We start from the raw sequence: 58,622 nt of genomic DNA on the forward strand, positions 1-58,622 counted from the left end.
AGGCCTTTGTAAGTGGACTCAAGAAAAGAACAAAGGCAACATTCATACTCAAATAACAGTTTTGTATGTTCTTAACATGTGGAGTTTCTCTGTTATTGTGCACACGTGATGGGTAAAATTAGTAAGTGTGACCGCAGCATAACTAATCCTGACAAAAGGCTTTAACCCTTAAAGAACTGGTTGCTTAGGATGCATGTGCCTTGGTCAATTCTTTCATTCTCTGGGTTTTCAATTCCATTTGAGGAATGGCTGCCATTCCATTTGTAGAATGACTACCAATATGCAACATATATCTTTTGGTAAATCACATGACTTCGAATTGTTTTATATCCAGTTTTCATTATATAATGAACTGGTAGGATACCTTATACCTGAAAATACCCTCTGTTCAGAATTCTTTGGCAGTCAACACAGAAACTCTCTGCGTCTTGGCTCTTGGCTCTTCCACTGAGGGGTAGGGTCACTGAGATTCAGTTAACAAGGGCTCTGATGATTTTGTGAGTCATCTAATCCCTCCAGGTCTGATTATATACCTCAATCAGTTTTAGCAGATGAGGATGTACACTGGTTGTTATTAATTCCCCAAGAAGGCATTTATAAAAACCTAAGCCTTTCCTCACCCACTGAAACATGCATTAATATTTGGTCTTTAAACAGTTTTGGGGTCAAAATAGTAATTTCAGCTTACAGTGATTTAAATCTGCTAGCAATTAAACTTGCTGTTTTCATTACCAGTGCTGTTCTGGGCTTTGAAAATTAATATTGTTTCTAAACTCACTGAAACCCATATTTTTCTACTCACTTTTTTGATTCATGCCTTTCCCAGTTTCATTAATAACTGATTACATTGGAAGAGTTAGATGCTATGAAGATGAATGGCAGAGTGAAGAATTGTCTTTGTTTTGAGGAATAACTTTGTATTGCAGAATTCTTTCATTTGAAAATCCAAATGGAGAAATTTGTATTTCAACACATTCTGATGTTCCAAAGATAAATAATAGCATGTGTTGTGACTTGGAATGTTGTAGCTTCAGAAAACAGCATGGGGCACAGACATGGAGGTAGAAAAGGAATAGGCGCCCCTGACAAATCCAAGTCTTACTGTGATCATTGTGCTTCATGTACATAAGGACTGGTTCACAGTCCGGAACTCTATGCAGGGACTGTACATGGGGCCCATCATGGATCCAGCAGCTTAAAGATAGAGATCTAACAAAGGCAGATGAAAATCTGCTGGCCCAATGTACTCCCCTTTCTTCCTTCTCAATATTTCTTAATTTTTTAAAAATGTTTTTATTTGTTATTTTTGAGAGACAGAGACAGAGCATGAGCAGGGGAGGGACAGAGAAGAGAGGGAGACACAGAATCTGAAGCAGGCTCCAGGCTCTGGGCTGTCAGCACAGAGCCTGACCCAGGGCTCAAATTCACGAACTGCGAGATCATGACCTGAGCCAAAGTCGGATGCTTAACTGACTGAGCCACCCAGGTGCCTTTCAGTATTTCTTATAAATAATACAATCTCAAGTCTGTAGATTTGAATAGTTTGCTATGCAATAATTATGTTATTTTTTAAAAAGTTATGCTTAAGTATTAATATTCCAACCATCAAATGTTTGATACTGTAATATATAGGTAGCTAAAATATCTTTATATTCTAAAACATAAAAATTGAAAAATAGTTTATTCTTTCGTTTAATTTAACATTCTCTGACTCTCTTCCCACTCTTGCCTCTCATGAGGTGATCTCATCCACTTAAGATGCTTTAAATACCATCTATATGCTAAGACTCCCTAGAGCTCGCTCCTGAATATATCCACCAATTATTTTGACATCTTTATGTGGATATATCATAGGTATTTCAGTTTAAGCATGTCTAAAACCAGACTCTTGATTTTTCACCACAACTTCCAGAATAGAAAAATCTCCTTTATTCTTTTGTTCTTTTTAACTATAATCCTCAGGGGTGCCTGGGTGGCTCAGTCAGTTGGTCGTGATCTCACGGTTTGTGTGTGGGTTCAGGCTCTGCGCTGACAGCTTAGGGCTTGGAGACTGCTCTATAGTCTGTGTCTCCCTGTCTCTCCACCCCTCCCCCCCTTTCAAAAATGAATAAAATATTTTTAAAAATTTTCAAAACCAATGAAATATAATCCTCAGAATTTATGTGTCTTATCACTGGGAGTTTTTACCTTTTGACCACCTTCTTCAAACTTCCTTCCATTCCTTATTGTTACTAAGAACCAGTGAAGTGTCTCACTAGCCTACGAAGGAAAGATGAAGGGAAGGAAAGCTTGCCATTTTCTCCACCTTCCCCTTCCTCTAGTCAGTCACCAAATCCCGAGTCGATCTCCCAAGTATTCCTCATCTGTTAAGTTTTCTCCATCTTCACTGCCCCTGCTCTGGCTGAGGGTATTCTTATACTCTGGTTCAGGTTAGCATAGTAATGGCCACCTTCAGTCTGTTCTCAGTGCTTGAAAATCCATATTTCCTGGAGCAACCATGGATATCATTTCCTCCCCCACAATAGTAGTTATTTTATTTATTTGTTTGTTTATTTATTTATTTATTTATTGAGAGAGAGAGAGAGAGAGAGAGCGAGAAAGTGCTTGCGAACAAGGGAGGGGTAGAGAGTGAGCGAGAGAGAATCTTAGGCAGGCTCCAAGCTCAGCACGGAGCCTGAAGCTGGGCTCGATCCCATGAACCCTGAGATCATGACCTGAGCCAAAATCAAGAGTAGGACACTTAACCGACTGAGCCACCCAGGCACCCCTGGTTATTTTATTTTTAAGGAGAGATCTGATCAAGCTTCCCATGACCTTTAGAACCAAGTCAAAGGTCTTAACCTCACCTCTAAGGCTTTGCAGGATGTATGATTCCAGTCTTCGCTTCGTTTTCTCTTTATTACTATGCTTCAGTTCTCTGTGCCTTCAGTGTGATAGGTTTTGTACCTCATGATCTTTGATACACACACACACACACACACACACACACACACACACACAATTCACCTGGGTTATTGCATTCAAACTTTAGATATTAGCTTAAATGCTACTTCTTTTAAACAGGTTTTCTTTGGCTTTTCAAACTGAGCTAGGTTCCTCTGTTATGTGCTCTCATAAGCACCTCCTACTTGTTCAAGGTATGTAATTGATTTGTAGCTAGGCACCCAGTCCATATTTCCATATTTGTCTTCTCTAGATTAGAGGCCAGATGAGGCCAGGTGCAATAATTATTTTGGTTGGGGTTGTATCCTGTATAAATATTTATTGAATAAGTGAATGACTCCAAATAGAGAAATAGCTTATTGAATACCTTCTTTCATACCCATGCTTGAGTTGGCTTTTCTAGAGAGTGTATATAGAAAAAGGATATAATATAGAGAAAAGGCTGTAGGACTTTCAGAATGAAGTGGCCAAAGTATATATGTTTTGGGTCAAGAGTATGCTTGGTTTGAAAGAAATACATGGGAAGAGGGATGTATTTACTTGAATTCAATATAACATATGCTCATTTATATATGGGGCCAGAGATAACATATAAGATTCCTACAGTGACTGATTTCATTCATCTTTTTTTTACTTATTTTTTTTAAACAAAACTCGCTGAATTTCTACTATTTGCCAGGCACTGCATCATGACTGATTACAGAGTACACCCGGTGGGGACGTAGATAAAGAGACCATAAATGATAATAGAGTATGGTAAGAGCTATGGTGCCGGAGTGTATAGGATACTGTGGAGATACACAGGTTGGGGGGAAATAATTGGGCCTGTTTCCTGGAAGATAGCACACGTAAGGTGAGTTTCAAAGTGATGTAAAAAACAAAAGAAGGAAATTGTTTTCTTATTTTTGATTTAGATTTTTTCCACTTCTTTGATAACAACATAATAATAGAACAATATAATATGTAATAATATAACAATACAATAATTCTATTCCCTTTTATCTTTGGTATTCTCTAGAATTTTTTTATTTCTTTTATGGCTCATTGTTTTGAGGCTTTTAGAAAAGAAAAAAAAATAACGTAGCTTCTTCCACAGTGCCCACATTTCTTGAAGACACCAGATTGATGATGCATACTCTTCTCTTAAAGGAATTCAAACATAAGCCATTTCTTTCAGTGTAGATCTGCTGTGACCTAGCAATCAGTACCTTTTGCGTTTATAGTGAAATATTTTGCCATTAAACCAGTTGGGGTATCATGACCAAACTGTGCTGTTCTCTTTTTACATTTTTTTAATGCTTGTTTATTTTTGAGAGTGAGAGAGTGAGTGGGGAAAGGGGCAGAGAGAGGGAGACAGAGGATCTGAAGTAGGCTCCTTGCTGAGAGTGGAAAGCCCAACATGGGGGGCTCGAACCCACAGATCACGAGATTATGACCTGAGCTGAAGTCAGACGCTTAACCGACTGAGCTACCCAGGCTCTCCTGTGCTGTTTTCTTCATATGTTAGTCCTCAACATGAACACAACACAGACCAGTTGTTTCTTGATGTCTCCTACCTCTTTCTCTTTCATCTGTACCAGCCCGGTGGCCATAACCCAAATCTGTCATGAAAACAACTTGGCTTCTCTTCTTTCCCCTTCAGTGACCCTAAATTTCATATCCACACCCCACCAGAAAAAAGTGAGTGATTTAAAGTATATTTTGTTAATGATTGTGGTTGACCATCTGAAATGAGACTTTTAAGAAAGGTAATTGTACAAAGCAGTTACCTGGTTTTTTGCTAAATCAGAAAGTTTATGAAACCTAATAGGTAGGGATATTATGTATTCATGAAGTTTTTCTCCATGAAACTTAATCTAGAGACATACTCCTAGCAAGAGGCCATTTAGCTGAAAATTACCAAAGCAAGAGAAAGGGCATCACACTTACTTTCAGCTATATACATTGATATATTTTTTGTGGATATAATTGAAGTTTGCTCTTACCACTTAAAACATTCTATAATGCAGTTTTTAAATTTCTTTAAACTCCTGAAGTCTTGTAAGTCTTCCAAGCTAGGGGAATTGAGACCCTGAAGCAGGTGGCTTACCAGGGAAAGCATATGGGCTGCCTGTGGCTGTTCTCCCTTGGGCTCTAGCCCCAGTGTGTTTGTTTCTCAGGGTACTTGTGTGTTGTGTTGTCTTTCATGGCTTTCAGAGACTAAGGAAGAGACTACCTCATACCCCACCATTCAAAATGTGAACTGTATTTACATGGAAGAGGCAGTATATAAATCTGTTTAATGGAAGACATTGTCTTAACCCAGCAGATCTGCCCTCTGCCCATTATATTTACTCAATCCTTTCTCTAACTATCTGACCTGCAGAACCTGGAATCATCATTGATTCTGCCTTCTCCCTCTCTTACCATTACCGGTCGGTCACTCAGTGAGTTCTGTTAAGTATCTATCACCATGTCTTCAGTGTCCATTCCTTCTGTTTTATTTTTACAGCCACGTTCTCTGTCCGAGCCCACACTCCATTTGTTTGGTCTGTTACAATAATCTGTTAGGTCTCCCTATTTTTCCTCCCTCTAAGTCAGACCATATGCCCTTACTGCATACGTCTTCCTGCAACATTGCTTTCTTTTCTTAAGCTTTCATTATATTGTCATTAAAATTTGAAGTCTTCTGTCAGCCTTCTGCTTCCCAACTTTTTATAATGAATGTTTTGAAATATACTGAAAAATTGAAAAAAATAATACAATGACTATCCACATATCCTTCACCAGGATGCAGCAGTTGTCAAAATTTTGTTGTATTTGTTTTATCTCTATTACGATCTATCTTTCTACACACACACACACACACACACACACACCCAAACACTCAATGTTGCAGAACCAGTCCTGTGCATCCTGACTTTTCATCCCTGAAAGCTTTAGCATGCCTCTCTTAACAGCTAGGTAACTTTCTGTGGGTAAGTAATAATTCTTTTGAAATGGTAAAATAATTATTAAGAACTTTTTAGTGAGCTGTATAAAAAATAAGGAAAAGGTGGAGATTCAAGTAACAAATGAATAAAGAAATCTTATAGATTGTATGTGACAAATTCTTAAGGTTTCACTTTGGCTTCTATATTTATGCAAATAACATTTTATTTATATTACACGTATACCATGTTGTGGTAGGACTGTGCTTTGTATAAAGGGAGCATTTTAGTCAGTTATGTGGCTCTCCAAAATGAGATGTTCTGCTAGGCTTCGAATTTATTTTGTTCTTTGGTCATTTTCCACCAATCTAGGTCAGCTGTTTTACGTATAACTTCTATGCGGTCATATGCAGAATGTCTGGACCCTTAGTTACCCTTTCCTTTGCTGCCCCCATCCATCCATGTTTGGTGGTTGGAAATGGTAACCTATAAAACCTGAGAGTTATCATCAGCCTTGCTTGCTACTATGTGGACAGAGCCAGTCGCCTGTGAATGGGAAGGAAGAAGCCAGTATACAGAGAGAGATGGGGTTACTGGTTTCAGTCATTCCCAAGATCCAGTCAGATAATTGTTATCCTCATGTTTTGCTCGTACAGCCTTTCCTTGAATGAGTTGATAAATTCTCATTCTTACCTCAGCAAATTCTGGTTGGATTTCTGTTAACTAAAAAGCCCCATAGCTAGCTCAATATGTTATTTCCTGCACTAAGTTCTAACTCCAGGAAAAATTTAAAATTGTAGATATTTTCTTTCCTCACTGGCACTGGCCTACCTCTGTCTTACCCCTAACTCCAGCAGAACCCAACTTTGTTCTACTTTCTCTGTGAAGCTTTCCCAGGCCATAATTATTTCTGTCTTACTAGACCACTTACAATCTCTATCTGGTGATTCTGTATTTGATAACATGGTGTTTTAAATTAGTGTCTAATTTTAGCTTTCTGGTGTGTTTTTGTCTTTCTCTTGAGCTTCTGAATTCCTTCAGATCATAGATCTATTCATTTACTCATTTTACATCTGGATGCCTAATATCCAGTAAGTTCTCAATAAAAATGTGTTGATTCATAGCATGTTATGACCATATCCTTAGAAATATCTATGGAACTCTCAGTATCTTTTATTATTTATGTATTTACTCCTCATGCCTATCACAGTGCTGGGCATATTCTACGTACTCCAAACACATGGTAATTAAAAAAAAAATATGTGTTCTTAGATTTATGAGTTTGCGACAGATGCTGACAGTATTGAAATGAATTTAAGAAACAGAACAGATGAACATAGGAGAGGGGAAACAGAAAATAAGATAAAAACAGAGAGGGAGATAAACCATAAAAGACTCCTAAATACAGACAACAAAGTGTGGGTTACTGGAAGGGTGTTGGGTGCGGGGGATGGGCTAAATTCATGATGGGCATTAAGGAGGGCACTTGGGATGAGCACTGGGTGTTGTATGTAAGTGATCATTATTACGCTATATGTTAACCAACTTGGATTTAAATTAAAAAATAACATAAAATCTTAAAATTCATTTTTTTAAGTTTTTTTTAAAGATGATGAATTGAATAATACTATATGGTGCTTTAAGATTGAGAACTGTCAGTCAGTCATGATGTTATACCAGAGTTGATGGCTTAAACCTGGAGTGCTTTTCAGAGTCCTTCCCTTTCCCTGCCCTACATTTTTGTTTCATTCCATTTTTACTTTTATTTATTTATTTTTGTCTCTTATCAACACTTAGTTTTGTCACTTTTTGGTCCATGATGATAAGCTCATGCCTCTCACTCTCTGCTCCCCTCCTTTTCCCACCTTCATTTTCCTATCACTTCAAGGTGCTAATTTAGATGTGGAATTGCTGACGACAACCTTTTTATCTTCTCAAAATCCTGCCCTAGGGCCTCTGATTTATAAGAACAAATTTCTAAATCTACATTGCAAACAAGTACATTTAATTAATCAGTCTTCAATAATTATTAAACAAAAGTCCTCTTTCTCACAGAAAGCATAATAAAAGAGGGCAAACTTTTTTACTGGCACTGTCAAGAACTGGATGCTTAGCTGAATATTAGCTTATGGTTGTAATGTTGGGAGGAAGGGGCCTTCGTGAATTTGAGACCTATGAGAGGGCCAGTATGGCTGCCCCGGAGAGCGTGAGATGAAGCACGGTTTAGGTGTTGTTGGGTAGGGCAGAGTATAGGGTTCTCTGTATTCACCCCTGTATCTGTGGTTAATTTCCTTACCAAGAGAGGCATCATTCTAGGGCTGCATGGCTTGGTGGTTAGACCATGGGCTTGGGGGTTCAGGCAACTGGACTTCAGAAATCTGCTCTGTCTCCTTAGGTATGCTCTTGGGAACTGGGGTACCTTGTGGAATTGTTATTAAGCATTAAGTTGATATATGTGAAATACCTGGAACTTAACAGATGCTTGCCAATTACTGTTATTAATAGAGATTATTTTTAGGAAATGAAATATTTCAGTACAAATATTCTGTCTTGGTTCATGTTCTTGATAGTATGTTCGTAAGGGTTTTGACTAGGTAGACAGGAAAGGTAAATGTGCCAGTTTTACAACTTTCTAGTAAATGAGGCTGAATCTGTTTTCATTGTTTTATTATGTTTCTTTGTAAATTAGACTCTAAAAGTGCATATGTGTTTCTGTAATAAGAAATATTAAAGTATATTTGGAATAAAATTACTCTTTTTCTTTTAAAACAATCTAGAAACAACATTGTTTTTGGAATGTTACCTCAAGCAAACAAAATCTACCTGAAAGCCAAAAAACAGTGAGGTATTCATCCCTGAGCTTCAAGTTTTCACTATTATATTGATTCCTTTTGTTTTGCTAAGAAGACAAATTGGCTTTTAAGAAAGACTGAATTCAAACAGTAGTTCTTATTATTCTTTTTCTGTCCAGAAAATCTTAACATGAGCGGGAATATCCTCAGCATGCAAATGAGCCAAGGAATACTGGCTCTGGTCCTTTGGAAGACTTTGTATTCAAAGGATAGTGTTTCTTTTTTATGGAAGAAACAAGAATGTTTTGCAGTTCGGGGCGCCTGGGTGGCGCAGTCGGTTAAGCGTCCGACTTCAGCCAGGTCACGATCTCGCGGTCCGTGAGTTCGAGCCCCGCGTCGGGCTCTGGGCTGATGGCTTGGAGCCTGGAGCCTGTTTCCGATTCTGTGTCTCCCTCTCTCTCTGACCCTCCCCCGTTCATGCTCTGTCTCTCTCTGTCCCAAAAAATAAATGAAAAACGTTGAAAAAAAAAAAAAAAAAAAAAAAAAAAAGAATGTTTTGCAGTTCTCCCTTCTTTTTGCTAGCCTTGGCATTATGCTGGGGAGTATTATTTGTCCATTACAATAGTGCGTCTTGAAACACTCTCCTTAGAAAAGAATTCTGCAAAACAGATGAAATCTTATTTATTTTTGAATGCATACCTCAGAGGAGCAGTAAATCATGTTTGTCTCCAGTACTCAGTTACTGCTCCACAGCAGAGAGGGACATTCACATCCTAATGGAGGCAGCTGATTGATTAACATATTGATTAGATCTAGAGGATTGTGTTCTGTGAAATTCCAGGCTGATTGAATTCTCAAATTGGTATGGCATTTGCACCTAACCAGTTTAAAAATTTTCTAATGTTAACAGTATTCGCAAACAAAACAAATTTCAGCAGTTTTCATTAAAAGATGGGATGAAAGAATGGGATAGAATTATAAACTATACGTTATGAGAAAAGTGTTCAGAAATGATTTGCTATTCTTATTTCTCTAAGTAGGAAGCAGGAGAAAGTCATGAATTATAAAGGCCAAATAGAATTAATCAGGAATTTATTAAAAATTCCTAGCCATGATATATATATATATATATATATATATATATATATATATATATATATCATGATACATAATTTAGACACACACACACACATATATATATATATGGTTTGTGTCTAAATTAAAGTAATAAACCAGACAAAGGTTTGGAAAGCTGATAGGACAAAAATAAACCAGAGCAAGTAGTGTAGGAATTATTTTTTGTCCTCTTTGAATATAACTGAAAACAAAGCAATGAGCCATGTCAAACTGATCTCTTTTTCTCTAAACTACCAGAGCCTGGCAAATGGCAGGAATGCAGTATTAACCTTGGGCTTGTGTGGGGTTCACAGTAATAGCTTCCTGAATGGTTGGATCAATGAATAAATGTGTGCTTCTTGATTGGTTAGATGAAACTGATTGACAGGTGTGGCAAAGGCTAATAAGAGAGCTATGTCTAAACTGATGGCTGGCTAACTATAAGATTTTATCACTCATTAAAAAAATTTTTTTTTATTTTAGATAGAGCACAAGTGAGAAGATGCGAGCCTGGGAGAGGTGCAGATGGGGAGAGAGAGAGAATCTTAAGCAGTGAGCATGGAGCCCTGATGTTGGGCTAGATCTCACAACCCCTGGGATCATGACCTAAGCTGAAATCAAGAGTTGGTCACTCAACCAACTGAGCCACCCAGGTGGCCCCACCTCTATCACTCAATTTTTAACATACAGCAGCTTATGCTATTCTCTTAGTCTTTGTCATAAGAGAAAGAATTAGAAAACTTTAGAGATGGTAATTTCTTAGTCTATAAAGTCCAATAGTGAAAAATTAAATATGATATATGGAGATTCTAAGATGGAAAATTATTCAAACAGTCAAATAAAGATGGGCATATAGTAGAACATTGGAGAGCAAGTTTTCTACTCTCAAGATATCTAATGTTTATAAGGGGAGAGGACATAAGCATATATAAATACAATACAAGGCAGGATGTTATAATATGCCCATTAGAGTTTAAAAAAAATTGTTTTTTGCATTTATTTATTTTTGAGAGACAGAGAGAAACAGGATGAGCAGGGGAGGGGCAGAGAAAGAGGAGGACACAGAATCAGAAGCAGGCTCCAGGCTCCGAGCTGTCAGCACAGAGCCCCATGAGGGGCTCAAACCCACGAACTGTGAGATCATGACCTGAGCCGAAGTCGGACGCTCAACCGACTGAGCCACCCAGGCGCCCCAAGAGTTTTAAAGTGCTGTGGGAACAGGAGGATGAGGAGACAGACTTTCAATTATTAAGGGGCTGATTTTCTGATTGTTTATAGCTTAATTACCTGCTTTTTGAACACCACAGCTTTAGAACTTATGTAAGGCAGGGTGGCTGGAAAGAAATAGAATTTTTTTTCCCATTGTGTCTAAAAAGAAGACTAGCTGGTAGAACTTAAGGCAGGAAATAGAAACTAAGATTTTGGTTTGTATTTTTAGAATTACTCGTATCTTCACTGTAGGAATAAATTCCTGTACTTCTGCTTTTATTTAAAACATTTTCATCTTAATTATGAAATATTTCAAACATAAAAATATGATCTCTATATATTGGACATCCATGTACTCACCACTGAAGTTAATCAAATATTAGCTTTTTGCTGTATTTGCTTCAGATTTCTCATTCCCTCTTTAGGAAATAAAGATTGAAGATTCATTCCTTTACCCTACATTATCCAGAATTATTATATTATTATATGTTATATAATAATTATTCTGAAGTGGGTGTCAATCTTTTTGTTTGAAAATCTATAAGAAATGTATGTACATATTATACATATTGCAGTTTGATGTTTTTCATTCAACATCGTGTTTGGGGGACTTGTTGATACATTCGCATTTCATTAATTTGGTTTAATTACTGCATAGTATTCCATGATATAAATAAGGCACATTGATGTACAATTAGGTTTTAACTAGCAATTTGCTATTATGTAGTGGATAGTGGTCAATCTAGCAGGTGTCTCCTTCTAGATGACTCTAAGAATTTATATGGTGTTCATACAGAGAAATGGAATTGCCAAATCATATGCTGTGTACATTTTTAATGTTTCTGGGTCTGTCCAATTAAGTAATTGTATAACTTGCATTTTCCTGGTTATAGATAGGTGCCAAACATTTTTTTTTCAAAATTTTCTACTTTTATTCTCTGTGAGTTGTCTTTCTTATATGCATTGTCTCTTTGTGTCTTCTTTTTTCTTATTGATTTTGTAGTTTTCGGTATCTTTTGAATAGTAGTCTTTATAGTTTATATATATTTTTTGAAGATTCCTTTTTCCAGTGTCTAGCTTGTCTTTTAACAGTGTTTTTTAGAGTCTTTTGTGGAAATTTTTAAACATTTTGATGTAGCAAAATTTCTTAATCATATTTATGTATCCAGCTTAAGAATTCTTTCCCTAATCTGATGTAATTTAAAAAACCCTCTGTATTTAATTCTAAAGGCTTTTCAGTTCATATTTAAGTGTTTAATCCATCTGGAATTTATTTTTGTGTACAGGCGTAAGATGAAATAATTTAAATCTTTCAAGTTCTTCAAAACCCGTATGTATTACATACTTTATTCTGTTTTTAGTTCCCAGTAAGCTTCAAGAAATATTAGAATTACATATGTATTTTCTCCTAAATTACTTTATTTATGAAGTAATCTTGCTTTCAAAGTTTTCAAAGTGAAAATGATACTTATGGAAAATGATCTCATGTCATACCTAGTACTGGTGTGAAAGATGCAGCAAGCAGTATTAGGCTTCGAAGAATGTTAGCGAAATTATTTTTTCACGTGGGAAATATTGTGTTTAGTGTCTGCTAAGGCCTGAAACAGCATCTATGTGTCAATGGATGAGGCTACCCTTTGATGTCTGAAACAAACAAACAAAAAGTGCTAAATTTATTGCTTACTGAGAGAGGGAGCCATGCTAGTCAGGCACAGATTTTCTCAGCAAAGCAAGAAACTGAACTCACATAATGTTCCTGGGGAAATATTGGATTCAGAGGTTGGGGAACTTTCAGAGGTGGTGATGGGATAACGTCAGTAGAAGCTGGCTTCTTTGAGATTTTTGCTGTTTGGTTGGCATACAGAGGCACTGTTATCGGAGTGAGTCCTTTCCTCATTGGCTGATGTTTGAGACCGTTGGTTATTGATTGGTTGCCTTACAGGAATAAGTTCAGTGAGCCAAGTTGTCAATGATTTGTTGGTTAAAGGAGCTTCAAACCCGTTCTGTGGTTCTAAGGCTATATAGAACTCTATATTGATTAAGGAAATTTAATGCTTGTTCTTGTGGCTACCTATTACCATGGTTGCAGAACAGTCTGTTGTAGGAGTGAGGGTGCCTTCTTTTATTCTTGCATATATGATTTGTTTCTAGAGTTGACTGCTTCAGAAATTGAATTATATAGCTTGTATAGAGAAACCTGTATTCAGATTTGGGAGTGGAAAAAAGGAGTGTATCTTGTTCAGTAATAAATATGTCTCTCTATATATACAGTTTGGCATTGCTTGAGATGGGGAAAAGAATTATATAGAAGTTCATCTAATGTTCTACAATATTCCATAATGGCTGACATCACCTTTTGGATGCCTGAATTTTCTGCTTGAGAAAGAATAATGTCTTTAATTGAGCAACACACTAACTTCACTACTTTTGTAGCAATGAGATGTGAGTGGTTTACTTTTTGAATCCTGTTTCCTCATTTGTAAATTGGGTTTATGAGACTTGAGATGAGTTAATAGATACAAGACAATGAAAACAATGTAACTCCCTGGGCAAAGTGTTCTTATCCACCCAGTGTTAACCTTTCTTGCTTAATAAATGTTTGTTGAATACATAACATTTCTTATTTGAACTAGACTTCTTTTTTATCCAGTTCATTCCAGATAGATTAAATGAAGGTTAAAATGTATGATTAATACCTTTGCCTAACAGAAGTAATAAAGACAAATGAAGTCTTTTTCTCATTGGTAATTCACAATTGTGAATCATTTATCAAAATTGACTTAATATTTTTGTAAATACTAATTATTCTATTGCATTATACTTATATAATTTGTCTTTCATGCAAAAGTATCTTATTGAGGTTGTTTAGTTTCACAGAAGTAAATAGCCTTACCAATTTCTTAAAGTAAAAGAAAAATGTCCAGAAATGCCAAATTATACAAGCTAAAATGTGTATAAAATATGTGTTAGCTTTTCTGGGGAGGTTTTAGTGAAGTCAGAGCATTCCTTAGAGATATTTTCAGAAGCTTAAAAAAATATTTACAAGTATGGACAAATAATACTAAACACTAGTATAATGTTCATGGTCAGGTGCTGTCTTAAGTACTGTATATTATTTCATTTAATCCCCCATTAACCCAATGAGGCATATCTATAGTCAGGTGCTGTTATTGTTCTCATTTCACAGATGAGATTGGCACAGATTGGCTGTGTAACTTGTCACAATCACTTTAAGTAGTAAGAGATGGAGCTGGGATTGGTACTCTGGCTGTTTGGCTTTTAAAATAGACCATACTGGGGCACCTGGGTAGCTCAGTCGGGTAAGTGTCTTAACTCTTGATTTCAGCTCAGGTCATGATCTCATGGTTTGTGAGTTTGAGCCCTGCATCAGGTTCTGTGCTGACAGCATGGAGCCTGCTTGGATTCTCTCTCTCCCTTCTCTCTCTGTCTCTACCCCACATGTGCGCTCGCTCTCTCTCTCTCTCTCTCTCTCTCTCTCTCCAAATAAAAAACTTAAAATGAACTGTACTATCTCTGTGGGAAAAATGACCCATGTGTATCCATAAAGTTAAAGCACAGTTTTGAAGTTAGCAGTGATAGTTCTAACAGTCATTTCTGTTTTCAAAAAATGTGACACAGGGAACCTGTTGATGTCCTTAGCAACATTTAGAAATTTAATTTATGGGAAATCACAAGCAACATTTTTGTGTATTTATGGGTACATGTATTTGTGTATGTGTGTGTTGTGGGGGTGGTAGTAAAGAGAGATCATAGATCCATCAGATTGTCAAAGGGATTAAAAAATCGCTGCTCTGGTATAAAGAGGGGGAAATCTCTTAAGTGGAGTTAGATCATAATGACCAGGATGGGCAAATTTGAAAGCTCATTTAATTTATATTTCTTTCCAGAAGGACAGTAGATGAATCTACTGTAATGGGTGCTTCTGTTCAAATGCCACTCTTTCTTCTCCATCCCCTTTTGGTTCCATTCTATGCTCTCTTGTCTGTAGTTCCTGCCCTCTGCTGGCTTATGACTCAGCATTTTGGCCCAGTCCATCTAGAATTTTCTCCCGTCTGCATGGTTTCTTTTGTTAAGGTCACAGGTGCTTTCTGATATCAGCTTAACTCTCACTTCTGTCAGGAACCATAATGGACCCTCGGGATCTGGCATGGTGTCCCTGCTCTTTGTTTCCATAGCATTTGAGGTATTGGAACACTTTGGGTGCTCAGTTGAAATGGCCTGTCGGCTTGCCTGTGGCCTCCTACTGAACTTCCTGGCACACTGTCAAGATCTTGTGCTATTTGGCTAAACATCAATGCCTATCACCTTGATCAACAAGTATCAGCTACTCAATAATTGTTGAATAAAAGAGTATTTTTTCTGTTCCCTTAGTCATTGAAACTCAAAAGTTTATTATTCTAAGTTGACCTCAATTGCAATATCGTATCAGTTGCCAGATGATGTTTTTGCTTCTGATCCTTCTTTATACTGCCTCTACTCTAATTTTGACTTTCTTCATTTGATCCTAAAGTATTTCAATAGCTACCTCCGGTTTCTCACTATCCAAGTCCATTTTACAGATTGCTCCCAGGGAGATCGTGCATGTCTCTCCTGATCTTGTCACATGCTTCTCAACCTGTCATTACACAGAGAATAGAATGAGATTCAGTCATTTCCCATTGTTTCCAGATTCCTTTTTTCTTACTTGCTACAACTGACTGTTATTCCCTTAACATTGTTGCATTTATTTACTTTTTTTTTTTTTTTTTTTTTTTTTTTTTTTGGAAACTTGGGTGCCCTTTCTCACGCTGTTCCATGTTACTTACATGTCCATACTTCAACTCTGTACTTCAAAATTTATCTCTTCCGGGATGCCTTGTTGGCTCATTTCGTTAAGCGTCTGACTTGGTTTTGGCTCAGGTCACAATCTCATAGTTTGTGGGATTGAGCCCTGCATCGAGCTCTGCACTGAGAGTGCAGAGCCTGCTTGGGATTCTCTGTCTCCCTCTGTCTGCATGCTTGCTCATGCTCTGTAAATAAATAAATAAATACAACATTAAAAAAATAAAATTTATCTCTTCCTTCAAGTTCAGCCTCAATTCATTCCTACTTGAAAACATCCCTCATTTAGAATTCATATTTCCCTTTTCTGTATATAATTTGTTTATATTATTTTTGTATACTTTTCCCACTGGATTTTCAACTACCTCAGACTTGAAACTGTGTAATATTAAATATAATAACATACATAAAAATTTGGCACAGTTTCTGCACAAAGAAGGTGTTGAATAAATAGAAGTTATGGTATATTCTCCCTCTGGACTTGGCACTTCATCTGATGCCTGGTCAGGATGCAATGAATGTTTACTCAAGTGAGTTTAATTGATATCTGAAGTTCAAAAATATTGCCATGCTACCTATAGGCCTTTCTTTCACACAAAATACATACTGCATGTGCATTGTCATATCTGCTTTGTCTTTTAAGATCTTTCAATTTCATGTTAGTTTTTCACTGAAAAAATAAATTAATGAATGATTCGTTTTGCTTAAAATTTCCAGGTCTGGCAGTATATTGGCTATCTACTAATACTAGGCTGCATCTTGTATATGTTGTAGAATTCATGCTGGGCTAATGCTTTAGGCACTCGATGTTTTTGGTGTAGCACCTGAATTTCCATTTACTGGTCAGTATTCCTCTCAGATGTCTAATTACCAGGAAAAGGCTACTAGAGTGTCAGAGAAGCATTGGAGAAAATGCTGGACTCATTCTGTTTAAATCTAACCACTCTCCCAGCAGGGTGGGTCTCATCTGCTTTAACGAAATGCTGATAGTAGGTTTCAAACCCTTTCTAAAAGACACGCTGAAGCATGTGTCTGGCAGGTTCTAAATAAATTCCATTTTCTCTTTATTGATTTCAACATTCTTTGCATATAGAAAGAAGAAAGAAAGACTCTGTAAAAGGGAAAATGGATGTTTTATTAAATCCTTTTCATTTGATTTTACTGTGAATAAAGTCCATGAATTCACCAATGCAATCCCAAAACAACCAAAGAGGGTATGATGGGCTCCTGTTATTCTTACGCTGTTGTTCGTATATTTAATTTTCTTCATAAGAGGCTCTCTCACCCTACCAAGAGGTATGAAGAAAAAACAGGACAAAGCAACTAACAATGTTGGGAATAAAAGGTAAACTTAAAGGACAATAGAATGATTTTGAAACTTTACTGAATGTTGGTTTTCACCTTAACTCCCTGGGGTAAGGGAGCAGTCATGTTGATGATATATCAACTATGGTAAAATGAAATATGAATACTCTACATTTACAGTATAAATGGATGTAACTTTCTGGAAAGCATTTTAGTAATACAAATCAAGAAGCTTTAAACAGTTTATACTTTGACCTATTATTTCTCCTACCAAGGCAATAATTGAAAATTCAGATGAACATTTATGTACATGGATTTTTAATTAAAACATTATTTGCAAATGTGAAAAATAGAAATGACTGAACATACACTAATAGAAGAAAGTTAAATGAATAATAACCTATAGAATGTTCTTCAGTAGTGAAATGTGGTAATTTTGAAAAATATTTAATACTATTGATACATGTTCACAATACAATCTTAACTGAAAAACCCAGCTTATAACATTCTTTATTGGCTTATTTTTTTTTTCTTTCCTACGTATAATGCAAGCTCACTGTAGTAAGTCATGTCACATGTTGTAGCAAGTGAAATGGTATTCTGTTCCCTCAGCGACCCAATTGATATAGTTAATATTAATGTGGTGAGTTTTTTTCATACCTTACTTCATGCTTATATAACCATATACACAGTTACACACATATACACAATGTAATCTTAATTTTGTAAATCTATTTTTTTAAGTACTGGATTAAGTATTTTCAAAGTACTGGATGGAATCCAAGTTACTTCTGAGAGGTTGAATTAGGAAATAACTTATTTTCCTCTGTTTTTTCTGTATTTTCTATATACAACATTAAAAAAGAAGAAAACTAATGGAAAATATTGAGTGGTGCCAAACCCTTTTAAATAATGAGGACACAGAGGTGACTCAATCAGTTAAGCAGCTTACTCTTGATAGCAGCTCAGGTCTTGATCTCAGGGTCGTGAGTTCAAGACCCATGTTGTGTTCCATGATGCACATGGAGTCTACTTAAATAAATAAATATGAGGACCCAGAGATAAGGGATTAGAAAATGGCAGCTATCGGTGATTAAAAAACACACACACACAAAACCTAAACAACTAACAATAACTATCAGCAGACGCAGCCACTAAGGTTAGGTTTTTTTCACATCTGTGTCCTATATCTCCGATTCTCTGGGGTGCTCACGCCTTTAGGCGTGTGCAACAGGAACCACCAGCAAGCCCTGGAGTAAATGGGCATGCCCATTTCAATCCCAGATAAGTAATTTAAATTCTTTTATATTAAAAGAGACAGAACAATTGAACTGAAGAGGATGGCTTTAGGTCATATCCCTGCCCCTTTGGGATATACTTATCCTTTATCCTAGGTCAGTGGTTTCAACCTTGGCTATGCATTAGAATCATCTGGGACCTTTTAAAACTGTGACTCCCTGGACCCCATCTGCAATGATTCTGACTTAATTGGACTAGAGTGGGGCCTGGGAATACAGCAAAAGTTCCCCCAGATGATTTTAATGTTTACCCAGGTTGAGAAACCATGTCCTAGGTCAAGGGAGTCGAGTGTACTAGAAACGGTAACAATAGTGACACTTTATGCAAACTGATAATCTTGAGGTTTTGTAAGATTTTCATTTAATATTTCACTTATTTGTTCATTTAAACAATTAGGCATTCAAAAAAGAGTTAAGTAGACACATATGTGTTTACAATAACACATGTGTTTTCAAAGAACAGTTGTTTCCTGGAATATTTATAGTAAGACAATAAAGTGTGAACAGGCACTTTGTAGAAAGATGTACATTCAGAATTCACATATGACTCATTTCTTGCTTCATAACATTGTTAACCAGAATAGTGTAATTCTACAGTTCTCTGAACTCAAACACTCTGCATGCACTTTTCTTGGTACCCTCACTCTTTCCATTTGACTCTTTCATGTACTTATTTGAGGGCAACTAATTTCCTTTTACCTCTCACAGTGACCAGTATAGACCTTACATATAGTAGGTACTTAATAAAACTGTGTAGCAAACAAATACAAAGACTCCTAAATTTTCTTTGTTCACAGATCCTTTAGTGTCTCAGTAATTTTTTGTGTGTGTGACCTAACAACTTAGTAGTCATTTCAAGAAAAAAATACTTGCTAATTACTTAATGGGATGTATTTGTTAGACATGGCACAACTTCTCAGACTTTGGAATGAGATTGAACACTGCATTCTTCATTTCCTGTTTGTCATTCATTTTCATGCAGTATTTGCATTTTATCAGAGCAGTCACTGAACACCCAACTTCACAAAATGGAATGGCCTTGATTTGAGTGTAGTACATTGAATCGTGGGCGGTCTCCAGTTTCTGCGATGTCCAGAGGATGTTATTATCGTGCCTGCGTGGAATTTTACCCCTCTGAATTTATGTCCCCTCTGTTGGCTTTGAGCACAGTTTGGGAACTGTGGCCCCAAATCTTGGGCTTTTGATGTTTTTGTTTTGTTTTAGGTATCACGGAAGATTTGTTTCCTAAATATTTGTTGATTATGTCATTGGCTTTAGATATTCAGTTGCTAAACCTCTGCATACATTCTAAGAGAGGAGATTAATCACACTATTTCTTTGTAGCATTAAGATATGGAACCATTAAAAAGAGGTACTTAAAAAAAGTGCTTAACTAGATTCAAGGCACTGTACTAATAAGTACTTTACAGTACTGTATTCTTTGATTCTGAGTTGTCTTTAAAGTTTTAATTCATTTTATACACAATGGTAAAGAAAATTTTCCTGTTTGCAGGAGGGATAGATAGGCCGGTCTTTGGGCAGTACTGGACAGATCCCCTGGCAGGAGATGAAGGCTGCTGGCTGTCCCAGTTGGTACAGACAGTTGACCTACCTTAAAGCCCAGTCTAGAGAAAGGTGTTAACAGGGATTTTAGCGATGAGTTCTCTCTTACTCCAGGTCTCCTGAGTCAGAGTTGTGCAGCTGAAAATAATAATCACACTCTACAATTATTTAGTTTGGAGATTTTACATCCTTTCTAGAAACTTGGTGGGGGGGGTAATTTTGGGGGGACATTGTCGGTTTGGTATACTAAATCCTTTTTCAGGATGGTATATAAATAGCAATAATTTGATTTCTTTTTGGCATGCATGACATAGTCTTCTCTAGATTTCATAAATTATACTAATTGGGAGTACTGAAGAACACTGCATCATTAAATTGCAAAGGAGGCTATAGTACTTTGTGTTCAATTTAAGCAATTTATACTTAGATCATCCCCAGCAGGGTATTGTACCCAAGCTAACACATCCAACCCGATTTCCATTGTTTCATCACTCTTCCCTCTCATGAATGTTTCTCTAAAGTTGTTCTTGTCTCTCCCATATATTTGAAACACCTAGGGGAAAACATGAGCTACTCAAAGATTCCTAACGGTTATTCCTTTTAAGTAGCAATGTATTAAGAAACATAAGTCATTGTGAAATATATACAATAAAAACTTTATATTAAAAATATTCTTATTTATTTTATTATTTTCCCAAATGGGGTTTTTCTAGTAGTCTTTTTTTTTTCACGTAAATTACTTTGTTCCATTTTTACTTCCAACTTCAATTCTGGTTTCTTGGTAATCTACTGGAGTATTATCCTACAAATTAAAGTTGAATAATAATTGGTGGAAACTGATCCTCATATAATTGCTTAAAGCAACAATGGTTGCCCTAACAAAAAACTTGTGTTTTGAAGTTCTTTCTCAATATCATGAGAATGAATGTATCTGTTGAAAGAAATTACCGAAGGAAGAAGTGGTAATGAATCAAAGACCGTGCACTTAGCTTGAAGTACATCACTTACAAATAGTCTGTGTGCAGAAATGATTGCTTACCCATCTCCTTGTCCTGCCCTCTACTTCAAGGCTTATCTACCTCAGTGGACACATTTGCATCCTCCCTTGCAGTTAAGTAGTTCTGAGCCAGTGATCTTACTTAGTGGTATCAGAGGAAGGAATTCATTCACTAACTCAATCATTCATTCAAAAGTAAGGATTGTTATTTGAGGATACAGGAGTAAATAAAATGAAAAAGTCCATGTTATAGAGCTAATGTTCTAAATTTATTTTTGAGAGAGAGAGTTAGAGTGCAAGTTGGGGAGGGGCAGAGAGAGAGGGAGACACAGAATCCGAAGCAGGCTCCAGGCTCTGAGCTGTCAACACAGAGTCTGATGCAGGGCTTGAACTCACAAACTGTGAGATCATGACCTGAGCCGAAGTCGGGTGCTTAACCAACTGAGCCACCCAGGCACCCCTCATAGAGCTAACAGTCTGGTAGGGGAAACAAAATGAACATAATGAGTAAATTATATAGTATGTAAAGAAGGTATTATGGAAAAATAGGGTGTGAGGAGAGTGTTAACACAGCAGAGTTGGTTGCTCAGTCCTTGCATGTGTCCAGTGGGGCCTGCGACCACGATTGCTCCTTGGCTAGATTCTGGGAATGCGGCCCTTGTGATGTTGTTTGTGTTACTGATGAATGCTCCTGTATATGCCTGGAGCAATGGGGCATGCTCTTTTAGCTTGTCAGGCAAGCCCCTTTCTCCACCTCAGTCTGTGTTAGGTACCCAGTACTTCTGTGGCAGCTGGGACCAATGCCTTTTCAAACAAGTGAAAAACTGATCCCTAACCTTTCCTCTCTGGATTCTAGGTTCTGTTGCTCCACATTTAGTGCCTCCATATATGGCATACTTTATTTAAAAATTTTTTTTAACTGTTTATTTATTTTGAGAGAGAGAGAGCAAGAGGGACACAGCATGTGTGAGCAGGGGAGGGGCAGAGAGCAAGAGGGAGAGAGAGAATCCCAAGCAGGCTACACACTTAGCCCAATGTGAGGCTCGATCTCACGGCTGCAAGATCATGACCTGAGCTGATCTCCAGTAAGAGGCTTAACTAACTGAGCCACGCAGGCACCCCTGTATACCATAGTTTGAGTGAATTTGTGAGTGAGTGAGGGAGTAATTGTAAGTGATTAAGAAGCAGGATGAAAAATTGGGAAGAAAAGATCAAAGTCAGGATGAGAAATACCTGTGGAGTGAGTTGGACAGTATGTTTTAGGAGCTGGAGTCAGACTGACTTATTTGCCTTGAGGAAAAGGTCTTTTGCATGATAAGAAGGAACAGAGTCCAAGTGCTAATGGCCCAGCCCTCTCATTTGTTCCCTATTGAGTCGTCTGCAATGTGCTTATTCTTAAATTATAAGGATTCTTTTTATGTCATTCTTTTCATTAGTTTTGGTGAATCATACTCATTGAAGCCCCTGATTGAAATGAAGAAAATATGTATTTTATTTGCTTTATAGCATGTTTCACCTTTGGAGATAATGTTCTTAATCTAACTCTTTGATTTCTTTTTAGATTTGACATTTCCTCTGTAATATTAATTTACTGCAAATAAATTTGTTTCTGTTTCAAACAGGAACAGATTTTTGTTTGTTTGTTAAACTCCAGAGCCAGTTAGAATTTTGGATCTAATCTGGTACTTAAGCAATCAGTGAAAAGGAGACTTTTTTATTTTAGCGAGTTTTGTTTTTTTTTTAATTCAGCACCCTTTTGTTCCTTTAAAAGAAGGCTATGTGTCCACATTTGAAATGCCAGAAAGCGTAAACTGTTGCAGCCCTTTCCACTCTGCATTACAGAATGTGGAATCATATGCTCCTTTCTCTTTACGAGCTTCTTTGTTGTCCTTGCTTTTTTGCTGAACTTTCAACCCTCCTTCCAACTCAAATAGGGAAATTGTGCTGGTACCCTGGGAGAAAGAGTTGTCAAACTATGTTGGTATTATTCTGTAACAGAAGTAAAAATTTTAATTTTAATCTTTGCTGTAATACAGTTGCATTATATTTATTAAGCAAGTTTTGCTACTTCTATATTATTCTCTAGTCAAAATTTCCCAGTCAAATATTCTTTTGAAAAAGAAGGAAAAATATTAGTTTCCAAAAGGAAAAGGAAAAGGAATCTTAATATTTATTTGTTGCTGTGATCGTTGCAATAATATATTTCTCACTGGGTAACTGAGATTAAACTCAAAATTTTACCAAATAGTGGGGTTAGAAAGCTGGCTGTAACTTCAGGTGGCCTCTGTGGAAATTCTACAGTTATCATTCTTTCCCTGGTGTTTGGCCACTTTTGATCTTCTGTGTCCTCCTCCCTCTACCTCTCTTCCTTTATTTCTCCTCTTTCTCCTACTCTCCTTCTCCCCACTTTTCCTCCTGACCTTTATTCCATTCAGAATACATATTCTAAATCCCTTACTAAACTCCAGCAAAACACAAGGCTGAGTTTGAAATGCATTGATTGTGGAGAAACTTATTCTCACAGAGAAGACAAATAAACAGAAAGCAAAGCAAAGGCCAGAATATATCATGTGCCATTAGACTAGCAGGTACAGAAGAGAAGTTCCCATCTGACTGAAATAAGAGTAAATTTATTTGAAGAGGGGGTGTTTGAGCTAAATGTTAAAGAATGGAGTAGGATTTTGGCAGGGAGAGATGGAAAAAAAAAAGGGAGACTTTTCAGTAGAAAGAAAGAAATGAATAATGTAGCAAGAAAGTGGGTTGGTCTTGGATAGTGACCCTTGACCCATTTATGTGACAGTAGAGCAGAGGTCTGCAAAGTTTTTCTGTAATGTGCCAGATAGATCATTTTAGGCCATATGGCCTCTGGTGCAACTATCAACTCAGCTGTTGTAGCGAAAGCAGCTGTAGGCAATACATAAATGAATACTGTGGCAGTATTCCAAGAAAACTTTATTTACAGTAGTAAGTGGTGGGTCAGAGTTGGCCTGTAGGCTGTCATTTGTCAACCCCTAATTAGATAAGGCTCGAAAGGAAGGTGATGGCCAGATCTTAGATTTTGAATGCCAGGCTAAAGAGTTGGGAATTAATTTATATTCTTTTTAGTGAAATCATGATTGTTACGTCTCTACTAAAGGTTTCAAATACCCAGACATTGGAATTTGGGGCCAGATGTTTTCTGTGTACATTTTAAGATATTTATATAGTTAGCGCTAAATTAAAATTTCTGTGACTGGATATCTTGTATGAAAATGGCAAAGTACAAATAAAGCCTGATTTGGGTCATAGCCAGAAGTTTGTCATCTTTTGGGTTCTCACCACAAAGTCTCTATTATAATGGACCAAAAAGTCAGATTATGGAAAACAAGCAAGAATGAATGGGCAGGCCCTTTAGAGATCTGAACTCAAAATATCAACATTCTCCCTGTTCAAAAAATGATAGTGTGAACTGATTCTAAAGTAAATACTAAATCCACAGTTTTCGATACTTTTTAAAACTACTTTATCAATGTATGATTGACATGTAAAAAGTTGTACATATTTAATGTGTATATACTCCATGAGTTTGGAGTTATACTCATGAAACCATCATCAAAAAATGATAGTGTGAACTGATTCTAAAGTAAATACTAAATCCACAGTTTTCGATACTTTTTAAAACTACTTTATCAATGTATGATTGACATGTAAAAAGTTGTACATATTTAATGTATATATACTCCATGAGTTTGGAGTTCTACTCATGAAACCATCATCACCATCAAGGCATCAAGACCATAGATGTACTCATCACCTTGCAAAGTTTCCTCCCATCCCTATTAACAATGAATTTTTTTTGTGGTAAGCACTTAAAGATTTACCCTTTTAGCAATTTTTAAATATATAATACATATTATTAGCAATAGGCGCTATGCTGTATAGATCTTCAGAACTTATTTATCTTATAATTGAAGCTTAGTACACTTTGACCATCACCTCTCCCTCCACTCACCCCGTGGCAATCACCATTCTATTCTCTGCTTCTATGAGTTTGATTACTCTGGATTCCACACATAAGTGAGATCATAACATTTGTCTTTATGTGTCTGGCTTATTTCACTTAGCATAATGTCTTCCAGGTCCATCCATATTGTTGCAAATGGCAGGATTTCCTTCTTTCTTTCAGGTTGAGTAGTAGCCCACTGTATGTATATACCACATTTTCTTTATCCATTTATGCAGTGATGTGCATTTAGGTTGTTTCCATATCTTGGCTGTTGTGAATAATGCAGTGAACCTGGGAATGAAGGTATCTCTTTGAGGTGGATACTTATCATACAGATTGTCATCTACATAGATTCTAAATTAATCCTCAAGGCAAGACTGTTTCTTAATGTTTTTATCCCTAATACCTAGCTACTGCAGATCTGGCCCAAAGTGAGCAGTCAATAAACATTTGATGAATTTATGTAGGTGAATATTTCTAATTGTTCCCAACCATTTTATTCCACTATATTTTTGTGCTCTTCATTTTTAGTCTAGTTCTCATCTGAATGCTTAAACCTCAGTAAAGTTTTAACATTTATTTTATTGTCAGAGTATCTTATACTTAAAATTTGATCTGTGATCTATTTATAAAAGCTTTATAAACCTACTGTGTTTTTAGCATTACATTCATAGAGAGAAAAATGTTGCATATTAAATGAAATTATTGTAGATGTTTGAAATAGAAAAGAAGGGGGCTAGTTTTTGTACAGTAGAAATCTGAAAATAAGGTACAACTCTATGGATACAGTTGTAACCTACATAATGGTAACAACATAATAAGATGATGTCAAGTTCTTTTGAAAAGAAGTGGGGTTATAATTTATCAGCTCACCCACTTCAAGCTCTAGATGTCACCCAAACAAATAGCTAGCTTTATTTTTCTAAAACCCCTATTAGACTGACTCACTCATCTATATCTTATAGCAAAATCATAATATAGTGTTGGTTCTAATATGCTTTTTCAAGAGCACTTCTTTATGTATAGAGTACTCTTTTGAATTTTAGTTATTCTCATTACTTAACAATGCTTTTAATTATATGATAGTTAATTTTTTCCCCAGCAACCTTAGGACTGTGCTCATTGATGTGTATTTTATTTTTACTTGTTTCTCTCAACATCTAGATTATATGTTTTCTAAGGGTGCAGTTGAAATCATTTGATATTGAACCATTTTTAAACTAATCGTGACATATTGAAAAGAAGATTATGTGGGCAAGACATAATGATTATAATTAAGTGACAGAGAAAATAATAAGTGCATGAAAAGCTGAAAAATGCAACGGAGAAGAGTGGATAGATTATGGAGACAAAAGCACCTGTGGTTGAAAATTATATGTTTAATCGCGGAATCTGTCCCATTTAAATGCCAAAGTATTTTTGTTGGATAATTAGTAGGGGGATTGTTATGGAGATTATATATACATCTATAACATCTGGTTGCCAGCCCTGTTTGCTTAATCAAAATGTTAACACCATGGAAATCAGAAGTGTCCTATTTAAGTCTTGGGCAGGCAATTCTTTATTCTTGTCCTTTTATTTGTAGGAGAAAGAATTGTTTATGCCCCTTTAATAGCAGCAAGCAGGCTTCCAGCTGAGACTTTTTGTTTTTTTTTTTTTAATGCTATTTTTGCTGTTGCTTATGCTGGGGCCACACAAACCCAGCCTAGGGATGGGGTGAAAGACTCATAGGACCAGCAAATTCTTCTCTGCACTTTCTTCTCTGCACTAGTTGGAAGGAAACAAGTAAGCTACTGAATATGGTAAAAACCAAATCCCTACTGGTTTTCAAGAAGAGATGTGGGGAGTAGAATGCATAGAACTCGGAATCAGATGAAACTGTCTGTGAATCCTGCCTTAATTGTGCAATTCTAGCCTTAGATTCCTTGCCTTAAAATGGGGGGAAAGTCTTGCAGATTTGTATCAGGATGAAATTGGACAACACGGATAAAGTTTCTCGCACTCAGCTTGGTGTGTGTGTGTGTGTGTGTGTGTGTGTGTGTGTGTGTGTGTGTATGTGCATGTCATAAATAGCATTAGTTTTTTTTCCAAATTAAGCTAGAGAGGACCCTGCTGGTCAGGGCTACATTATGTCCTGAGTCTAATAGATCTAAGGAGCAGAAATACGGGATCTCTTCAGAGGAACACTGATTTTGATCGGCAATATTTGACCTTTGCAAATCATTTTTTTCCTGAACTTGATAATCATTTTCTCATCAAATTTATTCTTTAACATAATTATTACATGTGGAAAAATAAAACCATCCATTCTGGATTAAAAAATGTTTTGGAAAACATTAAGAATCAAATCCAGCCTCAGAATGTCAGGAGCCTTTAGTGTGTCTTATTTTGACAACTGTCCTTTTACAGGAGGAGACAGAAGACACAGGTTTGGTTTTTTTATGAATTTCACTTAAGATCTTACTACACACTGGAGTTTGTCTATAAATCAAAGACTCTCAGAATTTCTGAAATTAATCATTATGGCAAAGGAATTAATCAGAATTCCTACTCCTGAAGATGCTGTTGAAGGAGCCATTGTGGGTACATTTGATTTGAATAAGACCCATTATTAAATTTTATTAGCGAATCTTAATTCCCTTTTAGTTATGTGCAGTCTCCCTCTTATATGCTTTATCCTGTTTTTGGTACATAACATTATCCTTCCTTCCTGTACCTTCTCTTACGAAAGATAGAGTTGCCCATTAAATAACACATGCTGCGTTTACAGTTGTATCCTATATCATCCAAGGTGCTTGCTTTGGAAGCAACAGAATCTGCCTCTGGCTACAAGGAATAAAGGGCCTCTGGGGAGGGATGATGCTACAGCTCACAGATCAGCAGGAGGAGCTGTACAACCCACCTCTGGAAGGACAAAGGGCAGGGAGACTTTGGAAAGCTCAGTGGGTAGGTGCTCCTAGACTTTCTAAGATGTTTCAGCTTCCGCAACCATTTGCTTCTGTGTATCTTCAGCCACATTTTGAGGTCCTGACAGAATCTTTCTGGCCCCCGTTAGTGAGGTACTTTGTGCCAGCGGCTCAGTAAATTTCATCTAGGGGATTAGGAGCTGGGCAGTTGGAGAAATTATTTTGAATGGGGCAACTATTTGTCTTCTACACATAGCTTTTATTCTAGGTGGACCTGTTCAAGGACGTTTAGTTTAGGAGGCCATCATGTCACATGTCTTACTTGTTTTTTATACAAGAGTTATATTTCCCATATGAGTTTAAGGCCATGGTTTAATGTGTGTGTCTGTTGGGGAGCTCCCTTTTTTCCTTTTCCTTTTTTTTTTTTTTTTTTAATATTGATTGATTGATTTTTGAGACCAAGAGAGTGCAAGTGGGGGAGAGGCAGAAAGGGAAGGAGACAGAGAATCCCAAGCAGGCTTTGCACTGTCAGCACAGAGCCTGATGCAGGGCATGAATTCATGAGTCATGAGATCATGACCTGGATGGAAGCCAAGAGTTGGACGCTTAACCGACTGAGCCACTCAGACGCCCCCCCCCCCCCGCCTTTTTTTCTTTTTAGTTCATGTTATATAAGCATTTCTCAGTAATTGCAACAATATATTCCTTGAATTAATTTTAGTAGCATGATCCCAAGACTCCCTGTTACATGGTGTAAAGATGGCTTTGCAGTCATTCACAGGGACGTGTTTCAGCTAACAAGACCTCTTAAAATGAGCGAGAATTGGAGCAGTTCACATTACTTACCTGAATTCTCATTTTTTCATTGGTAAAGTAGACTTGATATCACATATTTTATAAAAGTATATTGAGATTTTTGTGATAATATACATTCAAGGCTTGGCATTAGGAACATGTGTTTATCCACAGCCCTTCTTCATATTTTGATTTTAAATGTTACATGATTTTTTTTTTAATTTTAGAGTAATGCGCTGAACTTATAAAATGATGGGAAAATAAATAATTTGAGGAACAGTAGGTGCTAAAAACCAAGGCTTCGTTGACCTTTTAGTACCTGATGCTCCTGAATTTATTAAAAGCAATGATAGTAATGACTAGTCACAAATAATTTAACCTCCCACAAAGCTGCCTATTATTAAAAATGCTGAGAGGGCATAGGTATGGATAAATATCAGTAATATATATTTTGCTTTGTTTTCTATTCTCCATATATACATTTGAATGTATAGAGATTGTTGTCCTGGAAATTAACAGCTTTTTAGACAGACTAATGGAACCTCATTTTAAGGTATAGCTATCCAGAATATAATCCTCCCTTTTCTTTCCTTTTTCCCAATTCATTCTTCCCATCTCTTCACTCTAAACTGGGGTTAGGATTGCTTTTAAGAGTTGAATCAGGCAGGGTGCCTGGGTGGCTCAGTCGGTTAAGCATCGGACTCTTGGTTTTGGCTCATGATCTCTAGCTTTGTGAGTTCGAGCCCTGCATCAGGCTCCACACTGCACTGCTGTGCAGAGCCTGCTTGGGAATCTCTCTCTGTCTGTCTCCCCCCCTCTCTCTCGGCACCTCCCCTGCTTGTGCTCTCTCTCACACTTAATAAATAAACTTAAAAAGAAAAGAGTTAAATCAGGCAGTTGTAATGCAGTGGCTTAAGAGCACACATTTTGAGGAGAGATGGTCCCAAGTTTGTGTCCTGTTACTTCCATCTACTGAGGGTTGGCCATGGATGATTTACAAACCTAGCCCACAGTTACCAATATATATGATGAAGGAAACAATAATGTCTCTGTAATTAGGATTTTGAAGAGTAAATGGAATGATGCACTTAAAAATGAACACAATGCCTGACTCATTAACCCTCAACACATTTTAGTTCTTGTGGTTATAATTATTATTCCATATATTATTAACATTTTATTATCATACAGAAGAGGAAATATACTAAAAAATCTTTGTGTCTAAATAGATAATAGTGTTTGAATAACATTTAACTTGAATTTTAGAGTCTTGAAAGGATCAGAGCTCTTTTCTAGCCTGCTAGATTGCATCTTTTCTAGGACTGGGTGATTACTGCAGTAGTTCGATTTGTATTTAAAATGTCTTTGTTATGGTCCAAAAGCAATTTAAAATCTAGTTTATTTTTAACAAAGTTAGAGTATATAAGGTGTAAGAATAGTTTGGTAGTAATATTGCAGCTCAGGCAATGGTGACAAGGATTTTTTACCTGACGTGCTATTCTTGTGAAAAAATATTTGGAGTGAAATGGGTTTTTGCAAATGTATACCCGCAACATCAGTCCTCATGAGTTATTTCTTACAGATGACTCTAATGTTTGTGAAATGGTCTCCAACTGTGGAGAAATAATTTTTATTATTAATGATATTAAGTGATAGCTAACCTCTGTGCTGAACACATTATTTGCATTATTTCATTTTATTACCTCAAAGTAGTTACTATTCTAATTTTACAGATGAGCAAATGGACTTTGAGAGGTAACTTCCCCAAAGTCACACATCTAGGGAACGGCAGAGATGGGCGTCGACTGACTCCAAAGCCCATTAATAGTGGAAGAGAAGGCATCTTTGGCAAAGGTGGTAAAGTTGTGATACAGGCTTTACAAAGGCATTTCCATGGTGATACAAGTTTTGTTTATGAGACATTAACATTGGTATATCCATGAACATATTGTCAAAGATCTATAAAGCTGTAGGTTTAAGTTAGAAACCAGTTAATTCTTATTTTCCTCAATTTATTATCTTACTGTGCTTTCTTACATATTTAACAGATAATATACTTCTTGGTATTTTAAAGATTTTATTTTGATATTTGGTAATTTGGAACTGAAACACATCCCATGCTTTCCAGACAATGGAACAAAATAAAGGAGCTAGTCATGCACTAAGGTTTAGTGAGATTGCATTTTATTCTAGGAACTTTGACTATATTTTGAATTAGTTACTTGATAGCATTAGAATTAGTGAGGCCAAGTGAAAATGGGTTTTTCTGAAGACAGAACCTCTGTCTTCCCCTTATTCACTGCTTCATTTTCTTCTCCTTTTTACTGGCATAAAAAAAATTGGGATAATAACACTGTGCCTTATTAATAATAAAAATTTATTCAGTATTAGAAAGAATAATGAATTTGTTGGAATGTTTCTCCCCCTGTGTCAATGCATCCATACATATGCATTTCCAGATTTTATCAGTTTTGTACGGTTATTCAGATGTCTTGAATGACATTTTAAGGTATAGTGACATATGCACCCTAGGATCTGACATGCTGTTATTTCTGGCTTCTTTCTCTTCCAGCGTCTGTATTTATGCTGAAAGTACAGGTGAATGACATCATCAGTCGTCAGTACCTGAGTCAAGCAGTTGTAGAAGTGTTTGTAAACTACACGAAAACAAATTCCACAGTAACTAAGAACAATGGAGCAGTGTTGATAAAAGTACCCTATAAATTAGGGCTCAGCTTAACCATTGTTGCTTACAAGGATGGCTACGTGTTGACACCTCTGCCTTGGAAGACTGGAAAAATGCCAAGTAAGCACTTAACAACAGTGTAAAAGCCTTTACTTAAATGTACATGACTTTTTTTTTTTTTTCCTGCTTTGGGAATCTCTTGTTCTGGTAAACTGACAATGAGACAACCCATGTGAAGTCAATACAGAGAGGTTAGAAAGGAGTGCCAGTTGGAAGAAAACATGAAAGTCTTTTTTTTTTTCTTTTCCTCACAGAGGCTTGAAAGAGTCCTGAGCAAGAGCTCTGCTCTGGTACAGAGCTTGTCTGCAGGTGGCGGTGAGAGGCTTGGCATGCCCAGAGGATTAGTGAGGAGCAGGGTGGGCCAGATGGTGCAAGGACATTCTTGAAAGCAGAGGCAAAAAGTTTAGATTTATGTGAATCATAAGGCAGTGCAGATTCTTGAGTACAATAACTGTAAGTTGTTTGGAAACTGAATTTACTTAACAGTGTATGATGTTTAGGCCAAAAACAGGGCTAGAATGGATTCAGGGAGCCTTGCTACAAAGCTGTGGTTGTGCTCCTGGTGGACAGTAACAGTCTGATGTAAGCGAGGGAATGAAAGGGAGGAGGTAAATATAAGAGGCATACTGAAGGAAGAATTGGTAATTACTGTGCCAATCATCATATAAACCTTAAAATTACAGTTATATCAGGTATAGCTCAATAAATCTGAGGAAAAAAAATAAGTGGATAAGACTTAGTGTGACTAATTGGATATTGAGAAGTACAAGCCATAGAAGATACTAGAATGCAAGTCTCATTGGAAGGATGATACTTGGGTAATCAATCTTTTTTTTGTGTGTGATGGTTATTAGAATTTAGATACTTAATTTGGTTTCATACTGGAAACATTTGAATTCTTGAACTCTTATTCAAGTTTAGAATGAGAAAGAAAATGAAAAATGAATTAGATAAATAAGGACTCATGTGAATGAGATTTAATAAAATCATGACTCAAAAATCTGACTAGGGATATAAAAGTCTGAGGTGAATTCTTGGTCTTATATACTTTAGTTTTTTTTATAAAAAAATTTTTTTTAACGTTTATTTATTTTTGAGACAGAGCATGAACAGGGGAGGGTCAGAGAGAGGGAGACACAGAATCCGAAGCAGGCTCCAGGCTCTGAGCTGTCAGCACAGAGCCCGACGCGGGGCTCGAACTCACGGACCACAAAATCATGACCTGAGCCGAAGTCGGCCGCTTAACCGACTGAGCCACCAAGGCGCCCCACTTTAGTTTTTTTTAGAAGACGGAGATGAAGCACACTTATTAATTAAATTAGAATTAGAAAAATAATGAAAGAAACTAAAAGATGGGAAAAAGGAAATAAAGATGAAAGTAGATGGACATTAATTAGAAAATGTAGAGAGAATTGACAAAATGCTAATTCTTCAAAATAAATTATACATGCATCTGTAATCTAAACAAATAAGGAAATAAAAGATAAGAAAAAAATATATAAAATCTTTAAAAAATCAAATGTTCTGTATCAAAGCAATAATCTTAAAAAATCTAATAATTTTGTGATAATATAAATGACTATATTGATTTTAGATGAGGTAGACCATAACCATGGATAAATGTTCTGAATAAAAATAGCTTGATTCAAAGGCTATTTAAAATTTTTTTAATGTTTAGTTTTGAGAGAGTCAGGGTGTGAGCAGCGAGGGGCAGAGAGAGGGAGACACAGAATCTGAAACAGGCTCCGGGCTATGAGTTGTCAGCACAGAGCCCGATGCAGGGCCTGAACCTATGAACTGTAAGATTGTGACCTGAGCCTGTCAGACGCCCAACTGGCTGAGTCACCCAAGTGCCCCCGCAAAAGGCTTTTTAAAAAAAGATACTCCAAATCATCTTATAAAACCAGTGCAGCCTTGATTATGAGATCTAACAAAGGTAATGAAAAATTAAATGCCTTCATATGTGCTCTCTCTCATATACACATGTACTCCTTTATAGACCAATCTTACTTATAACTCTAAATACAAAAATCCTAAACAGAATAATACAAAAGAGTTTCACCATTGTTTAAATATAGCATTCTGTTAAGACCAAGTAGGATTTTTCTTCTTTGCAGGATTATAAGGATGTGAAATGTGTCACTCTGTCAATTTTACATATCATATTAGTGGAACACTTTAGAAGTATCAGCATCAATAATTTTCTGAAATGCATGTTACAAGTTGACCATCCATGCCCAACTAAGAACAAGCTCTTTAAAAACTAGGACCATAAAGATATCCTTAACATGGTAAATATCTCGAATTCATACCTGACTATAAAATAGTAGAGGTGATCCTATGAAAATAAGAAACAGAACACAGATGTCCATATTATTTTACATTATAGATTCTTATCAGAGCAAAAATATATCAACAGACCAAAAAGGAGGATAAGTATAAGAAAGAATCAAAGACATTACTATTTCCGGTTATCATATCCCTGGAAAATTACAAAGCATGAATCTTAAAAATCTCAAAATTAATGGAATTAATGGAATTTGACAGAACTACTAAGTATAGAATTAGCATTGGTACAAGTCAATACATATTCTTATATACCAGAAGTAGTGACCAGTTATGAAAAATAATGAAACAACATTATTCAAAACAAGGACAAACAAAATATGCAGGAAACCTACAAAAAGTGTGAAATAACCATATATTGGGGAAAACAGAACTACAAATGTTACTGATTGACCTTAAAAAAGAAAAAACTAAAACCCTGGATAAATGGAATGCATTGTATTTCTTTAGAAAGCCTGAATATTGTAAAGATTTCACTTCTTCCTAATTTATAGATTTAATGCATTAAAAAACTGGGCAAAATAATTCTTGGAGAATAAAAACCTGGAAATCATTTTAAAAGAAGATTTACTAGAGGTGATTTGCCATTTCATATAACTAAAATAATATGTAGCCACACAATTAAAATTTTGTAATACTGTGATACAAATTAGATACTAAGTAGCATGTATAAGAAAATGTAATCTATGATAAGGTACCAGTATAAATCATTAAGAAAAGGCTGAAAAAAAGTAGTATTAGGATATTTTGGATTCATATTCCAGATATATTGCTCATAGAGTTCAAATGTGGAAAATCAAATTATGTTAAATACATAAGAAAATAAAAATGATTAAAAAAATTTTTTAATGTTTATTTTTGAGAGAGAGAGAGACAGTGTGTGGGGGGGGGAGGGGAAGAGAGAGAGGGATACACAGAATCCAAAGCAGGCTCCAGGCTCTGAGCTGTCAGCACAGAGCCTGACATGGGGCTCGAACCCACAAGCTGTGAGATCATGACCTGAGCTGAAGTCAGACGTTTGACTGAGCCACCCAGGTGCCCCAAAAATGATTTTTTTTTATAAGGAAGGTCTGTTTAAACCTAAAAGCAATGAAAGATGTCGTAAAAGGTAGATTGCACTATTTTTAACAAAGGTATTATACAGCATGTGACTATAGGTAATAATACTGTATTCTATATTTGAAAGTTGCTAAGAGAGTATATCTTAAAAGTTCTTATCACAGGGGGAAAAATGTATGTAAGGTGGTGGATATTCACCAGACTTACTGTGGTAATCATTTTGCAATATATATAAATATTGAATCATGATGTTGACACCTGCAGTTAATAAGTCATACATCAATTATATTTCAAAAAATGTCTAAAAATAGGAAAATATTAGACAATAAAGAGTAATAGCCTCAATATGTAAATAATTCATACAAATTAGTTAGAAAACATTCAGGTCCTAACTAAATAAGGTAAATGGGCAAAATCCTTACCTGGAATTTTTCAAAACCAGAAAAACAAAAAGATTACTAGATGTGACAAACTGTTCTATTTTCCTGATAGTCTCAGATTTGCTGTACCAAAGACATACACATTTCTTAGATTTTTCACCTTAGAACTAAGTTTTTTAAAAGTGAACATAGTACTGAGAGAGTGAGGTATAGTGAGCTTTCTCGAACATGGTTGGTGGGTGTACAAGTCAGCAAAATTATCTGGTTAGCAATTTTGAAATATGTGTGTCAAAAGTCTTCAAAATCTTCACCTTTGACCCAGTATTCCACTGCTAAGAGTCCATCCTAAAAATAGATATATAAATAACTAAAGTTGACAGATCTTTGTACATAAGAATGTTGATTCAAATGTTATTTTTTGCAATAATGGTAAAAATGAAAACTAAATATGTGATACTAGTACAGTGGTTAAGTCTTGATATTTCAAGAAAGGACATAAGTGACCTTGACAATGTTAGGAAGAGTTTCTAATGAGGGATGGAAATGCTTATTTTATCTTAAATGAAAAAAACAGGGTAAAAATATTCCACATATAATATTGTGCTCCCTATTTTATTTTAGTTTTCTTAACGTTTATTTATTTTTGAGACAGAGAGAGACAGAGCATGAATGGGGGAGGGTCAGAGAGAGAGGGAGACACAGAATCTGAAACAGGCTCCAGGCTCTGAGCGGTCAGCACAGAGCCTGACGCGGGGCTCAAACTCACGGACCGAGAGATTGTGACCTGAGCCGAAGTCAGCCGCTTAACCGGCTGAGCCACCCAGGCGCCCCTGTACTCCCTATTTTAAAAAAAATCACAGGAAAAAGCCAGGAAGAATATACTGAAATATTGGTAGTGATTGTCTTTGTCATGGGATTGGGAGGGCTATCACTTTATTCTTTTTTTCTGTATTTCTCAACTTTTCTAGAGTGGATATTCATCCCTTTTATAATGAGAAACCTTTTTTTTAAGTGAAAGGAAATCCACATATAAGTTTTCGTGAAGTTCAAAAGATTCTCCTCGGGTTTAATAACCTTCAGTTGTGAGGGCTGCCCCCCCTTTTAACAAAGTATCCAAATGTGGGAAAGTGCTCTACTTATAATCATCTCAAGGTCCAAGCTACTACCCTGACACTTTCTAATTTCATAAAGCCACTAATTAGTCTAGCTATCAATGTATTCTGAATTGAAATTGTACTTTTGTTTGGTATTTCTTTTCCTATTGTAGGAAAATGGTGTATTTCATTTTATACCCATTCATATATTTTTGTGTTTTATCCTCTTATCAGTCTTTACAGCTCTTTGAAATATCTTAAAACATATTTCCATGCAAATGTATTTTATCCTGTCCTAAGTGATTTAGGATTTTGTTATTTCTTTTAAGTGCTTGTATCGAATAGAAGAGAGCTATCAAATGAGAACTCATTTTTAGTAAGTTTATTTGATCTTTTCTTGCTTATAAAATGGTCTCCCCTCCCCCACACACTTCTGATCTTGAAATAATTTTGTTATCTTTCAGGCCATCTGCACTTACTGATCCCACCCGTTATTTAAGGTACCTACTCTTGTAGGCAGATTTGGCCTCATCCTGCATTGCTACCAATGACTGTGGATAATTTGTTCTGTAATGCATTAAACTGTTTCCTCTTCTGCCAACTTAGAGCTGGCAAACCATACTCTGTGGTGAAGAGAGTTGTGCCCTTATGCAGGAAGTGAAAAAAACATCAGTGCATGTAGTCTCTATCTTAGAGAACCTTGAATTGTGGAGCCAAAGTTTTATTTATTTATTTTAATCATAAGGAAATAACAAGTAACAATTGTATAGAGAAAACAGAGGATTATTCAAGCATTTAATCTGACAATACATGTCTGGGGTTATAGAACATCATTAGCAATTTTGGTACAAACTATTGGAAATAGAAAGGATTAGTAAAATAGTGATGCCTGACCTTTTCCCCCCTGACTTTACTGTGATACTCTTTTTTCCCCCTTCATCGTATTTTACATTTATTTTTCCTTTTTTTCCACAGTCCCCCCCCCGCTTCCCACTTTTTAGGGCCTGCTGGAACAGACTATATTTAACCTAGTTTTTCCCCACGTTTAATAAAATATTTTAATTGTTCTATATTTCACAGTATATTCATCAGTTACACTTTCGCTGTTCCCGCAAAGCCAAGCAAATATATGGCTATTTGAAGACACTGTTTTAATTACTGGAAAATTAGCTGGTAAGTACAACACTTCTTCTCAACTTGTAGGTAAAAACTTAGTGATAATCACTTTAATTATGTTACTGTAGTTCTTCACTGATGAATTCATGTTAGTTGTAACTTGGAGAAAAGTCTAAATTGCTCAAGGATGATTAGTACTGCTGTAAGTTGATCTTAACTGATTCTTATTTCACTGTCAAACAACAATATGGGGGTTTGTATAGTGGGAATCATTCTCTACTATTTTAGCATCCTGGCCCCAGTAGGAACATTTGAGTTTCCGAAAGACTGCACTGAGATTCTGAGCTTCTTTCCAAATCACATCTCTCACTGAGCTTTAGTGGTCAGTGAAATTAGGAAAAGGTTTGAACTTTGGGACTCTCTAATTTGCAGGCACTTCCATCCCTGAGTGGGAAGGGCCTGAGAGTGGGTAAGGTCTTTCCATAGCAGGCAGGATTTACCCCACTTGCATATCCCATGGGCCAGAATACAGGAAGCTTTATTTGGAGTCTGATTTAAACTATGACCTCTAGTTCTGCTTTACCAACCCTGAGAATGACAGTTCCAGCATGACCTTTACCCCCCTGCCATCTTCCTTAACTAGTTCTTAGGGGAACCCCCACATTTTGCACTCTTTTACTGCATGTTATATAAAACCTCTATCGATGACAAAAAAATTATTTTTTTGTATTGGGGAATCAATGTTTAAGACTAAAGCATAATAGTAATGACTGATTGGTAAAGGCAGAAAATCCTCAAAGTAAGAGTCCAATAAGAGTCATGGTAAAAAGAAATTGTTTGTGAAAGTTCATTTTCAGAAGCTATCTTTTTTTTTAATGTTTATTTTTGACAGGAGGAGGGGCACAGAGAGAGAGATTGAGAGAGAGTACAAGTGGGAGAGGGAACAGAAAGAGAGAGAGAAAGAGAATCCAAATCAGGCTCCAGGCTCTGAGCTGTCCGCACACAGCCCAATGTGGGGCTTGAACTCACCGTGAGATCACAACCTGAGCCAAAGTCTGCTAATGGACTGAGCCACCCAGGCGCCCCTCAGAAGTTACCTTATTTCAAAAATATTAAAGAAAATATTTGGAAAAAAAATTAAACCAGGGTGTGATTAATTTACTGAGGAAATTACCAGAATCTTACTCTTGAAATCTAATAGATTTAATAGAATTTTGAGTTGCAAGTTTGCTCTGCCTGGCAGGATGGGTGCATGTGGCATGGTGTGCAGAAGGATAAAAAGTAAATAGGAACCATTTACCATAGAGAAAGGGTACACGTTATGCTGCTGGGACCTTAGTAAAAACAGTCCCTCTTCAGCAGCACCTTCTTGTTAAGGTTGTGTTTTGACCAATTCCTACTTCATACTGTCTTCTTCAAACCCCATTACAAATTGTAATTTCCTCCAGAATATATGAAATAGATTAGTGTGAACATGTCCATATGCCACTCCTTTGCATTTTACCAAGCAATGGTGAGCACTCATTTATCTGGGAGATACTGTCTATATCTCCATGAGAATACTGTGGGCTCTCTTGAGTTCTCAGATAGCTTCCTTTTACTACCTCAGTGTCCTAAGAGTTGACCCATTGAAAAGCTAAGCAGGAAAGGAGGGGTGTTTCTGCAGATGATAAATCCTTCCTTGGAAGATACACATCCTCACTTCTCAACTTCCATAAAACATTGATATTTTTTCTTCCAGGATTTGATCAGAAAGGTGTTCAGTTTGTACAATGAAAATGTGTTAGGTTTGTGTGTGTTTGTGATAAAAAGGGAGCAGGAGAAATTAGAAACTTCAGGAATGTACAAAACCTTAGAGAGGCTCAGACAGACATTTTACTTAGTGTACATGTTTGCAGTTATAAGAAATTTGGGTTTCAGCATAATTAAAGCACATGTATATTTTTAACTTTATATTTGAAAATAACTTCAAATGCAGAAATAATTTCAAAATATAGAAAAGTTGCAAGGATAAGAGACAACTCCTGTATACCCTCTACTCAAATTTAGCTATTGATAACATTTTATTCCATTTGCTTTACTATATGTGTATTTGTGCTCTGGGTATGCATACTTTTTTTCTGAACCATTTGAAGGTAAGTTACATGCATCGTGGCCTTTTACCTCTAAATACTTAAGCATGCACTTCCTAAGATTTGGGATATTAAGTGGCCGCAACACAGTTCAGCCAATTTAATGTTGATAGGATAACTTACCATCCAAATTCCAATTTTGTCCACTGGCGCCTTTTTTTTTTTTTTTGTCACTCCGGTTTAGGGTCAAATATTACATTCGGTTTTCATGTCTCAGCCTCTATTAATGTGAAATATTTCCACAGCACTTTTTTAAGGCAGGTATTTTAACAGAGTAAGGTGTAGATAGTACTTGTAAAGTGATCAGAAGGTATTAGATTATACCCTCAATTTAACCAAATAAGAATAATATAAATGTGTTGTTTTTAGTTATATCTCTTACTTTCCAGGTATTAGTTTTTCTAGCTTCATATGTAAACAATACACTGATTTTGAAAATTATGTTACATCTTTGTCATGTTTTGTGATGTAACTATTTAGAAACTGACACTTTAAAAATTCTAATAATTGAACTGATTGCTTTTGTCTTTGTCAGCAACCTTAAAGTCCAAAGCAATAGCTGATATTTCTGATAAGTTTCAAGGATTTAAGAGTTGACCCTTAAATTGTTAAAAATACATTGATTACAGAAATATCAATACTATCACTGAATTTTCACTTTGTAAGTTATATTAAAGGATAGTCAATTCAAAGTTATTAACATGAGATAACATTTATCAATTGAATACTTGACATTTGGATTGGTTCCAGCCCATTCTGGCAGGCACCATTAGCTTGTGTTACAGAAATGAAACCCCAAGTGAATCAAATGGGCTAAAATGGTCGGTATGTGGTTTCCTAGAGTAAAACCCAAAAAGGATGAAGAAATTCTGGGCAGCAGAATCAAGTGGTCTCCAGGATAAAGGTGCCTTGTGTGACCTAAAGAAAGGAAGATTTCTTATTTCAATTCAGAATTTAAAATATTAATTATAAGGAGATGTTAACGTAAAATGTCCTGAGTAATGATGTTATGCCTAATATGCATTTGTTTTGTTCATTTGTTAATGAAGTTTCCTTTTTCCAGATGCCAAATCTCAACCAAGTGTTCAGTTTTCAAAAGCCTTAATTAAACTACCTGACAACCATCATATTAGCAACGTAACAGGCTATCTTACAGTTCTACAACAATTTTTGAAAGTGGACAATTTCCTGTATACAACTGGAATTATGCTCAATAAATCAGGTACTATCTAGCTTTTATATAAATAATACTTAAAAGAAACAGTATATAAAACTAGTTATTAAAATGTTATAAGGCAATTTCCTTTTATCCAGTGAAAGAAAAATTATACCATAATCTTCTGCATACATTATATTAAATTAATGAAAAATTTAATGTACAGGATATTTCTATCCGAAGAAAATAGTAATGATACTGTATAACTTTGCAGGTTAAAAAAATACATAAAAATGAAAATTTGACTTAAAGAAGTTTATACGTATTTTTAGAATTTGACCTTCAATTATTGTTATCAAATTAATCAGAACTGTCAATAATTGTTAGACATAAAAAGTTTATAGATGGGAGTAACCAACTGGAAGTTTTTCTTAAGTAAATTTGATATTCTAAGTTAGTAAAATTATAACTTTTTAAAAAACATATACAGTTGACCCTTGAACAATGTAGAGATTGCCTCCCCCCAGTTAAAAAACTCATATAACTTTTTGATTTTCCAGAAATGTAACTACTGATTGCCTACTGTTGACCAGAAGCCTTACCAATAACTGTCAATTAACACATATTTTGTATATTATATGTGTTATTTACTGTATTCTTACAATAAGCTAGAGGAAGGAAAGTGTTAAGAAAATCCTAAGAAAGAGAAAATACATTTATGGTACTGCATTTATCAAAAACAATGCACGTAAGTGCACCTGTGCAGTTCAAACCCATGTTATTCAAGGGTCAGCTGTATTCCAGATTCAGCAGCATATATATATATATTTCTCTCTCTATATATATACACACACAGTATAGGGCTGTCACAACCTAACAGGTAAGAGGATGATGGGCTTTTACATTTTATTTAATATACCCGTGAATAAACCCCGTAAAATCTCTCTTCTCTGTACATCCACCTTTGTTCCACTATTTCTACCACCTGTGGCAACATATAACTGAAACTCCACTGTTTTTAAAAATCACCTCAGTCTATAATTTTTATGATTTCATTTAGGTCAAATTTTGTTCCATTTCATTTGGGGAACAACCAGAAATTAGAGTAATAAGCATATAGATGTTTTGGTTAGTTTTGTTTTTTTTTTCTTACCTATTGTAGCCGATGCTATTGGTGCTCCAGCAAGATGACTGTCCCTCCTCTGTTATGGGCCTGTGTTTCCTGCTGCACACATCTGTGACTCTGCCTAAAGGCATTCCGTGGTCCAGCAAGCAGGCGAGGCTCTCACTAGGGCAGGCTCTCAACTAATAGACAAGAGTACAAAGAGAGTACATATCTATTCCTTAATAATCTTTTTTTGTCTTCTTCTTCTTTATATGTCTCCACTCCCTCAATGGTGGGTACTTCCTCCCAAATTGATATCTCAGGCTTAGCTTCTTGAAGAAGCCAATCTAAGACACCTGCCAAAATTTTCCAGATGGAAGTTATAGGATGCTCAAAATAAAAACATTTACAAGGATGGGACCAGTCTACCATATCACAAATGAAGCTCATGTGGTCCTGAGGAGTTTTTATGGTCAAGACTCATTAGGCCCAGTGGGAAGGGTACATAATGGGTGCTTCCTTCCAGCATTCCTCTACCACCTGCTTTTGAGACTATTCACTCACTGTTTCAGTTATCCTGAGAGTGCTGCTAACATTTTAAAAGTTCTACAGCAGTGCCGCCAATGGCAATGTTCTTCTGCTCTATCCAATATGGTAGCTACTAGCCACATGTGTCTGTTGAGCTCTTGAAATATAACTAGTACACTGAGGAACTAAAGCACTAACGTCCTTTAAATTGCAGCATGTTGCTGGTGGCTACTGTATTGGATTGGCTATTGTATTGTATAGTTCTAGTGGTCTGTGAGTAAAAGTTTTTTTCAAGTTGTGTCCTTATCATTATCTTTTAGTCTCTTTTTCTCTTGTACCATTCTCTTTTCCTTCTTTTTTGAGTTGAGTTGGCCTTATCTCACATGGTGGGGAGTTGATCTCATAATTTCAGCTTCATTTAGGATGTAAAGCCACCGATGCACAGAACCAAGGGGTGGGAGTGGAGTGAAGAGCAGGCACCTCAGAAAGCCAGCTGGCTTTACTAAACAGTTTGACATAAGAAATTATAACTACTTACAGATTACATAGTAATTTATTTGTGCTTACATTGGATTTGTACTAGTGTAACTGGTCTACAAAATATGTATGCCATTACTTTGCTTATCTTATATTAGTGTTTCAGGAAGTTTACCAAGGCTAATTGTCTTCTATTTCATTGAAGTTTTTCATTAAGCCAGTAATTGCTCTGACAGGTGAAGATACACACCAGATATAGTAGTAGTGATAATGAGAATTCCTTTCTGGGGCCTGGAAGGCCCTCTGTTATTTCTACCTCTCTGCCCTCCAACCTTCTTTCATTCTTAAACATGCCAAGATCACCTCTGATTTGGGGGTTTTTCACTTGTTTCTTCTTCCTGGAAAGCTCTTCTCTGAGGTCTTTGTATGGATGGCATCTTATCATTTGGCCGCAGCTCAAACATCCCCTCCTTAGAGAGGCAACTTTTATGACCATGCAATTACATTGCCTTTCCAGATTTTCCTTAAAGCACTGATAAAGCAGCTTCTACCATACATTTACATTCCGGTGGAGGAAAAGTTGACAATGAGCAAAGAAATGGAAAAAAGCATTCTTGATGGTAATGCAGATTGTGAAAAACATATCTCAAGAGATCATGTACTCACTGTGTCTTTGGAACCAAGATGAGTAGGTGGTGCCAATAGGGGCTCTGTTGTAACTATTTGTTAAATGATGAACAAAACTCTAGCTTTTAATTCAAAGATTCAGGTTTATCTACAAAGAGCAAATTATATGTAATAAATACACTAGAGTCAACTCTTTCTAATGTGTTAGTAAATTACTTGGAAAATCTAAAATTATCAAATTATTTGTAGAAAATTTATATTAAATTTTAACATCTGTAACCATATTACTTTATTCATTATAAATATTCTGGTATAGATTATTTTTGGCATCGCTAATATTTAAAAAGAAAACAAAGGCATTTTCTACTCTTTTCCTGTCAGTAATAGAGAAATATAGGTAGCTCCTGATGTTTAAGAAGGCATATTATAAATTGTATGTATAATTATACTTTAAAACCTTAGGCAAAACACTATAACCAATTCTTCTCTTAATCTCATTTCCCTACTTTCAAGCTTTGAAGTCTAGGTAATATTGTATTATTAATATTTAGTCTGTTTATATTCCTTCAGTTATGCTATTAATCAAATATATATTAAAGCTTATTACTTTTATCAGCAAACAATATTGCTGATTTTGTTTCATGTTTGTCAAACCTGTGAAAATTTGCATTTTGAATCAGAATGTTTTTTCCACGAGGTAACTTCAAGGAACACAGCTCAGTCTGTTGGTTCTTGTACTTGAAACAGACACTCTTGGGGACAGGAGAGACTGGCTTATAGACCCAAATCTGCATTGATGACTTGAGGTGGCAGAACCTTTATTTGGGTAGGACACTTGTGAACTGTATTTTTTTGCTGTTGTTTTGTAGGTTTTTAAAACATTGAATTAGGTTCTGGTGACCTTAAATCACATGACTCTGAAAGAATTAGATCTCTGGGCTCATGTTGATTTGTCAAGTTACATGAGTATAACCTATATTTATGATATATTTTACAATTCTTTCATGAGGACCCAGTATCTATTTAATATTAAAGTGGATAACCATAGGTGAAATAAATGAATTAGATATTTTAGGCCCATATTACTTTGTTATTAATATGTAACTACAACGTGTATTTTACAAATGGTTTTAATAAACTGTCTTCTTTTTTAGGTTTTGAAAGTACTGAATTGACTCCTCTTGCTGCAATATGCGTGAAAATATATTCTGGAGGAAAAGAATTAAAGGTGGATGGCTCTATTCAAGTTTCTCTTCCCCTTATACATACAAATGATGTAAGTGCAGGGGATCAGATACCTGCCTGGACATTTGATATGAACATAGGTATGTGAGCTATGTGAAAATACTCTGAATATTTTCCTTTTGGTGTTTGAATGTTTGATCTTAAAGATAGGTTTCCATATTACTATTAAAGATTTTTTCAGCTTTATTGAGGTATAATTGGCAAATTTTTATATGCTGACTATAGAATAATTAAAAATTAATGTGTCTTATTTAAAACATTAAAATATATCATTTATATTTGAATGATTTATCTTTAGTAGAGCACTAAATCAGTAATGTTACAATTTTAAGCACTTTATCAATGACCAGAATTTGGCCCCACTTTGATTAATATAATACAATTGTGGGGAAAATGATGCCAATATGTTACATGTAAAGAATAGTATTGTTTATTCACATTCCTTTTTTATTAAAGTAAGCACTATGCCCAACATAGGGCTTGAACTCATAACCGAGATCAAGAGTCGTGTGCTCTACTGGCTGAACCACCCAGTCACCCCTCCCTTGCCTTTTATATTTCCCAAGATCTTTAACAGAAAAGTATAAATAAATTTTTAAAAAACTATTTCTACTCTTCTAGGTTTTTGTTTTGATAAGCAATATGAACTTATATCTAAAAGGTTGGTTAAGGCAATTAAGAAATGTATGTTAATTTCATGAAAATAAACGACATTGTGCTATTAAGATACAGAGTGGTTATTAAAAAAAAAAAAAAAATCTCAGGTACCAGTTTTGGTCCTGAGTTTAGTCTCCTAAGTAGAAGTACTTTTTCCTTCTCTGCTTCCCTTGGTTTTGTTCTTGTGTTTCCATGTAAATAAGAGGAGTGTCTTTAAATTACTAAAAAAGGGGGGAGGGGGCGGGGGATATGATCCACAATTGTTTTGGATGAGTCAAGATACAGAGCCTAGACAGTTTCACAGGATTTGATTTCTCTCATGTTTTCTCTGTGTTAATACCTTTCTGGGATAAGATTTACCTTCAGAGTGGCAAGAAGAGAGTAGGTGCTCTGACTTGACACACAGGTTGAAGTCCAATGGAAAGAGATTCTTTTCCCAGTAGCAATTGTGCAAGCTCTTGGATTCACTGCAATTATAGAATTTTCATGCCCATCTCTGAACCAGCCTTTGTGGTCTGCAAATAGAATGTACAGATTTATTTAGGCTTAAGATTCTGTGTTGGAGGCCCAAACTAATCATGTGGACTGAGAATATGGAGCAGTTAACCTTCAAAAGAGATTTGGAATGAGATTTCACTGCAGTTGGATTGGAAGGGTAGTTAGGCAAAAAAAAAAAAAAAAAAAAAAAAAAAAAAATCCAAATACCTGTTTACTACAAAATGTAAACAATAATATATAGTTGCCACTGTTTTTAAAAACATGTATATAAGTAAAAAGGATAGTTGTAAGAGAAAGTCTCTCAATGTGATTCTATACTCAGTACTGCACTTCTGTCACCAAATGTGGGGGTGTTTTTCTCACACCAAGCAGTTCTCTACCAGCTGGGTATCCTAAAATTCAATTCAGACACTACCTACCTAGAATTAGCATCAGATTCCACAGGTTAAAGGCTCAGTCTTCCAAGAGTGTCCCCTAACCCCCACCTCAGAGGCCAATTACAAGTCCAGTTTATCATCTGTGCTTCTGACCAACTGGCTATAAACTGGAGGTTCCCATGATCTTCTCCTCAACCTTGATAGTTGCTAGAACAGCTCACAGGAAAACAGTTTACTTGCTATATTATCAGTTTATTATAGAAGAATATCCTCTCCTCTGGGTGCATCCCCTCCCACCACCTCCATGTGTTCACCAGCTCTGTTCTTCGAACCCTGTAGTTCAGGTATTTTTATGTAGGCATGATTGTCATTGACCATTGGTGATTGAACTTAATCTTCAGCCCATCTCCCCTTTCTGCAGGAGTAGGGTGAAGCTGAAAATTCCAACCTTCTAATCACTTGGTGGGTTTCCCTGGCAACCAGCCCAATCCACAGGGACTTTCCAAAAATCACCTTATTAACATGAACTCAGGTGTGGTTGAAAGTGGCTTGTTAGTAACTACAAGAGGTACTCTTTCCATAGGTAACATTGCATTTTATTACATAGATAACTCCAAGGATTTCCAAAGCTCTGTGTAAGGACTGGGGACTAAAACCAAATATAATATATTGTAATCATTGGATTAAGAGCTCTAAGCCCTAGATTCTAGTCCATTCACCAGCAGTGTGATTTTTTAAAAAAATGTTTATTATGAGAGCGAGAGAGATTTATTTACTATGAGCGTGAGCGAGAGAAAGAGAGCACAAGCAGGGGAGGGGTAGAGAGAGAGAATCCCAAGCAGACTCTGTACGTCAGCACAGAGCCTAAGGCGGGGCTCGATCACGAACCCATGAGATAATGACCTGAGCCGAAATCAAGAGTCCAGTGCTTAACCATCTGAGCCACCCAGGCACCCCACCAGCCGTGTGATTTTGAACTAATCACTTATTTGGGCCTGAATTTCCTAATTTGTTGAATGAAAGAATTGTTTTAAAACAACATTTTAAAGAGTATCTGTTTTGAGTTCTGATTTCTGATTATTCGTCCTGACAGAGGCTTTGTACCCTCCAGTAACAAAACTTTTAAATTCATATATTCGATATATAATGCTTAATTGTATGACTATTTAAAAACCAGTAAGTTGATCCATTTCTGTCATTTCAAGTTTGTCTACCTTATTAAATACTGTTTTACATGCTGTAGGTATATCATTACAGTGAATTAATAAACCAAGTACAAATATACACTGAACTTACAAAAAACTTTGTTATGCTGAACTTTATAAAAGATCTGGGTTTTACTGAATTTTTTTCTATGGATGGCATTTTATTAGATAGTATTTTTAAAAACATTCTTAAAAATTTCATTCTAAAAGAGCTATGCCAACAGTAATAGACCAAAACAGTATTTAATAAAAAAATTAATGAGGCCATAAAACATATATTACAAGTGTTTAATCAGAATCCTGGAACAGGTGACAAATAGCCACCTATTGATAAATTTGAATTTCACTATTCACATCCTTAAAACCTATCTCAATATGTACAATTTAAACATTATTCGGAGAGTTGTGATTTCTCTAAATATGTGTACATTCTTAGTTTATTTATAATGATTTTCTTTCCTTTAGTCATAACAATCATTCAAATCATCCTATTGTATATATTATAATGTAAACTATATTTTGATATAATATGTATTATCTCATGATAATATATTGCCAGAGTCTTCATAATTTTTGAAAGAGTTCTGCAAAAACAGTCTATACATGACTATCAGCAAACTCCTATCAGCCTTAAAGATCTATACACTAACTGATTGGGATTTTTTACTTACCTTTTTAGGTGCTTGGGTAAATCATGGCCAGGGAATGGTCAAGGAACATAACAATCACTTCGTCTGGACATATGATGCACCACGTTTGGGCTACTGGATAGCTGCTCCACTTCCAGGAACTAGAGGTATTGTAAAAATGAAACAAAAGGCATTTGAAAAAATCCAAATAGTCAAACTGGAATTGATATCACTAGATCTCAATTTTATTCTAAAGTTTGCCACTTACAGACTGTATGATGTTGGAAAAAGCTTCTAGTCTGTTGATCTCCGCTTTCTTTTAATTTTTTTCATGTGTATAAGAAAAGATTAAGCTCTGTGAACTCTGAGGTTTTTATAGCATGATGTCTGATGAATCTGTAAAGTGTAAAGTTTGTTCAATAAAGCGTTTACTTTTCACTAATAAATTTTACCCAGATCAGTTAAAGCGTTGGGTTGCAAGCAACAGGAACAGATCTTAGATAATTACATAAGATGTATTAGGATGCAGGGAGTTCATAGGATCCCAGGGAAGGCTGAAGAACTAGGTTCTAAAAGGCAGGAATCCTAGGGCACCCGGTTACCAGGCCTACTTGACTGTCTTTGCAGAATTGCTGCTCCACGTACAGCTGACTCCAACCCTTTGTGATCTTTTCCTCACACTGTTCCTTCATTCTAGAGATAAAGAGTTTGGTTTGCCCGGACATGGGTCATGAGCACACCCCTGGGGTGAGGCTATTGAAAAATAGTGTCCCCAGATTTTCTCAATATAAGACATGTGATACCCCAAATGAAGGTTGGCCTGACATAGGAGCTGAGGGTGGACAAAAACTAAGTCTTGTCCACTAGGAATGATCTATTCATGTTCTAGGTCAAATGAGTATTTTATTTTTCCTAGATTGGACATGCTATCAGATTATTTATATGATTTAAAGTAAGGAAATCCTATACATGCATCTTGAGTTGTGTAAATCTCTCAAAATACTCAAACATTGCATGTTTTATCCATGAAATCTTCTTAAAGTCTTCTAACCTGCTGTAGTGTAGTCTGATTGCACCACGGGCTTAGTATCATTTTCTGGGCCTTTTGGGTGCTCACCGTATCAATTGAATTGCTTCGTGGCTTTGCCTGTCGCCAGCTTTGCTAAGTCAGCTTCCAGCCTTCATCATCTTCTTGCTCTGGTCTCTTACGACATTCTCCTTTAACCTGTGGGTTTGTTTATAAAAACAAAACCAAGCAAAACCATCAGGGTCATTTTAGTGAAGCTTTGGGGGAGTGTGAAGGTTGAATGCATATGTCGTTCCTACATCTTTAATCATGTGTCAGAGAATTCTTTTGGTTTGTTGAGTGTTTTGGCTCCCAGCTGAGAGGCAGCTGCAACCTGGCTATTTCACGCTAGTCAGGCACAGCCCCAGTGCACACCCTGACCCAGGATGTGGATGACATTGTACATACATTTCTCTGCAGCCTTCTATCACCTAACTTTGTTATGGCGGCCTGTTAATAATTCGAAGGCTCTCAGTTCTTTCTGAAGATGTCTTTTTCGATAGTTTAATTTTTATCATTTTATATTGACAGCCTTTGAATTTTAAACCATGCAAGGTAACAAGACTTTTTTTTTTTTCAATGAAGCTAACATGTAATATTCCAATAGAAGAAATATGAGCCATTTAACCATTATGATCAAGGGGGATGTTCTCTCTGTTTTTGTTTGAACTTAGTACTTATGAGATTATTTATTCAGAAACCAGAGGGTGGTTACTTTTGTTCTTCATGATGCAAAATATCCTGCAGTCTTGCCAGCTGTCTGGCCATATTTCATTCTAGATTTGCAACTATAATGAAATATTGATGAAAAAGAACAATTAATATTTAATACTCAGCTCAACTAAATCCCAGTTATTTCATTTCCAATAAAAATAACCCAGGGAACACTTGAGTTTTATAGAGAAGTGTACCTTCCATTAAAAATATACCTGAAATCAATTTATAGAAGATGACTATGAATTACAAAAGCCAAATTTTCCAAAGTAGGTGGCAGTTTTGTTTTAGCTTATAGTTCAGAGAAGATTTTGTGTGAATCAGAGTATGAAAATAGAAATGTGGGATTCCCATTTAGTTTGAATTAGATACCTTCTAGTGATGCTTTTGAAAAATCCATTCTGCGAGCCTATCACAGAGGAACACTCTACTAGAAATATGGATAGCTTGATTGTAGCTCTGGCTTTGCTGATAATTTATCCGGCTGAGTTTGAAATACGTACTTGCCTGAGTGTTTTCTTATTTCTAAATGGTAGGAGTTGGATATGATGATCCTTAATGCCCCCTAAAATTTTAGATTGTGAGTAAAATCACATTTTGTAAAATCAACATTGGTCTTCTGATGGACTAGGTGCTGGAGCTACTTAAAGTTTAGCCAATAACATACTAAATCTGTTTTTTAAATACATTTTGAATGGAATTCTAGAATTCCTTGGAAAATAAGTGCAAGAAATTAAAATCAAGTGATTGCTACAGGCAAGTAGACAGCTGAGTAGAGTTTAATAAACAAGTACTTATGACAGTTTTTAAATATGCAGTTTCAAATATATTTAAATGAAAATATAATTTCCTGCCTTTTTGACTCTTTTTAGGCATACACACAAACACACAGATGCATACTTTTTGGTGTTGTCATGTATATAAAATTTGGGAGAAACCCAAAAGTATCAGCCTCGTGTGCCCAAAAGGGAGTTCTGTTGGAATTGTGTGCTATGAAAAGTGTTACTGTATTGTGGAAACATAGACTTTTAGAGAAGTTGAATTTCACCCAGTTATAATCAAACTTTACTCCATTGCAACCCTGGATCCTAAATAAGAATCTGCAGATAGAAATGTTACTTTTATTTCTTTTCTTTCTGAAGAAATTTCATGTTGTGAGTGCTGTACTTGGTTGTCTATCAGATATGATAAATACTTTGTTAACACTTACCATATATATAGGAAAGTGTGGCTAATACTGGAGTGCCAGTGAAGTTTCATTTAATAACAATGATGTTGTACACTGAGTGCTTATCATGTGCCAAGCACTAAGTGTTTTAATAAGTACTTACTCTTTTTTTTTTAAAGTTTATTTATTTATTCTGAGAGAAAGGGCAAGTGGGGGAGGGGCAGAGAGAGAGAGGGAGAGAGAGAATCCCTAGCAGGTTCCGTGCTGTCAGCATAGAGCCCGACTCAGGGCTCAAACCCAGGAACCATGAGATCATGACCTGAACCCAAATCAAGAGTCGGATACTTAACCAGATGCCCCTAATAAGTATTAACTCTCTTAATTCTCATAACAAGCCATATAGGTGAGATCTTATAGATATGAAATGAGACACAAAGTAATGAAACTTGCCCCAAAACTAAATGAGAATGTTACAAAGAAATAAGTGATGATGTTGGGTTTGAGTCCTCCTCTAGAGGAAGGGCTTATTCTACACTCAAATCTAAAGGAGCAAAAGGGGCATGTGGTAATGCGGGCTGGGGGTTTCTGAAGGTTAAGGTAGCAACAGGTACCTTCTTCCCTTTTGTTAATAGTATTTTTATACTTCATCCTCACCATATAAGACTTTATACATGGAATCTCCTGGGGATATTCTGTTCCTCCCCAGAGAGGGTAGAGGGTGGGAGAAGGGTATATATTTAAAGAAATTACATTAATAAAGTTTTTTTTATGTTTATTTTATTTTTGAGAGAAAGAGACAGGGCGTGAGTGGGGGAGAGGCAGAGAGAGAGAGAGGGAGACACAGTATCCAAAGCAGGCTCCAGGCTCTGAGCTGTCAGCACAGAATCATTGAACCCATGAACCGTGAGATCTTGACCTGAGCTGAACTGGGATGCTTAACTGACTGAGCCACCCAAGCGCCCCAAGAAATTACATTTTGATAATAAGTTTCCCTGAAAAGAAAAAAGAAATAGTGAGACTGGGATTCTAATTGAGGCACTCTGGCTCCAAAGTTTGTATGCATAACCACAATACTGCTTCTCCAAAACCTTTCTTACTACCATTATTATTATTTTATTTTTATCAAATAAGATGATGCAAAAGTTAAAGGATCTAAAGTCTGTCATCCTCAGTCTTTTCTAGGGTCCTTGGTGAAGCTGAAAGCCTCATTCTGGATGTTTCTCGCGGTAGAGATTGCCAGAGAACCACCTGTCTGACCAGTCTTATCACTTTATCACTCTGAATTCATATTAGACTCTAGTTGATAATGATCAGTAGACTTGTTATATGTATTTAAAAAAGTTTTCTTAACATTTTGTTTATTTTTGAGAGAGACAGAGACAGAGTACTAGCAGGGGAAGGGCAGAGAGAGAGGGAGACACAGAATCCAAAGCAGGCTCCAGGATCTGAGCTGGCAGCACAGAGCCTGATGAGGGGCTCAAACTCTTGAACCATGAGATCGTGACCTGAGCCATAGTCGGACGATTAACCAACTGAGCCACCTAGGTGCCCCTATATGCATTTTTTAACAAAGTGAAATCTTAGTGGTATTAAAACAGATTACCTCAAAATTAATTGCATTTATGCTCATGCAGAATCTTTTTTTTCCTTTTTTCCTTTTTTTTTTTTTTTTTTTGAGAGAGAGTACATGCAGGGGAGAGAGAGAGAATCTTCAGCGGGCTCCATGCTCAGTGTGGAGCCCAGTGTGGGGTTTAATCCCACAACCGTGGGATCATGACCTGAGCTGAAGTCAAGAGTTGGGGGCTCAACCAACTGAGCCACCCAGGCACCCCTCATGTAGAATCTTAATAGCCTACACTGATCATCCTAGTACATTAATCTACTTTTACTGCAGTTAAGGTGATTACAACAGCAGTGTATATCTGTGCTCTCATAAAGAAAGACGGTGGGTATCTTGTGCCTCTGCAGGGTGTCTTATTCTAAAGGCCAGATTGAAAGTTGCAACTCTGAATCCTTCGAGTGCCCAATTTTTAGATTCTCTCTAGAAAACCTTTCATACCTATTTACCTTGGCAAATTCCTTTTTGAATTTATCTTTAGATTTTCGTTTATAATTGAATATAGCTACTAAGTCAACCCTCGCTACCAACATTCTATCCCCAAACCTCTCTGCACAGAAATATTTTCCCCTAGTTTATTCCACTACATATCTTGCTACCACACAACAGGAGTCAGTTTTACTGCCTCTTGAAGCAGATTTCCTCACTGGCCCAGCAGCAGGGCCTCATGACTTTTGGGCCTGGCTTGGTTCAGCTCAGCATTTGTTTTCATTCCAGAACCTAGGTTGAAGGAATAGCAGCACTTTTGGATATTCTGTCTGGATACTAGAAAATCTTAGCAAGAGGGTAGGGCCATTTCATGCCACTTCATTTAAGGTGCTCACATTTCATTGAACAGAACAAGAACTGATTAAGCCCAACACATAGGAGTTATGTTCTACCCACAGGGAAGCCGCCATTGGATGGGAGCAAACAAGTATAGCTGTGTACACACACTTAATCTGCTTTACCCAGGATAGGACATGATTGAAAATCTGATCTACCTAAGATAATAAATTCTCTGTTTTACTTGTTTCTGTTGAACCATTTAGGTTCAGGTATAAATGGAGACTCAAGGGATATAACTGCCTACCACACAGTGTTTCTTACAGCCATATTAGGAGGAACAATAGTCATTGTCATTGGATTTTTTGCTGTGCTTCTTTGTTATTGCAGGTAAGAAGAATATTAACATGTATAAACACAGAAAACTATCTGATCATAGTATCATGTCAGTGTGTTCTGGGTATGACAGTTTATAAAAATCAGTGTGACCTTTAAAATATGTTGATTAAAATAAAACTGGATACAGTCTAAGAGCACTGCATATATAATATATATAATTATATATATATAATATATCATGGAATGGTTTTTAAAAATGAATTTTCTAGGTCATAAGTTTTGAACACTTTCTGCTATCTCTTCTCCTTTAGGGACAAGTGTGGTACTCCGCAGAAGAGAGAAAGAAATATCACTAAACTCGAGGTCCTCAAGAGAGACCAGACAACTTCAACAACACACATAAACCACATCAGTACAGTCAAAGTTGCATTAAAAGCCGAGGACAAGTCACAGTTATTTAATGCCAAAAACTCCTCATATAGCCCTCAGAAAAAGGAACCATCAAAGGCAGAAGCAGAAGAAAGAGTTTCCATGGTAAAAACTCGGGACAATTTTAAAGTCTACAATGAAGAGGTTTCATTTCTATCAGCCAATCCAAATAATTACTCAAGAAACCCAACACAGTCTTTGGAGCCCAATGTAGGGTCCAAACAACCTAAACACATTAACAACAAACCATCTTCATCTCTAGGTGATGCACAAGAGGAAAAGAGGTATCTCACAGGTAACGAAGAGGTATATGGACATTCCCACATTCCTGAACAGCTTATGCACATCTATAGCCAGCCCATCGCCATCCTTCAAACATCTGACCTTTTCTCCACTCCAGAGCAGTTACATGCTGCTAAGTCAGCTACTTTGCCAAGAAAGGGACAGTTAGTCTATGGCCAATTGATGGAACCAGTTAGTAGAGAGAACTTTACACAGACGTTGCCCAAAATGCCAGTGCATTCTCACACACAGCCCCCAGATGCGAGGGAAGAGAATATTCCACTCGAAGGTCAACAGAGCCTGCCATCCCAAACTTCAGACTGGAGCCGGTATTCAAACAGCTTACTAGAATCTGTTTCTGTTCCTGGAACACTAAATGAAGCTGTTGTAATGACTCCCTTTTCATCAGAGCTTCAAGGAATTTCAGAACAGACCCTCCTGGAGTTGTCCAAAGGAAAGCCTTCCCCCCATCCCAGAGCATGGTTTGTATCTCTTGATGGAAAACCAGTCGCACAAGTGAGACATTCCTTCATAGACCTGAAAAAGGGCAAGAGAGCCCAGAGCAATGACACGAGTTTGGACTCTGGGGTGGACATGAATGAGCACCACTCAAGTAGAAAACTCGAGAGGGAGAAAACTTTCATCAAAAGCATGCATCAGCCTAAGATCCTTTACTTAGAAGATTTAGACCTGAGCAGCAGTGAGAGTGGAACCACTGTCTGCTCCCCCGAGGACCCAGCTTTAAGACACATTCTAGATGGAGGGAGTGGAGCTATCATGGAACACCCTGGGGAAGAGTCTCCAGGGAGAAAAAGCACTGTTGAAGATTTTGAAGCCAATATGTCCCCCACTAAAAAAAGGGGCAGACCACCACTAGCCAAAAAAGATAGCAAGACTAATATCTGGAAGAAGCGAGAGGAACGTCCACTGATTCCCATAAATTAACATCAAGGGTGGTTGTGTCTCTGCTCTCTCGTGTTGTTTATTCTTGCTTCGTGTAAATTGCTGTATGAACTTTCTAAGAAGTTGAGACTGAGCAATCTCATGGTCCCTGGACATGTCTCAAGCAGAGTAAATAGTAAAATGGCAATTCACTAACAAAAGAGAAAGATACCAAGGAATGCTTTTTCTGGCCTATTCTTTTCATTTATTTTTGGGTGATGAATTTGAAGTATCCAAGAGTTCAAAATGTAAAATAGTTTCAAGATGTAATTTATCTGAAAATGTTCAGCCACTTTAGTCCTCTCTAAAGAACAACTGTGAAATGTGTACTCCTAAAGTTGCTTTCAAAAAATGTTGCTTCTGCTTTGATGACTGCCCCTGTGAAACATTTAGGAATGAAACTGTATTCTTCAGGCATCATAGTCTTGTGAAATGTTACTATTATGTTCTCCTCTGCCTGTCCCTGAAAATAAGGACAAATATTGGGAATTGATGTTATTCTAGAACATAAAGGCCAAACAATATTTTCTTTTTTTGCAGTCAACAGCATGTGTACTGTGTCAACCCAAAAATAAATCTTACTTTTAAGATGGGCAAGAAGCTACTTGGTGGTTAGAGAGGAAAATGCCAGCTCTTTGGTTGTTTTTAGATGTAACCTCACAGAATAATAAGGTGTTAATTTGTTATTTAGAAATATGGAAAATGAATGCTCTGATACTTTCATTTTTATTTAAAAAAATTTCCCCCTGTTTCTAAAGAGAAATGAGCTTAGCTGTCAAGGAAAACTTCTTACCAGTCTGAACATAAAACAAAACAAAACAAAAAAACAACCCATATCTTTAGTTTAAGACTCATTGATACATGTAGGCAGCTTTAAGATATTTTTTAATTCATTCACTTAAACCTTTTAAACTTGGTTAAAAAATTAAGTTTCTTATGAACACCTAAATATTAACTTATTAAAATATTTCATTTTTTTCTGAAATGTTGATAAACAGGAGAAGAAATTCTATTTCCCTAAGACTCAAAATATCTCCAGAATTTAGGTATATATCCATATGGTCTCTTCTTAAATCACTTATAGAATTTACAATTCTTTCTCTAGTTTTGGAAGTAATATATCCATATTATTTTCATCATAGCAAAGAGTTCAGTATGAACACACTCAACAGCTGTTTTTAATTATAAGTGTCTTCAACTCTGAATTGTCATTCATATGTCCTAAAAATAAAGCTCCTTGTTAATTAAAATCAACTCATCCAATTTTCTAAAAATCCCCATGAAGGCAAATGTCTGAAGCAGCTTCCCCTGTCCCTTGGGGGAAAAATAAAACTAAATTGCTTTATTTCTCATTCGCGTCTACTCAACATGGGAGCAACATAGACACGCAAGGCACATAAACAAGTTGAAAGAAGCAAAATTAGCCATATTAGCTGTAGTCAAATTACAGATGGATATCCAGTGAAAGACAACAGCTTTTTTTTCCCCAAGATAGACTTCAGCCAGTTTTTTCCTACAATTACTTCAGTTTTTCCTGTAACACCTAACCTATCAGATCACACTCCTCCCATTCTGTATTAACCCAAAGAACTTAAAAACCCATTTTTACCCAATCCACAGAAGAGCTAAATATTTGGGGTAATACCTAGGTCTAGTTTTTTGAGGAGGAGGTTTCTTGGTCTACAGAAAGATGCATTAAAAGCGGCATAAATGAAAAGGACTTGGAAAAGGTTAAGGAGTTAGTGCTCTGCTGAAGTGCCTTTGATATAGACTTGCTTTATTGGAAGGATATGAGAACATCTTTCTTTAATGTGCATTTTCTTTGTTAGCCAAATTAAACAGATGTGCAGGTTTTAATTAAAAAATATAGACCTAGTGTTTCATGTTGGAACAATGAATTTTGCATGCAAGTAACATTTCTCTCTTTTGTGTGTTTCTTTGAATCCAGGTTATATTGATAAATTATGTTGTGCTGGAATGAAGTTAGAAACTATATAGTAAGATGTTGCACTTCAATATCTTAAGTTTATATTTTCTCTACCTTTAAATAAAAATATTTCATCTTTTAGTTTGGTAATGGAATACACATGTTGACATAATGGTACACCATTGAAGTATGCCACTTATTCATTCTTATGTAAAGGAAATGAGAAGACGTATCCCCAGGGGCTTTTCTAGAAATACCTTTTCTTTGGTTTCAGAATAAAACCTTATTTTTTTTAACACACTGCACATTCTGTTCTCAGTGGGGAAGTATAGGCAATTTACCTTTTCTAATGATCAAAAATGTGTAACTTCTCATTTTGAGTAGTTCACAAATTTCCTGTTAAAAAAGCTGAAGCCATCTACTTTTTCTTAACCCAAGTAATAATAAGCCTACAATATTCACATTTCTTAAATTTTTAAATTGAAAACCAACACAGTTTTTTGCAAATGTAACTCTAGAGAATTTTGATCACAAATTGTTAACATTTGTGTATCCTTTGTATATACTTTGGCTATATCTTAAAAGCAAAATTATCCCTCAATTAACTGATGGATTCGTTTATGAAAGCACAGCTGTGTGTATTTTTGAATACATATTATGATCTTGAGACTTTATAAAATCAATTTTTACGACATTTATGCAGTTTAGGGTTTATGCCCTTTTATATAATACACAGTATACCACGAAGGTCACAAATGTTGAGGAATAAAAGCACTTCTTTGCTTTGGCAATCGTTTTCAGATCACTCTCTGTGTTTGAATCCTCTGATATCAATACATATAGAATTTTAGGAATCTGTGGGTCAAATAATGTCCCTCAAAATGTATTGACATTGTAAAGAATTTGACCATTTTAATTTCCATCTCGAATCTTAAGTTGACATTTTGCCCTCTTGTTTCCAAGTATTTCTATCTTTTGTATTTCAACAGAGAAATCTCACATTTCACTGTGTTTATTGCCATTATTACTATATTTACTGCTGAAAACTGTAACAATCTGAAGATTTGCAAAATGTTAAACATAGTTCATTAAAGATAATAAATATAAAAATGTACTTGATTCATTCTTTAATTTTGGGTAAACTACAAAACATTTCTCCCTAAACTGTCATTTAATAATGAATAATAATTCAGTTATTACTTCACCCATTATTACACTCCCTATGGAACAATAAATATTATATATTTGAATACCATTTGGTTATATAATGAACTTGATTTCTCTTTATATTTCATGTTTTCCAAAGTTCACGTTTTTACTGTTAAAGCTAAGTAT

General features: G+C 36.1%; 1 protein-coding gene across 1 annotated transcript; it reads left to right on the forward strand.

The window, feature by feature from the left end:
- Window positions 1-19,899: 19,899 nt before the first annotated feature.
- On the forward strand, window positions 19,900-56,218 carry FAM171B (family with sequence similarity 171 member B). Its single transcript, XM_042948674.1, has 9 exons — window positions 19,900-20,007; window positions 30,394-30,517; window positions 31,233-31,466; window positions 37,366-37,458; window positions 40,597-40,755; window positions 44,581-44,751; window positions 48,088-48,204; window positions 53,635-53,758; window positions 54,019-56,218. The coding sequence occupies exons 1-9, from the start codon at window positions 19,900-19,902 to the stop codon at window positions 55,361-55,363; spliced, it is 2,475 nt and encodes an 824-aa protein (XP_042804608.1). The 3' UTR covers window positions 55,364-56,218.
- Window positions 56,219-58,622: the final 2,404 nt, after the last annotated feature.

The sequence above is a fragment of the Panthera leo genome, chromosome C1 (assembly GCF_018350215.1).
Source record: "Panthera leo isolate Ple1 chromosome C1, P.leo_Ple1_pat1.1, whole genome shotgun sequence".
NCBI lineage: Eukaryota > Metazoa > Chordata > Mammalia > Carnivora > Felidae > Panthera > Panthera leo.

Excerpts from the sequence above, each read along its gene's own strand:
- FAM171B (XM_042948674.1), top strand. The coding sequence starts at position 19,900 with ATGGTAAAGAAAATTTTCCTGTTTGCAGGAGGGATAGATAGGCCGGTC. Across the intron at positions 30,518-31,232 it reads AGGCATCTTTGGCAAAGGTG|CGTCTGTATTTATGCTGAAA; the intron begins GTAAAGTTGTGA and ends TTTCTCTTCCAG. Across the intron at positions 40,756-44,580 it reads AATTATGCTCAATAAATCAG|GTTTTGAAAGTACTGAATTG; the intron begins GTACTATCTAGC and ends CTTCTTTTTTAG.